The sequence below is a fragment of the Chrysemys picta genome, chromosome 3 (assembly GCF_011386835.1).
Source record: "Chrysemys picta bellii isolate R12L10 chromosome 3, ASM1138683v2, whole genome shotgun sequence".
In the NCBI taxonomy this organism is placed as follows: Eukaryota; Metazoa; Chordata; order Testudines; family Emydidae; genus Chrysemys; species Chrysemys picta.
The window spans coordinates 15,349,799-15,421,887 of record NC_088793.1 but is presented as its reverse complement, the minus strand read 5'-3'; the positions used below and the strand labels follow the sequence as shown (position 1 = coordinate 15,421,887).

The window sequence follows — 72,089 nt, the reverse complement described above, 5'->3', positions numbered from 1 at the left end:
GAGTATAACAGGGCTCAAAAAAGTAGATACATTTATGGAAGATAGGTCCATCAATGGCTATTAGCCAGGATGGGCAGGGATGGTGTCCCTAGTCTCTGTTTGCCAGAAGCTGGGAATGTATGACAGGGGATGGATCACATGATGATTACCTGTTCTGTTAATTCCATCTGGGGCACCTGGCACTGACCACTGTCAGAAGACAGGATACTGGGCTAGATGGACCTTTGGTCTGACCCAGTATGGCCATTCTTATGTTCTTATGTACCTATGTAATAATTCAATCCCCCATTACTATTACCGGTCTCTTCCTAATCATAGAATCATAGAATATCAGGGTTGGAAGGGACCTCAGGAGGTCATTTAGTCCAACCCCCTGCTCAAAGCAGGACTCATCCCCAACTAAATCATCCCAACCAGGGCTTTGTCAAGCCTGACCTTAAAAATCTCTAAGGAAGGAGATTCCACCACCTCCCTAGGTAACCCAGTCCAGTGCTTCACCACCCTCCTAGTGAAAAAGTTTTTCCTAATATCCAACCTAAACCTCCCCCACTGCAACTTCAGACCATTATTCCTTGTTCTGTCATCTGGTACCACTGAGAACAGTCTAGCTCCATCTTCTTTGGAACCCCCTTTCAAGTAGTTGAAAGCAGCTATCAAATCCCCCCCATTCTTCTCTTCTGCAGACTAAACAATCCCAGTTCCCTCAGCCTCTCCTCATAAGTCATGTGCTCCAGTCCCCTAATCATTTTTGTTGCCCTCCGCTGGACTCTTTCCAATTTTTCCACATCCATCTCGTAGTGTGGGGCCCAAAACTGGACACAGTACTCCAGATGAGCCTCACCAATGTCGAATAGAGGGGAACGATCATGTCCCTCGATCTGCTGGCAATGCCCCTACTTATACAGCCCAAAATGCCATTAGCCTTCTTGGCAACAAGGGCACACTGTTGACTCATATCCAGCTTCTCGTCCACTGTAACCCCTAGGTCCTTTTCTGCAGAACTGCTTCCTAGCCATTCGGTCCCTAGTTTGTAACAGTGAATGGGATTCTTCCGTCCTCAGTGCAGGATTCTGCACTTGTCCTTGTTGAACCTCATCAGGTTTCTTTTGGCCCAATCCTCTAATTTGTCTGGTCCCTCTGTATCCTATCCTTACCCTCCAGCGTATCTACCACTCCTCCCAGTTTAGTGTCATCTACAAACTTGCTGAGAGTGCAATCCACGCCATCCTCCAGATCATTAATGAAGATATTGAACAAAACCAGCCCCAGGACCGACCCTTGGGGCACTCCGCTTGATACCGGCTGCCAACTAGACATGGAGCCATTGATCACTACCCGTTGAGCCCGACGATCTAGCCAGCTTTCTATCCACCTTATAGTCTATTCATCAATAACAGGAGTTCCCTCTCCTGTCAGGATATCTTTAGTGTGAGAAAATACCACAACATCATCTGGAAGGTCAGTCCCTACTATGGGATTATTTCCCTCCACTCCAGTTTGATATTCTCCTTCCCCGAGACATTCATCCTTCTCAACAGAACAGAGGCTGTTAGACCGGGAGTGGGACCACTCAACTGTGTCCCTGGAAATCTGTTTATGTACCTCTCTGTCTCCATTAGCTTCTCCAGTTCAGCCACTCTGGTTTCAAGAGTCCACACTCGGTCTCTGAGTGCCATGAGTTGCTTGCACCAAGTGCCCACATAGGCCACCTGCCCACAAGACAGGTCAATCAGACATGCTGCATTCAGTGCAATAAACTGGATAGTCCCCATCCTGCCACTGGGCTTCTGCCTGCATTCGTTTATCTGTTTCCAGGGTTTTATTTGTTTCTCTTTGGGGGGTCGGTGTGAGGGTTATTGGCCTAAGTTTAGAGTATGTTTGTTAGATGTAGCTGGCTCTTTCTAAACTCCCTCTCAAAACTCCCATTCACTAGTTCCTCTGGTCAGTTGGGAGCTGGCTTTTTATGCCCCTGTTCTCCTTGAGTTAGCCCTGCTGCCTCATGAAGGGATCCTAAAGGGATTAGGGATCAAAGGATAGCAGGCTAGAGCCTAGTTAGTAAGCATTCAGCCTAATTTATCAGGCTGCTTGGTTCAGCACACAGCGCCTGAAAGAGACCCCACTATGAACTTCACGCAAGCAGGTGTAACACTGACAGACCCCAGTCGTCAGCAGGCAGGATCAAACCTGGGATCTCTGGAGCTAAATGCATGAGTCTCTACTGCATGAGCTAAAAGCCATATGGCTATTAGCTAAGGCTGTAGCGCAGACTCATTAATCTCGCTCTCTCTAAATGGTCTTGGTGCCATTAGATGGCACAGAACGCCATACCCCGAATGTGTTTGGGTTACACAGGCCCACAAAAGAACAAAGCAACAGGCAACAAACTCACCCCAAGGGTTACATTAGCTCCTCCTTCACCTGGAGAACTCCCTTGCAAAACTCCTATTTGCTACTCTGGTTTTCTAGCTCCCAGAATACCTGTATATGGGATCAAGACTCCTCTATGGTGCCTTGCAATACTCCCTCATAGTGTTGTCTCTCCTTAGTAGAGCTAGTCAGAAACTGGAATTTCCATTCTGCAGGACATTCGAAAGTGTCAACATTTATTTTAATACCAAACCATCACAAAATGGCAAAATTTCTCATGGAATGAAAATTTTGAATTAGGAACTATCCATGTTTGATTTTGATAATATCCAGTCACTTGTTTTAATACTGAAACATTATCATCTATACAATGTAAACTACAATATGTAATATACATGATATTTAATCATTTATATTACAAGTAATACTTTTCTATCATGTGAGTAATCAAACCGATGAAGTCAAAACTAAATGTTGTCACCTTATTGAAATAAAACATTTTCAACATCATGAAAACAAAACATGACTTTTTTTTTACTTTTTTCCCAGCAAAAATGTCAAAATTGACATGCTCCTTTGAAATGTTTACCTTTCAATGAAACTGCATTTTCCAATGGAAAATTGTTTGGCTGAAAATTTTTCAACCAACTCTACTCATGAGAAATATACCTAATCAAAATACTCACTGATAAAATCTTTATACCAAGCCACATTACACACCTTTCACACAGTCTCTCTCTCTCTCTCTACCTACCATACAGTGGAAAAATATAGAAATTTGGCTATAAAATGTCTTACAAAAAGTGTATAACAAAGTTTTGATATATTTAAATTCTGCATTTCAAAAACAAGATCAGCTATACAATACACAAGACCAAACAGAAGCCGTATACGTGTATTATTGAAGAGTTCACATGATCCCGCTTTCCTATGCAGGGGCGGCTCTAGGCACCAGCAAAGCAAGCAGGGGCGCCAGGGATCCAGCATGGGAGCTAAGTACCAACAGGGGGCCCTGGGAGCTGTAGTTCCTCCCTGCCTATAGAGCCAGCCCTGGAGCAGGGAAAGAACTACATTTCCCAGCATTCCCTTGGCCACTACCAACAGGAAAGAGGGGGAAGGAGTGAAGAAGCTGAGACCTCATGCTGCAGCCTGCTGTGAATGGAGAGCTGCACTGTGAGTAGGGATACCATATGTTAACATTCAAAAAATAGGACACTTCACAGGGAGGGAGGGTAGCCCCACCCTGCCACCATCCACTCCCTCCGACTACTTCCCACAGAAACCCCAACCCATCCAAGCCCTGCTGCTCCCTGTCCACCCCCTCCCAGGACCCCTGCCCCAACTGCCCCCCAGGATCCCACCCTCTATCTAAGCCCCACTAGTCCTTGTCCCCTGCTTGCCCCCTCCCGGGACCCCACCTGCTATCTAAGCCTCCCTTCTCCTTGTCCCCAACTGCCCCCTCCTGAGACCCCCCCCCAACTTCCCCTCTAGGATCCCAGCCCCTACCTGTCCCCTGACAAACCCCTGGGACTCCCATGCCTATCCAACTGATGCCTGTCCCCTGACTGCCCCCCCCGAACCCCTGACCCATCTAACCTCCCCTTCTCCCTGCCCGCCCCCCCCGCCTCATCCAACCCCCCCTGCTCCCTGTCCCTTGACTGCCCCCCTGGGATCCCCTACCCCTTCTCTACCCCCCCAACCCCCTTACCGTGCTACTCAGACCAGCGTGTCTGGCTTCGCGCAGCGCCAGACATGCTGCCGCATACATGCTGCCATGCTCCCCTGCGGCGCCACCCCCCCCCCCCAGCACCTGCCTTCCAGATTTGAACACCTCAAAATTCAGGAGTGCTCAAGCTCAGTTTGGGCAGCTGTTACTTCATTTCTCCCAAATCAAATATACTGATCCACTGTAACTTGCTGTAGAAAAAGTAGGATAAAATTGAGCAAGAAATGCTTCCCAGGGGTTATTAGGACTGGAATTGCTATTTTCAACAGCCATTGCCTTGTTTGTTTGTTTGTTAATTTAAAAGGAAAACAGTGATATTGCATTGGCAAATTCCCCATAGAAAGAAAGAGTGGAACAAAAGAATAATAAAGGCACCTCAACTTTTCCTCATTTATGTAGGACATTCTTATAATATGCATCCAGATATCCTCCAATCACACAAGCTGAAAATTGTTCCACTTTACTGCAGTTCTGTAACCATATAGGAACCAATCCTGTCTGTGTTCTGTGCACATCTAAAATTCCTGCTGAATGACCTGCCCTGGGAGCGAGTTACCAGTGACCCAGGGCTGCGGTGGAAGGAGGGTGCAGGTGGTGGTGGGGGGAGCCCAGGGCTGGGGTGGCAGGAGGTGTGTGTGGGGGGCAATGGTGGGAGGGTAGGGGGGAGCCCAGAGCTGGGGCGGCCGTGTGTGTGTGTGGGGAGAGCCAGGGCTGGGGCGGCAGGGGGTGCGGGTCGGGGGGGGGGGGGAACCCAGAGCTGGGGCGGCAGGGGGGTGTGAGTGGTGGGGGAGAGCCCAGGGCTGGGGTGGCAGGGGGGTGCGGCGAGGAGCCCAGGGCTGGGACGGGGGGCAGCCAACATTTTTTTTGCTTGGGGCGGCAAAAAGCCTAGAGCCGGCCCTGTTCCTATGTATATTAATTGTATGTAATGCAATGATGAATTAACATGTAAGAGTTCAGATTGTGATTTTCAGTTCTTTGATGCATGTAATGAAGCTGAGATATACTGAGATGAAGCTGAATATGTTGGAGCAGGTATTAATGTGTTGGTATGGCTGAATGCCATCATGGCAATGCGCTAGTGCTTGGAGAGTGATATTGTGTTGGGAATGAATGTTACACATATGACTTCCTTGCTTTGTAGCATTTGCATTCCAGTGAAGAAATAACATTTGAACAACCTTTACACTAACGTCTGGTCGACACTACAGAATATGACTGGCTGAACATGGCCGTGAATAGTTGTGAGGACTGACACCATGCTAAACACAGTTTGGGGGTCGGTATAGACTTGTATGCAAATGTGAGGGATGAGAACCCAAGGGTTAGCTGGAAAGAGGGGGCTGCAGAACTGGCCAAATAATCAGATCTCCTGCATTTAAAGCTTTGCAGTTCCAGTAGAGACAGAGACTACAATGATGGGCACAGTATAAAAGTTAGAATAGAACAAATGCTAATCTCCATATCCTGCTTTAAATCATAGATCTTCTGTTCCCCACCACATTTTCTTCCTATAAGCTAAGGCATAGGTCCAAAACCAAAGGATAGGCTACTTTGTTATAGCAAGTGTTTGTTTCTTATACTAACACATTAATAAACTGGCAAACACTATTAGCTATAACCATTTCTATCATGTAATCATGGATCTGCTCTTCTTCTAGCCTTCTATTGCTTCACCCCAGTTCCCTTGCTTTTTACTGGGATGTCCATGGTATGCACCCAGGGCAGAACCTTTGCTCAAGCACTCCACATCCACTCTCATGCCCCCATCCTGCCTAATATAAACATATATTGCTGCTGCTGAGTTCATGGCATGCTACACCAGTGGGGTGGGGAGGGAATGGTCACGACTGCACCATGGAGTCTGGATATAGATAACATAATCTCTTCTAGTCAATCACTCTGCTACTGCAGGATTGCTCCCTACACTAAATTCTCCGGTGCTTAGTCTGGTCTAGTTTTAAATCTGAGTACTGGGTCTTCCTTATGTTAGGCATGTATGACTATAGAGACAGAATATTAGGGAAGGGCAAATAAGATCTCAGACCTTCACTCAGAACTCAAAGGGAACATGAATCTTGTTAGAGGTCTTAAAAAGTCTGGTTAACATTTTCCACATTTCTTGCTATCATTATTTGTTGTATCAGAGCCCATCTGGATTCAGACTGTGAAGGCAAGCAATTCTCTCGCCTAACTAATATGGGAAAGGCTCTTCTCATTATATTTATGAGCTTGTGAAAAGCAGGATGAGCCTGAAACCTTGTGGTAGAGCGTCTCATGAGCCTCCAAGTGCAAGTTTGCGGCCCCAAGAGCTCCACATAAGGTTCAGAGAGGCTTCTTTGAAAATCTCAGCCTTACACGCCTTTGACAATATCAGCCTAAAGGATTTGGTGCTTCTGGAAATGCTTCTGCAGAGAATCCCAGACCTTATGGAGAAGAGACTTTCTAGATGAGAGTTGTGTGATACAAACAAGTGCAAGAGGTCCTCTGTTCTTAGCTATCAGCTACATGTATCGTTAAGTATCAGAGGGGTAGCCGCGTTAGTCTGAATCTGTAAAAAGCAACAGAGGGTCCTGTGGCACCTTTGAGACTAACAGAAGTATTGGGAGCATAAGCTTTCGTGGGTAAGAACCTCACTTCTTCAGATGCAAGATGTATCGTTAAGTTCTTTTTGTTGCTGAACCCGCGAATGATGTGGCTGAAAAATGGCATTGGTTAGTAGCTGAAAATTAGTTACATGATAAGGATGACATGCTGTTTTATTCGTTTAGAAGCTGGTCAATAACATTACCACAGTACTGCATTAGGAAAATGAGTTTAGCTTGTTTGGACTAAACACAAGCTTATCTAAACAAGACCAATTAACTGATCTTAAGCCAAACTCAATGTTTATTTCATTACTTCGGCTCTATGAGGTTCATTATGTAAATTGTCTCTTTTACCACTTCTTTAATAAGAGAACAGGGCATGAAGGCTCAGTATTTTATGACTCCCATACCCATAATATGAATCACAAGCTGGAAAGTCATTTCTTGCTGTGCTAATTGCGGACATTTTAGTGAAGTGAAGGAGAACTTCTCAACCTATCTAGCATTTCATGTAACCTCTTCCATGAGCCAAGCTGAATAGTTCTCTAAGGCGTAACTTTTTCCTTTTCTGTAATTAAAATACAGCGATTATTTGTGGATGTAATTATCTTTTAGAGGAAAGCACAACATGCTATGCAGCTTTATTAGCTATCCAGCTCAGGTAAAGACCCATCATTCCCATGAATTATGAAACCCTACTAGTTGCATGCATGGGTCTGACATGGTACCTGTTGGTTACAAATGTCCATGAGATGCAAAAAGCACCTGACCCCATTGACCTATGATCTAGGCACAGCTCCCATTACAGGAGCAGCAAGGGGAAGCGGGAACGATCTGGGAATCTCAAACTAGAGATCACTTCCTTAACTGTACCACAATGGGCCTAGATCTCCCTTACAGGCCACTCCAACAGCACTCGTTTCATGGATGTCCACATGGAGGTACTACATGTCTTTATCTGACTACCCTGTTCTTAAGTAGTGTCCCTGGACTCACAGTAGAATTCTCAGATGGGGCAATCTATATTGATTTAGGTGCACCAACGTACATGGAGGTCAAAGCAGTCTCTCATTCATGATCCATGTCTATATCACTTCAACCTTATCATATTCCCTACCAACTAAGAAGCTTCCAGTTCATCTCTTAATAATAAATGTCCAAAGGGATATTAAACCCTGCACTCCAGGGCTTAAACTAAACTCTTAACTAGTAAAGACCAAGATCAGACTGATTGTGCAGAGTGGGGGTGGGCAGACTATTCCACATATTGCCACAGGAGGGTTCTTACTCCATCCTCTGAAGCATGTGGTTCTGGACACCGTCAACGACAGGATACTGCACTAGATGGATCACTGGTCTGATCCAGTCTGGCAATTCCTATGTCCATCTAAAATTAAAACTACCGACCTTGGAAACCAACCCCGGAAATAAGCTTGACTATAAGTCATTCTACTACCTGTGTGGAGACCCTTGTCTTTTGTTGAGTCAGACCAATCGTTAGTGTAATCCTTACTATAAACCATTAATGAGAAATACACAGGCTATCGGTTACTGTTAACAAGATTTAGAGTGAAACCTTGATCTCACTGAAGTGAATGGATACTCTGCCATCAACTTCCATGTGGCCACTACTGTGGAGTGGTGTACCAGGTGAGACCAGGAGACATACCTGGAATTTTGCATGGAAGATAGAGGGCAGATGCTCATCTAGTTCACCCCTTAGTCTTTGTGTCTCCTTTCACTAAAGGGATAACAATTCCATTTCCTTCCCCAATGTTTAAAAGGGGATTATCCCCCAACCACAAAACAAGAATACAGGGTAAAAGACAGGCACAACAATGCATTGCAAAGGAAGTGTACGCCATACACCTCGTCACCCCACTGATACATGTGCAAGCAGGTTAGCATGCAGCAAGGACTGGGAGGTGAGCAGAGACCTGCTACTGGAATGGTGAATGGCTGTGTACAGACAGCTGAGCTCTGCAACCATAAGTGCCAATGCTAAGCATCCAGGTTACCGAGCCAGGACTCCTGGGCACCATAACACCTAACCTGGAAAGGAGGAATTGAAAGGAATTAGCCTGATCTGTCAAGCACAATAGTAAGTGAGTGATGAGGAACCAGAAAGCCCTCAAAGAGAGGTGGCAAATGGGCAGGAGCTAAAACAAGAGGCCCCTTGGGGATCTCACATTGCTCTTGCAGCAGGATGTTGCTGACTGTAAATGCCATTAGATCCAATCCAAGTAGTGGAAGACATTTGTCCTGAGGAGCACAGCAGGAAGCCAGTGGATATGTAAAAAGTCATGATAATGTCAGGTGTGTTGTGTGTGTCAGCTCGGTAAATGGCAATGGAAACAAACCAAACCCAATCAAGAATTCCTCACGTTAAAGCATTCAGCTGTCAGTCATGTGAAATCAAGACTGGTAGCACTTTTCATTTGTGTCAGTGCCGACCTAGCTGGTCTGAAATACTGAACCCCGCATACAGGGCATAGAATTCTCTGGGCATGATCTAGGTCAGTGGTTTTCAACCTATGGTCTGCAGACCCCTGGGGGGGCCATAGACTATGTCTAAGATTTCCAACGGGGTCTGCACCTCCATTTGAAATGTTTAGGGGTCCACAAATGGGAAAAAAAGGTTGAAAGCCACTGATCTAGGTGAAAGATGCTTTAATACTGACACTCTGAAGGGTTCAGCCATAGCGGTATCCAGCGTAACCTCAGTGCAACCTCAGAGCTGTGTAGTAGTAATATCCAGATCTTATATAGCACTTTTCATCCATAGAGCTTTACTATCCATAAGGAGGTAGGCATCATTATCCCCATTTTACAGACTGGGAAACTGAGGCATGGAGCATTGAAGTGACTTCCCCAGGTCACCCATCAATCCAGAAACAGAGCTGGGAATAGAACACAGGTCTTATGTCCTGAGTCCTAAGTCCAATGCTGCATCCAGTAGGCAATGCATCAGCTAAAACTTTATACCAAGGCTGGGAAGGATTCGATTTTTATCGATCGATAAACTTCAGTAAATGTCAATTTCACCAAACGCACACAAACAGACAGAAAATAATAGCTCCATCAATAATAGAAATTTACTGATAGGCAAGTAAGAAAAATGCTGCTTGAGAATTTACGAGGGTTTGATTTAAGGATATTTATTTTGTATATCTTGGCGTATGTTGTGATGTTGATGATTCACGTTTTAACGGTTATAGAGCATTAACCTTTTGAATCTCGTCTGCTGTCATTCAATAATTACTGTCTGACCCTCTCCCCTCAATTTCTTGCAACTGAAAATTTAAATGGATAAAAATACAAAAATGCGTAAAATAATCATTGATTTTATCCATTGAAAATATAAAAAAAAATCTGCCAAACCTATTTGTATTTCATGCTCCTCCCTTGGAGGGCAGCTGAATCACCTGTTACAAGCCTCCTTTTTCACTGACCACACCCACATATTGCTTGAGCCACATCTAATTGGATAATAAACTTTACTTTCAGAGTAATGATGCCTAGTGGCTAAGTACCTGCACTAGAACTCAAGAGGGGAGTTGGTCCCAGCTCTGCTATTGATCTGCTGTGTGTCAACCTTTGTCTGCTTATATTTGTAAGCTCTTTAGGGGCAGGGACTGTCTTTAACTATGATTGTACAGTGCTAGCCTCCAGTTGCTACTGTAATGAAAATAATGTAAAGGGTTAATAAGGCCGTCCCAACCAATCAAGGCTCTGAACACTTATTCCCTTAAGATTCCCTGTCTTACAGAGCTGTTATGGACAGGCAACAGACTCCCATTCTCACTGTCACACCCAAGCCTTGACACAACATGGAAAGATCAAAGGTTGCTCTCTTGCTTCTCACTTGTGCTACTGTTGCAAAATTCTCCAGGTGGCAGGCAGGGCAAGAAGGATGTTTAACTCTTTCTTCAGCCGACCTAGGAAAGACAAAGCACGTCCCCAGCTTTTAAATCGCTGTAGTCCAGAGGCCCCTGTTTACTGCAGAAAATCTCTTAAAAACAAATCAGTTATAAAAGGAGAAAAAAGGAAAATGTGCAGAATGTTGGTGTAAGAAGTAGGGGAATAAGAGCACTGCGACAGCATCTGAAGTCATATCCCTAAGATTTAAAGTAGAGATGCACCTATGGTCAGAGCCAATCATGAAAGTGACCTGAGTTTCCAGTTCTGATTGGCAAGTGCCTGAAATATTGCTACAAATACCATTCTGGCAAGAGTTCAGCCCAAGCATATGGAAAGCTTCTGAGATCAGCTGATCTCATGAGACTTCAGCCCTAAAAAAGCAGAAATCTCATGTCAGTGTTGTCAAATCCAAACCAGAATACCCGAACCCCGATTTGCCTTCAAAACTGAACACTAAATCTATACAAGATCTGCATCCAAATACTGCCTCTTGGGTCAGTCCATCACTCCTTTAAGTCATTGGAAAGAGTCCCATAGACTTCAATAGTCTGTCGTTCTCAACAAATTGACCGCTAGGAGTCTGAAACTCCTTTTCTTGGCTCAGTTAGGATGCTTTAGGAAAGTCCTCTTCAACTTTGCACATCTTGAGGGCTACTTCATCATTGAATGGAGTCAAAGCCATCACTTTGATGTTCCCATCGTGATGTTGCACTGTCAAAACACTAGAAGACAAATGTCTCAAGCACAACTTGATGTCAAGACGTCAGATCAGAAATCCAGGCTCCAAAGCCTGGCTAGCAGAAAATACTAGAGGGTTGGGGGCATGGCAGTGTAAAATCAGGTCCACCCGAGAGGCATGGTGTTCACTGCTGCAATCCCAAATGTATGAGAGCGTAGATTGGTTTGGAGATGCTGATTCAGCAGGGATTTAGATAGTGTGGTCCAGGGAATAGGACAATGGAGAGGTATTTGGAGATCTGGGTTCTCATATCTCCGCATTGTCCTTGGGCAAGTCAGTTGCAATGATATGGAGATATACCTATCTCATAGAGCTAGAAGGGACCTTGGAAAGGTCACCAAGTCCAGTCCCCTGCCTTCACAGCAGGACCAAGTGCCCTCCCTGACAGATTTTGCCCCAGATCCCTAAATGGCCCCCTCAACTCACAGCCCTGGGTTTAGCAGGCCAATGCTCAAACCACTGACCTTTCCTTCCCAATCCTGTCTGTTCTGCTGTTCCCCTCCCACCATTTGTCTGCTCTATTTAGATTGTAAACTCTTTGAGGCAAAGGCTGTTTCTTAACATATATATTCAGTCCCTAATACAACAGGGTCCTGATCTCAGCTGGGGCCTCTGGGTCTACTGTTATACAAATATTAATAACAAAATGGAAAAAAATACGTTTTTTTTTATAATGAGAAGTATATGGAAAAGTAGTGAACGTCACATGTTAGGGCCCAAAGCAGCAAACGGTCGTTCATTTGCATACATTACATCATAAAGGGAGACAGGGCTTCTGTTGGAGTCAGCTCTGCTCCCATTAAAAACAGCAGGAGCTGTAGCATTGGTTTCAGTGTGCCCCTTATCAAGCTCTTAAATTTCACGGGGCAAATATGTTTTAAATTCCTCTTCATCTACATTGATCCTGCTCAGATGCAGATTGTTTCTAAATGCAGAAAAAAAAATGTTGCAGGAAACAAGGATATTCTGTAGACTTTAAGAAACCGTCACAGAGCTGGAGTACGGGGTCATTTGAAGGCAACCCATTGGGAAGCTAACATCATCCTTACCAGACTGTGAGATCTATTCAATACTCCATCCGTTAGGAATGTATGAACCTAATTAACCTCAGTGGAAATCACAGTCGCTCTTCTGCAAAGGATCCTTTTGAAAGACATAAGACACCAAGGCCCAGATCCTCAAAGGTATTTCAGCACCTAGCTCCCATTGATTTCAATGGGACTTAGATGCCTAAATATATTTGAGGTCCCATTGCTATGTCCTAGGACTAGATTGTGCCCTTCTATTGCGAGCATGCATAGGGTCAGCACTGTCCATGCAGCAGGAGCACGCAACCAGAGTCTCTGTCCTGTTTCCTTCATGCACCCTCTGGGCTGCAAGTCACTCCATGGGGGCGTGGGGAGGGAGAAAGTGAGGCCATGGCCTGTCTGCAAGAAACCCAGCTAACATATCTGGTTGGGGTGCTTTGGGTGGCAATGGCTTATACTGCACCTCTGACAGAATGTAGCAGCAGATGCACTACCACTGGATGCAGGGCACTTTCAGAGGCATTCTGCTTTGCCAGGGCAATAAGATTGCACACCACTCTCAGCACAGGCTCTTCCCCCAAGTAAATAAATGGGTACTCTATATTCAAGGGTATTTACAGCTTTTTCCATAAGGCTCTTACTTTCTCCCCTTCCCCAGCCCCACAGTTTCTCTCTTCTCCCAAATTTCTCCATTTCCCCCTCTGATCCCCCACCACTGGATTAGTTTCTCTCCATCCCGCCCCACCCCACTGCCTGCTCCTTTTCCTTTTTGTCATGTCTCACTAGAACTATCAACATTCTATTACAGTAGTGACAGAAGTCCTATTATGCCAGGCACTGTAGAAAGTATGAAACAGTCCCTGCCCCACAGCTCTTAAAGCTGAAATAGATAAAATAGAAGCATTTACCTCCATTTTACAGATGGGCAACTAAGACACCAAGAGAGAGAGATGCCCCAGGCATGCAGGAAGACTGAAGCACAGCCAGTTAAAGCAAGATCTCTTTAGTCCAAAGCTAGCACCATAGCCACAAAATCACCCTTCCTCTTCAATACGCAACCAACGATGTTTGAGTGCAGGTCAAGCTTTTGAGCTTGTAGCATGTGAGTGTGTCAAAATTAAGCAAAGCTTGTCAATAACTGCTCGATGCTTTGGATAAACACAGAGAGCTTTTGACTTGCCTGAGGTCAAAGAGTGAACCAGTGGCAGGGAATAGATCCCCAATAACCCAGAATTTCAGCCCCTTTGAAAAACACTGCATGGAAGTTGAAGGGAGGATGGGCCTCTGGATATTAAATATACCTGTGATCTTCCTTCTCTACTCCTGATTTTGTAAACTGGTTCTGTGCTCACAAAAACCTGCATGACTCAACTGGTGGGAATTTTCCATTCCTGCTAAACCAGCACTTTTCTTTCTGTTTAACACTCATAAATCAGGCCCTGTCTATCTCATTTCATAACCCAAAGGTATGGAAGCCCTACTTGCATTATGCTCTGTCAGCTGTGGCACAGAAACACTGCTTTACAGCTCTATTTTTTTCCCCTTCCTTTGCATGTTTCCAATGATGTCCAGAGGAGAACTGTCTACACCTTGCCCAGAAGGAAAATGCTTTGGGCCCCATTCTCCTTTACACAAGCTACTGTTGGAAAGGGAATAAGGTTTCAATTCACAGTTTCCTTTGGATTCTTCATGCAGGTGAGCAGATCTGTTCCCCACTCCTTCCTGCAGAAGAGATTAGTTGTTCCATTCCCCTGTATGTGTGGGTCTTAGGAAGGCTGCCAGAGGTAGGGCCGCCTCCAGGCACCAACTTCTCAAGCAGGTGCTTGGGGCGGCCGCTCCAGAGAGGGGCGGCACATCCATGTATTCGGCGGCAATTCGGCGGACTATCCCTCACTCCTCCTGGGAGTGAAAGACCTCCCGCCGAATTGCCGCCGCAGATCGCGATCGTGACTTTTTTGTTTTGTTTTGTTTTGGCTGCTTAGGGCGGCCAAAACCCTGGAGCCGGCCCTGGCCAGAGGTAACAGGCAATCCAGGCAGAAAATGTCTCCTATCTACACTGCTGTCCCCTTCCCAAACCCTTCCATGTGCTCCTTGGACAGTGCAGTTTCCAAGTACATTGCCAGAGCTGCCACTGAAAGCTACCCAGGGCGACCACATTTCACAGTGGGACGGGAGTGTGTGTGGGGGGGAAATCCGGGCAAGTCACTGTAGACCCTGGCCATAGAACCTTGTTCCAGTTTTCCCTAGTGGATACCTTCCAGCCCTCTCCAAACTTTCTGGGGCAGAAACCTACTGGAAGAGCGTCCATGGGACTGGGTGAAAAGAGAGGACCCTGCTACAGGCCTCCTTACTTCCATGCCACCCCACTGAGCCAGGCACTCCATCTCCCTTCCACTCGAAGCAGCAGAGGGGTAGTTTTGGTCCTACAGAATGGTAATTTTTGCCTGAAAATGATGGGCCAAATTCTAGTCTCCTTCAAATTCAGAGTAACTCTTTGGGAGTCAGTGACCAGCCCATAGAAAAGAGCTCTGTTAGGGACCAGGACTTAGGTGGACAGGCCTAGTGGCTAAAGCAGGGGTCCCCTTAGTCAGAGGCTAGGCACCAGAGCCAAGAATCAGGACCAAGTTACCCAGGGTGGGCAAGGCAGGAGTTATCACAACCACAGACAAATGCTTTGAGCAGCAGCTGAACTGCTGCTACCGCTGGGCTGAAAAGCAAACCTGCTCACTTCCTCAGCCATGATGGCAGGGCATTCCATCAGGTGGCCTAGATGATGCAGACCAGCTGTGCTCACTAGCCTGCCAGGAGGCTGAGCTGGTGCAGCTGCAGGACCTTATTACTGACAAGCTACTTCCACAGCATGCTTCCACCTAGCCCCTGGAAGTCTCCTCCCCTGGGGGTCTGTGGTTGGGAGGGGGCAGGGCAAAGCAGCTGGCAGGGATCTGTTGGAAACGGGGTTCTCTAACTTTGTTCATAGAGAGGACTCTTAATAGGGAGATTGTCTCTTGAATACCTCCATGTCCCATTCTCATTCATATAGACATCCTCTCTCTCATTGGTGACCATACAGGTAAACTCCCCTCCCTCATGCAATCACATGGTGCACCTACTGTCCCTTTCATGACCACATGGAACACCTTTCCTTCCTGACTGCACAACATTCCTATGGCAACAGTTGCAACTTTTTCTGTGGAAAAATAACATGAGGAAAATATTTAGGTGATCCTTAATACAGTTTAGTGGATGGATACAATGGGCTGGAGCCCGCACTGTGTTTGCAGACAGCTCTCTGCAGGCCACCAGCAAGTGCCAGTAGTTCATAGAATCATAGGACTGGAAAAGACCTCGAGAGGTCATCTAGTCCAGGCCCCAGTATTATCTAGACCAGTGTTTCCCAAACTTGGGACGCCGCTTGTGTAGGGAAAGCCCCCGTCAGGCCCGGCCTGCCAGGGGCTTTCCCTACATAAGCGGCGTCCCAAGTTTGGGAAACACTGATCTAGACCATCCCTAACAGGTTTTTGTCTAACCTGCTCTTAAACATCTCCAGTGATGGAGGTTCCACCATTTCCCAAGGCAATTTATTCCAGTGCTTAACCACATTGACAGTTAGGAAGTTTTTCCTAATGTCCAACCTAAATCACCCTTGCTGCAATTTAAGCCCATTGCTTCTTGTCCTATCCTCAGAGGTTAAAGAGAACAATTTTTTCTCAGTCGTCATTGTAACAATGTTTTATGTAATTGAAAACTGTTATCATGTCCCCTCTCAGTCTTCCCTTCTCCAGACTAAACAAACTACAATTTTTCAATCTTCCCTCATAGGGCATGTTTTCTAGACTTTTAATCATTTTTATTGCCTTCTCTGGATTTTCTCCAATTTGTGTACATCTTTCCTGAAATGTGGCACCCAGAACTGGACACAATACTCCAGTTGAGGCCTAATCAATGTGGAGCACAGCGGAAGAATTACTTCTTGTGTCTTGTTTACAACACTTCTTCTAATACAGCCCAGAACATTTGCTTTTTGTTGCAACAGTGTTACACTGTAGACTCATATTTAGCTTGTGATCCATTATGACCCCCAGATCTCTTACTGCAGTATTTCTTTCTAGACAGTCATTTCCCATTTTGGATGTGTGCAATTGATTTTTCCTTCCTAAGTGGAGTGCTTTACATTTGTCCTTATTGAATTTCATCCTATTTACTTCAGACCATTTATCCAGATCATTTTGAATTTTAATCCTATCCTCCAAAGCACTTGCAACAGCTTCCAGTTTGGTATGATCTTCAAACTTTATAAGTGTACTCTCTATGCCATTATCTAAATCATTGATGAAGATATTGAACAGAACCAGACCCAGGACTGATCCCTGTGGGACCCCACTTGATACGCCCTTCCAGCTTGACTTTGAAGGATCATGAGACTGATGCATAGATCAATGAAAACGGGAGTTACTCCTAGTGTATCTGAGAGTACATTGGGCCCCACAATATGAGTTTGTGAGTGGTGATGAAGTGTAGAGTGTATTTGCTGTAGTGATGGACCCCCTAAGCAAGGGACTGCAACTCCTCTTAGTAACACTGCACATCGCCTTCATCCTGGCAAAATAAGGAGAAAGGCCCTGAAGTAGGAAGTGTCTGGACTCTATTTTATGAAGTGGTGGCACGTGACAAGCCAGGAGCTGCAGCGAAGATGGATGTAGAAAAGATTCCCCAGAAACTGTAGGCAGAGCCATGTGTGGAATAGGCTGTGGTTGCCAGATGCTACAGCCGGGTGCAGGCCTGTGTGGGACTTCTGAGGGATCAGCAGCAGCTGGGCAGGGAGCCAATGTAGAGGAGCCCCAATGAAAGGCACTAAATGAGCCTGGCCTGGAAATGTGTTTGCTTGAATAGAGACTAGACTGGAGAGGGCACCCCACACACTAGTCTTAAAGAGCCCTGACTCTAGACTGGACTGCCCCAGGGACCCAAACAAGAACTGCTATTGAACTATAACTGTTTGAGCCTCTGCCCATAGTGTCTTAACAACCTATCCCTTTCCTGCCAGCTCTAGGAAAAGACCTTTTCCTCTTAGCCATTTGTCTGAATGGTTATTGGGAACCACCAGGGCTAACCAACGTCTACAAGGCCTACGTGCTGAAACACCTGCCTTGCTTGTCTCTGTGTCACAATACACGTAGCATGCTATTGGCACCTTAGGAGGTTGGTGTACTCCATTACTGAGTAGCCTCAATATTTACGCTATACAGCAGAAAACAACACCAGTGCTGTTACTGAAAACAGCTGTTAACATTTGGACAAGGAGCATGGCAGGAGAAGCTCCACCACTTGAATCCTGTAAACCTAGACTGGTCAAAAACTCTTGAATGTATGATGACCGGACAGAATCTTGCATTGACTGGAGTGGGTGAACAGGATGTCCTACCCCAAAAGGCTTTTTCCTTCTCTGTGTTCTAGGATTCCTGTGTTAGGGTGTCTATAGCCCTCGTTGGGTTTTGTTGTAGATATTTCTATTTCCTTACTGAGATGGTTAATTTTGTGAGTAACATTTCCCATGGATAACAGTCCTTTGTGTATTTCACTTGACCTTACCAGTCTTACCCATCCCAAAGTCAATATAATATGACACCTACTGAAATCATATAATTATAGGGGTCTTTGATTTGACACTTAAAAAAATGTAAATAAAAATAGTTCCTCTTACTACCATAGGCGCCTTTGAAACATAAATTAGAATTTCGTGTTCTAATTTGCCGTTGACAAGTCTTAAAGGCAGAGTTAAGACAAAATTCTTGAGCCAGCAAACTTGCTTCTACAAGTACAAAGGAATTTAAAGAGTGGCCTGGGGAAGAAATGGATGAAGCTGTCAGTCACATGAAAGAATTTAGAAAAAGAATGCTGATGCTTCGTCAAATGGTGGGATTCAAATGTAGAGGCATGTCGCTGACCCTGATGCTGAGCATCACATACTTTAAATCCCTGAAGATTAATAGGAAAGATGGTTATGGCTCTCACAACAGCTGCTAGAAGGTGTTCATAGCTCAGGTTTTAATTACGTGTATTTATACAGTAAAAAGTCCTAAATGCATGATAGCCCGTAGTATGCAACAATTTTGAACATTTATGAGATTCAGGCAATTAAGAGTCTAAACTTTCAAATGTTTCCAGATGGCACACTGATTAACAATTGTACGAATTTAATATTTGTTTAAATGCACTGCACTGTAAAATATTTCTTAATAGTATATGAATGCATCTCAATGAATCTAGGAACAGCTCTTCTCACAGCATAACTTGTCTCATTGCCTGGAGAGCTGGAAATCTCATTAGCTGATTATATAGACCAAAAGCAGTGGCAGAGTGGAACAGGAAGACTGAAAAGAGGCTTTTTCTCAGCTAAGGATTATTTCTCCTTTCTGTCTTAAGCCCTGATCCAGCAAAGCATTTAAGCACGCGTGTCATTTTAAGCATGTGAGTAGTCTCATCATCTTCAACAGAAATTCACATAGTAGAAGTTAGGTACATGTGTAAGGCCCCAATGCTGCAGTTCTTGCAGATGAGCAGACAGCTGTGCCTGCAGGCACCCCTGATGAAGACAATGGTGCTCCATGTAGCCACAGCAACTCATGTGCTATGAATGGTAGGATAGGGCCTAAGGCCCAGACAAAGGGAGTTAGGTGCCTAAATACATTTGAGAATCTGGTCCCAAATGCTTTGCTGTATCAGGGACCGGTTTATGTGATATAGTTTTTGGAGAATTGAATCAATACAAAAGCCCACTTGGTTTCATTGTGGACTTGAAACTCAGTGCAGTTTGATTGAAAACGTACCGTCATTCAAACCAGTTTACCAAGGGTTGTGGTGGATTCTCCATCAGCGGAAAGCTTTAAATGAAGATTGGCTGTCTTTCTAAAAGATGCACACTGGTTCAGCCTCAGCTATTGGACATAAAGCATGAATTAATTCAAATTAACCCATGGTCTATGTTGTTCAGGAAATAAGAGTAGATGACCCCAATGGTCCCTTCTGGCCTTAAAATCTATGAAAAAAAATCACTAAAATTTGCAAATATTTTGGGGAGACCTGGGCCAATCAGTAGTTCTGTGTAGAAACTAGAGATGGGCCTAAAAACTTCAGATCTGATTCCCTAGATTCTGAACATCACATATATCATGGCTGTCTGAATCCAGTGTTTTGATCTGCATATGTGTCAAGCTGCATGCACATAAAACTTGTGGTGACAAAATGGCAGATTAAATTTAATGTTGATAAATTCAGAGTAATGCACATTGGAAAGCATAATTCCAGTATGGAAGGATGGGGTCTAAATTAGCTGTTACCACTCAAGAAAGAGATCTTGGAATCATTGTGGACAATTCTCTGATAACTTCCACTCAATATGCAGTGGCAGTCAAAAAAGCTAATAGGATATTAGGAACCATTACTGAAAGGATAGATAAGACAGAAAATATCATAATGCCACAATATAAATCCATGGTACACCCACATCTTGTCTGCAGATCCAGATGCCCCATCTCAAAAAAGATATATTAGAATTGGAAAAGGTACAGAGAAGGCCAACTAAAATGATTAGGGGTATGGAACAGCTTCCATATGAGGACAGATTAAAAAGACCAGGACTTTTCATCTTGGAGAAGGGACAATTTAGGGGAGATATGATAGAGGTCTATGAAATCATGAATAGTGTGTAGAAAATAAATAAGAAAGCATTATTTACCCCTTAACATAACATAAGAATGAGGCTCACCCAATGAAATTAATAGGCAGCAGGTTTAAAATAAAAAAAGGAAGAACTTCTTCACACAAGGCACAGTCAACCTGTGGAACTCTTTGCCAGGGGATATTGTAAAGGCCAAGACTATAACAGGGTTCAAAGAAGAGCTAGATATGTTCATGGAGGATAGGTCTATCAATGGCTATTAGCCAGGATGGGCAGGGACACAACACCATGCTCTCAGTGCTCCTAGCCTCTGTTCGCCAGAAACTGGGAGTGGACGACAAGGGATGGATCACTTCATGATTGCATGTTCTATTCATTCCCTCTGAATCACCTGGCATTGGCCACTGTCAGAAGATAGGATGTTGAACTAGATGGACCATTGGTCTGACCCAATATGGCTGTTATGGTTTTGCATGGTTTCAACACAAAATGAGGTGGAAATCAATATTTTGGGCAGAATTTTGTTTGGAGTTGATGGGTTAGCTAGTTAGTTCCTTCAAACCTGAAACACAATGAAAACTAGCAGGAGCAACCCAGGAAAACAAATATTGTCTTCTGAACCCTACAACATGAGAGGAGGGTGGCCTTACAATCTAAGTAACTTAGGTGCAGACTAAACAAATCACACACTGAAGCCGAGAGTAGCTTGCATATGTCTTAAGACTATTTTTGCTCTTGTGTTTCAAAACTCAAAGGCAGCAGAAATCTAAGCAGGAAAAAACCAATGAAAACCTCAATGTGACTCTTCAATGTCAATTCAGAACCCTGCGTGAGGAATGACATTTAAAACCCTTCATCTATGCAAAGTAATTCTTAGGATAGTATTGCTGGACCAGAAGATACAGCTGCTATGCACTCTACACATAATGTCAAGAAAAAATGTCAGTCTTCTCACATCTAGCACCATCTTGGTGAAACCAAAAACACTGACATTGATTTGATTAGTAAAGGCTGCAATAACCAAGTTATAATTGAATTGAATATTATTGTCTTCATTATTTTCTCACCACTCCCTTTCCCAGGGACAGACTGGTCAGACTGTTAGTTGATTACTCTCCTTCATTTAGGGAATTATATAAATAGTATCAAGACCGTGATAAATTCAGGGCATCCTTTCCACAATGTCAATTATTTAGACAGAATAAAGTCTACCTGGTAAAATGAAATTGCTTAGCTCCTAAAGGGCAGAGATGAACTTTTTTTTGGCTGCTTGTGCAGAAATGTTATAAATATTTAAATGTAAATAATAAAATCTTTACACGCTTAAATAAACATGAGATTGATATTACGTACACAGATACACCATAAGACAATTGCCACTTCTTTAGGAAAATCAATATCTCCTGAGATTGCACTGAGAATCAGTCAACTGGTTGATATCAAACAGGATGCCACAGACCTCCCAAACCTCATATCTTTTTGCCCAGATCACAAACAACAGACCTATCTTTTGATTTAGAAAGGATTGTTTTGGTTTGTTTGTGTGTTTGTTTTTCCAAATTCACTTCCCTATCTGTGTGTATGAGACAGACAACTACCTTGTTGTGAGTTATGTAGGGACTCAACTCGCAACAGGTGAGTCTAAAGGCGTGGACTGCTATTGCTTGAGCTAATGGACCAAATTGCCCCTCCCTTGACTGGATAATACTTAACTGAACTTTTCCATACTGCCAAACAAGTTCAGTTCAGAATCAATTGAAGGGAAGGTTGCAGGTTTGGAGGGGTAATTATTTTTAAAACCAAGTTATTATTATTATTTGACATATGCAATCCAGTCAAGCCAAGCCACAGCATTCTTATCAACAATGTTCAAGGCACGATGACCTCCAGAAAGTTGAGTCATTTTGCATTCCTCAACAATGAGAAGGCTCCATTGCCTTCATGGTAAATCAAACCTGAGTTGATGTTGAATGGGGTCTGAGACAAGATAATTATTTGTCACTTTCTCTGCGGATCATGAAGCTCACCACGCATCTTCTACCATAAATCCCTCACCTGTTAAACTTATCCACAATAGGCGCCGTGAGGGCAGACAATCATGTGGTGGCATATCATGCAATTTCATCACATGTTTTGCTATGCTTTCCTCTCTGTGAACACTGGGTGGACCAATATTGCAGAGAACTGGTAACCATGGTAGAGGGGTAGATTTAAGTTTGCCTGAAATAATATGCATGGTTGTGGTGGTTAGATGCTGCTTGTATTATTAGAACTGGGAGCACTGGCTGTTGGGAGTCTGAAAGGACAGGAAACAGGAAGGATGGGGGAGGAGTTGAGGATGCTGGGAGAGTTACAGAGTGTGCAGCTACAGCTTGGAAAAGAGACTTCCGCTGTAAATAAAGTTCTGTTAAAAGTTTGTTAATACCTTGCCTGGTGGGTACAACAATGGTGGAATTAAGTTGGCTACTAAAGTCGCCAATATACACTGCCAGATGCTTAAACCTTGGCAGAACTTGAACACCAGGTGAAAGTTCACACCAGGGAAGACTAAAACCAGGCAATACTCACCTGGTTTCACATTTCATCACAAACTTTAAACTCAAACCATATTCGCCAAAAAGTTTGCTAAGTGTCACAAATCTTTTGGACCAACCTAGGTCCAGTTTTGAGTAATTGTGTAGATCAGTTTATAGACTGGGGTCAAATTCACTGTTTTGTGTGTGATTTTATTTTACTTATTTATAGGTTTTACTATTGGTGCTCATCATAGTGTCTGAGTGCCTCACAGACATGAAAGAGTTTATTCTCAAAATAACTCTCTGAGGTAGGGAAATATTATTGTCTGCATTGTATAGCTAGGGAACAAAGACAGAAGAAGATTGAAAGAAAACAGAAATTCCATCCTGCAGGACATTTGGATATTTTAGCACTTATTTTCATCCTGAATTAGGATAAAAAGTCAAAATGTCACATTTTCATGGAATAAAAATGCCAAAAAAATGTAGATTGAAACGATCAAAAGGAAACATTTTGACATTTCCCGGATAAAAACTTTATGGTTTAGTTGTCAACCAGCAACTAAATGTTTAATTTCTAATCAATAGTAATGTCTCCATCTGCCTGAGCTAGCATAGTGCCTTGTGGGATTTGTAGTTCTGGATCCCTTGTGTCCCCAATAACTCTTATGGGCCTTGCTCCATGGCCGAACTACATGTGCCATGATACACTGTGGTCTCTTCCTGTGGCTGCCCTGCCACGGTGCATTATGGGAATTATAGTTTCTTATTGCAAAATGCTTCGTTTGAAAGGTCCTGTCCTGCAACTGTGTACAAGCAGACCTCTCTGCCCACATGGACTTCTGAATCCATTCTGAATCCATTGACTTCAACAGGGTTCTATCTATACAGAGTCAAAGTGACTTGCCTAAGATCATATGGAAAAGCTGTAGCATACCAGGGAACAGAACAAAGACCTTGTTAATCAGAATCCATTGCCTTAACCACAGCACCATCCTCCCTTTCCTCACAAACCTGGAGGAGACCCAATAGTTTCTGCTGAGTTTCAAGCTTTGGGATTTGTTCATAGCTGAAACATAAAATGAATCTCAGAGACACAAACATCAGGGGTCAAAACCAAAGGAATATTTGCAGGAACCATATAATGCAAAACTGATACGCTTTGTGAAGCTCATTACTGCTGTTTTAACATGACAAACCACTCCCTGCATCACACCCATTTGATCTAGATGCTTATTGTGATTTTCAAAGCTGGCTAAGGAACTTTGGTGCCCATTTCCCATCTGGGTGCCCAAATCTTCCAGGTTGCTCTGAAGATCTCAGCTTCCATATTAAAATGTGAATTAGGCCCTCTAACTCTGCAGGATCTTATTCTGCCACAGGGGCCCGGTTAATGCATCCAGAGGGCAATATTCACCTCCTGCACCAGAAGGTAATTCATGACTCCCACGAAATACGGGATGCTTCTGTCATACTCCAGGCCACAAACGCTCAGCTCTGCTTGTTGATTAAAACTGTTCACGAGGCCGCCTCCAGTTCCAGGAGAGCTAACCTCAAAGCATTTTATAATCTCACATTACGCCCCTGCTCACGTGGCGCCTACCTGTGGCTTCTTGGCAATGAGCGTGGTTGCACCACGCAGAATAAGAAAAGCCGTGGAGCAGTTTTGGAACCTGACAAATTTCCTCCAGGATTCCTGTTGCAGCCTAGTTTGCTAACATTGGACTACTGCTCAGGTGAGAGCATGAGTCTGAGGACCATTGAACGCAATGAGTTTCCCTGATGGATCGTTGTTAAACACCTGTGCTAAATAACTTTTTGCTGATCCTCTGTGAAAATTTGCAGAGTGTTCAATAGTCCTTAACATTTTCCATCTCTTACGTGGGCAGGTAGTCTCATGATTGAACTCAGGTCTGCAGTTAAAAAGCACTGCAGACAGATGTACATTCAAGACTTCTGCAAAGCCTTTTTAAAAAAAACATATGCTTCTTAAAAGCTTCTTCTGGGCTTTATTTAGTCAGCATAGATTTTTGTTCCTGGCTTGCATTTATATGTAGCATATTTACGACTGGGGTCAAAGTGGACTTTCATTACACTGGTGAAATAAGAACCCGTAGCAGCCACATTTCAAACAGTGTCAGTTCATGTTAGCAAGGGAAAGGGATAAATAAGCTCATCTGTGGGATCAACGAATACTCATGGAATCTCTTATACTGAAAGATCCTAGCTCTGGAGTGTACTTGGGAACCATAGGGCACTATCACAGGATCTGCTGAGCACCCACAACTCCCATGGACTTACAGAAGCCAGCACCAAACCCCCTGTTAGTATCTTTCTAGTGAACTTGGGGCCTAATTCTCTACAGCCTTGCACCTTGCGTAGGCATTTACCCATGTGCAAATGAGCATGAACTGGCTGAATAGGTTGTGTTTTCCAATCAGCTTTGCACAGATGACTGCTCAAGGTGCCAGGCTATGGAGAATCAGGTCCCAGCCTACATTCCGGTTAGAACATTTGTCCCAAAATGGAACATTTTGTTTCATTTTGGGGTATTTTTAACCTTTTAAAAAAGAAAATGAAGGGCTAGATGCACAAAAACCAAGGAGGAGGATCCCTCCCCCCTTATAACCTTTAGCACAGTGGTTAAAATACTCACCCAGAGGACCCCATCGAAATCCCTACATAATTGCAGCATGGACTTAAATCCAGGTCTTCTGCTAATCATCAGACTATTGGGTTTTCTAGGACAGACCCTCTCTCAATCTCTCCTGGTGAAGCTGTTCCACTTCATATAATACTTGAATAGTCATTGGATCAGAAAAAGTGACTGGGAATGGCTCTCTAATCCAAAGGTTAGGTCACCCCATTGAGTGTGTGTGGGGGGGACACCAGGTTTCAAGTCCCTGTTCCAATAAATATGTATTTACACAAAGTGGAAAAGCTTCACGGGGAGAGATTGTGGGAGTCATAACTGAGAATCTCCTAAGCCTGGTGGTGAGGGAACGTGTCTGGTGAGGAAGTGCCTTAGCTCAAAACCCTGTTCGAGAGCAGCACTTCAGACATGCCTGTTCTACATGAATGTGCTAACCAGTGGTCTAAAGGTTTTAAGGGCCTCGCCTCCAGTTTTGTGAATGGTGCCTAACGACCCTTGTGACTTTAGCCCCCAAAATCAAATTGTTTCATTCTGATAATGAATCATTTTGACATTTCCAATTTTTTTTTGTTTCAACTGAAACAATTTGCCAAACATCTATGCAAATTTGTGAAACATTTCTAGTGAACCAAATGTGCATTCTTCAGCCCCTCCCCCCAAAAAAGTTTTGGTGAAAACATGCCACCCAGGTCTGCTCAGCATCTTGCAGGAGTTTGCCTGATGGGAGTTTTGCCTGAGGAAAGGCTGCAGGAATGAGATCGGAGGACTGCCGGGATTGGCCTTGAGAGAACAACGAAACCCAATTATCAAAGATACTTCACCCAGTTTCTTGGGGCATTAAGAATGATTGTGGCCAGCTGGCACACATTTCCACAAATGCAACTGTGTAAGCTAATGCTCTTGTTAAACTAATCTGTGTTAGACGCACACACTGCACTGTGACATGACACTGTCTACCCAGCAGTTTTCTTTCGAGTAAATGCCCTTTGATGCATTTATTCCAAAATGTTTTGTAGGAGAGGATCGAATTGTCAGGTGTTTACCTGATCCCTTTGTCTAAAGAAATGGGGGAACTGGTTCCGATAAAATAAGAACAATCCTGCAGTTCTGCCTACCCTTTGAACTGTATTCAAAACATTTCTGGAGGGATAGGGAATGCTGATGTTCCATGAAAGGTGGTGGTGGTCGTGAGGTACATATGAAGAATCAGTCTTAAAGCTTATATAATTATCACAATTTTTAACGCCAAACCCTGAACCTTGACATGGCTGAACTTGGATTCTGAACCTGGATCCATGCTTGAAGTTTGCAGCTGTCTCTTATGTTTATAATACAATGCTGTTTCAGGCCAAACTATAGGGTTTTCAAAATCTTGATCCAGACAGAAATTTTCTGGCTCAGTCTCATCTGAACTACTAAATGGTGGAAATGCAAAGCTTGGTAGTTTGGGTTTTGTTTGAATAAGTGCCTCAAATCTAATATCTTGAAGTTAATGTGGGTGATGTTCTGCAGCATCAGCTAATTTTCAGTGAAATGCAAAAGTTCAGTGGGTGACAATTATTTATTTGTATTCCTGCTGTGAATGCCACACCTGAAGACTCTGACCAGAAGGCCTGATCCAGTCCCCATTGAAATCAATTAGAGGCTTTCTATTGACTTCCATATGTACAGAATGGTTCCCTATAATGCGAGGCACTAAACAACCATAATCCCTGTCCCAAAGGCTTTACAATCTAGTCAGTTGAGATGAGTTCCACAGATTCAGTATTTGAAATATTCTTAGGTCAGAAATCTTGCTTTGAATTCATTATTATGCTTTGTTATCTGAGGCGCCAACACTTCCACTAGTCATTTCTGTATCACTTTTGGTGGTAGCTCTTGGATTACAAGTGCTTTTGTCATCTGGTGCCATGCAGTCATTAGAGCAACTTTAGATAGTCTGTATCTTTTCTTTCTACCCAGGGGTGGATTAAGACAATTCCTGTCAAACCTTACCTGTCACCAGCACTACTTATGAAGAAACCGTGCTTCGTTTAGCACCAGGAAGGAATGCAATTTGATCTTCAAATGTGTTCATTCATATGTTGAATAATAATGACACTATTGTGTAATTATTTAGACAATAGCTTCTGAGTAAATTTGTAGTCTTTGGCAATTTAAAAAAAAGAAAAGAATGTTCTCTGTTATTGTCGAACCTTATGGTTAAATATCTCGCCGGCTAATGTTTAATAGCCACCTTGCTAGCTTGAGTTGATTTTGACAATAATTAACCTGAAGTAATTGCAGTTGCTCCTAATATAGGCACATGTTTATTTTGACATTTTTTAATTTGCTTGTTAAATAGTGGGTAAATAGTTACAAACATACATAGTTTTAGTAGTAGGAAACTCTATGATAACGTTCACCCTTTGTGCCATATCTGCAACTTCCCTGAATTTATGCTCAGCACAAGCGGGTTATAGAGGTGACTTTAAATCACTTTTCTGCCTCCCCCAATCCTGGGGTGGACCTGGGACAAAATTAGCCCCAATGGTAAATTAGAGCAGCCCCAGAGCTATTCTAGCATACAGCAGCTATGATAACCCCAAGAAAATGTTCTGTTGACTGGTCCAGGCCTACTAGGGCTTATTGCCTTCTGGTTCTATCTCCCTTCCCCTCCCCAGACTACTCCTATGCCACATCTGCCAAAGGGGAGGATGGAGTATCAGAATATAACATTGGTTTTATACCAACTGAGGACTCCCCCACAATGAGGAATGTTACTTTAAGACTTGTTGGAAGTCTCTTTGCACCACAGAAGTTGTCACCCATAATTAGACTTGTATGGGGTCCATGATGGGCAGTATTCACTACCTTGGATAGTCACATGTTCAAGGTCTGAGATTTCATGAATATAAGTGGGAGACTTCTACCACTGGAAATTATTATTAATATTACAGTAATGCTTAGAAATCACAACTGAGCCCCAGACCCTATTGTGCTAGGCCCAAGCCAGGAAATTGAAAAGACAGCCAAGGTAAGTAACACAGTGTCTACACAGACACTGGGCTACACCTCTCGTGGAGGTGGAGTTATTATGTTGGTGTAGTAGGGCACTTACATCAGCTGGACATGGCTGTAGTGTGTACACTGACATAAATAGGTTAAGCTGCCTTATCTAACTATTTAGTGTAGAACAGTGGTTTTCAAAGTTTGGGTCATGACACAGTACTGGGTCGCAGAATGCAAGGCACTGGGTCACCTTGCTCAGCACCCAGGGACCCTGGTGTCCGGCCAGTAAAAACCAATAGTCCCTACCTGTTTTGACACCGCGCTGCGCCCTGGAAGTGGCCAGCAGCAAGTCCGGCTCGTGGGGGGGGGGGGGAGGTATGGGGCTCCGTGTGCTGGCCCCACCCTGAGCACTGGCTCCGCACTCCCATTGGCTGGGGCAGTGCTGCGGGATAAGAGTCGTGTGGAGCCGCTTGCACGCCTCCGCCTAGCAGGGCTGGCTCCAGCATTTCTGCCGCCCCAAGCAAAAAAAGAAGCCGCGATCGCAATTGCGACTGGCGGCGGCAATTGGGGGGAAAAAAAAAAAAGCTGCGATCGGCAGCGGCAGTTCGGCGGCAGGTCCTTCGCTCCTAGAGGGAGTGAGGGACCTGCTGCCCCCGAATTGCCGCACATGCCGCCCCTCTCCCTTGGCCGCCCCAAGCACCTGCTTGTTAAGCTGGTGCCTGGAGCTGGCCCTGCCACCTAGGAGCCGGACCTGCTGTCCACTTCTAGGGCACAGCGCGGTCCATGGTGCCAGGACAGGAGGGAAGCCTGCCTCTGCACCCCAGCTGCGCTGCTGACCGTGAGCCACCGGAGGCAAGCCCATGCCCCAATCCTCTGCCCCAGACCTGAGCCCAACCCCAACCCCCTCATCCCAGGTCCCACCCCAGAGCCTGCACCCCCAGCCCAGAGCCTTGACCCCCTCCTGCACCCCAACCCCCTGCCCCAGCCCAGAGCCCCCTCCCACACCCTCAACCCCTCATTCGCAGCCCCACCCCACAGCCCTCACCCCTGCACCCCAACCTTTTGCCCTAGCCCTGAGCCCCCTCCCATGCCCCAAACCCCTCATCCCCAGCTCCGCTGGGTCATGGACATCAACAATTTTCTTCAACTGGGTCACCAGAAAAAAAGTTTGAAAACCAGTGGTGTATACCGGGCCTCAGTCAGGGGCTAATAGTCATTGATGAACCTATCCTCCATGAACGCATCTAGTTTGTTTTTGAACCCTATTATAGTTTGGGCCTTCACAATATCCCTTGGCAATAAATTCCACAGGCTGACTGTGCATTGTGTGAAGAAGTATTTTCTTATGTTTCTTTTAAACCTGCTGCCTATTAATTTCATTGGGTGACCCTTGTTCTTGTGTTATGTGAAGGGGTAACTAATGCTTCCTTATTCGCTTTCTCCACACCAGTCATGATTTTATGGACCTCTAGCATATCCCCCTTAGTTGTCTGTTTTCTAAAATGTACAATCCCAGTCTTTTTAATCTCTCCTCATACAGAAGCTGTTCTAGACCCCTAATAATTTTTGTTGCCCTACTCTGTATTTTTTTTTCAATTCTACTATATCTTTTTTGAGACAGGGTGACCAGAACTGCATGAAGTATTCAAGGTGTGGGCATACAATGGATTGATATAGTGGCATTATCATATTTTCTGTTTTATTATCTCTGTCTTTTAATGGCTTCTAACATTCTGTTAACTCTTTTGACTACGACTGCACATCGAGCAGATATTTTCAGAGAACTCTTCCAATGACTTAAAGGTCTCTTTCATGAGTGGTAACAGCTTATTTAGATTCCGTCATTTGTATGCATAGTTGTGATTATGTTTTCCAGTGGGCATTATTTTGCTTTGATCAGCATTGAATTTCATCTGCATTTTGCTGCCCAGTTTAGTGAGATCCCTTTATAACTCTTCTTTGTCACCTTGGGGGAGGGATAGTTCAGTGGCTTGAGTATTGGCCTCCTAAACCCTATGGTTGTGAGTTCAGTCCTTGAGAGGAACACTTAGGGATCTGGGGCAAAATCAGTACTTGGTCCTCCTAGTGAAGGCAGGGAGTGGGACTCAATGACCTTTCAAGGTCCCTTCAAGTTCTAGGAGATAGGATATCTCCATTTATTATAAGTATCTTGAGTTGTTGTGTATTGTCTGCAAACTTTGCAGCCTCACTGTTTATCCCTTTTATTTCCCTCTCCTACACGATTCCCATCATCATTTTTTTTTGTTTTAAACATGGAGGTACCACTGTGTAGATGCCAGTCCTATTTCCGATCTAGAGCATGTTACAGCTAGATTTAGAGCAGTTTTACTTAATGAAGATGTGAATTAGAAGCTGGAAAATAAGATATTGTTCTGTATGTAAAATGAGGAAAATCATGCATAATGCTTCCCCTCATTTGTACGTATCACATTCGCTATTGTCAAGAACAGGATTAACTATCCCTCGGGTTGTGCATTCCAAAATGCTTAATCTATTCTCCCCTTGACACGACAGAGTGACTCCCATTCATACACACTCATACTTAAAGGAGAATATACCCTCATTTCTTGGCTTTTATTAATTACCTCCCTCTTTCTACTAGCACCCAAAATGACAGAGCTTCTCTTTTGTGTGTGTGTGTGGGGGGAATCACCCATATAAAGTTCAGTATAATGAAAGCCAAGTTAAAAAAAATAAAGTCTTAAATTACAGAACGCAGATTATTACCCATTATTTTCACAGTGGGCCTGATTCTCCTCTTGATAGCACCCTGAGAATTCCCTTTCATAGGATGGTGTTCTTATCTGGTGGAACGCTGATATAGCCAGATCCTGTATTACCTCTTTAACCCCAGTGTAAGGAGTGGATCAGTGGCAGAAGTGTAACAAAGCAGAGCTCTTGCGATTCTCAGTTAGTAGATAGTCCCTTAGAGACCATTGCCAGCTGGCGTAAATTGATCAGCCCCAATGGCTTCTCTAATCTATGCTGAGGATGGAGCTGTTCAGGACAGAGAATCACAGAGCCAAACTACCTCCGTAATAACCTAGCCCTCCTTCTGCGATGAGCAGATTTCACCATTGTAGGCAATTTAGCCCAATGTGTACAACCAGTCCTAGCGAGAGAAGACTCAAATTCAGCGGGTCAGATTGTGATCTCAGTTACACTGGTATAAATCCACAGAAAATCCATGAAGTGAGATCACCATGTGGCCAAAGTATCTGGAAAAACCCCCACCAGCTATGCTACAATATGCGTTGGTATACTTCATGTGTTTGAGATTAGAAAGCAACTCCCTAAAGTCTTAAAGAGTCTATTCTCGCAAAGGTCCACACCTGCCATTCAAGTCCATGAGAGTTTAGCTGGATGACTTGACTCCCCCCTTTGCAATGTACAGTTTCCGAGATGCAATGACATAAAGTGGACACTTCTGAAATGCATAGCATCTTCTACTGAAAAATATACTTTTTGCTATTGAAGTCCCTTTACCAAATATACACCGTGCCTGTGTATTAGTGCTCGGTATAACAGCACCATCAAACGGTTACATCTTGGCTCGAATGAGTTGTTTTACTAAGTGTAGGTTTATTTTTTATTTTTTTTTAATAAATGGAGAAATTAAGATTTGGTTTTTGTTTTCTGACAATTCATCAGGCGGCTTTTGTTTTTGCAGAACTCAAACTACGGGTAGTTCCAATCTCAGTCTCTTTGTATCTCAACCCTCAAAGTCCAGATACGTGGTTCTGTTTTATACCGTTTCTAGTTTTCATTGTGTTTTTATTTATTCATACTTATTACATTGTGATGAAACAAGTGCAGCAAATGTTTTGGGGGTTATGCCCCAGAAGGAGCAAGTTAGGCACATGCTTTAAGTACTTTGCTGGATTGAGATCAGAGTCTTTGGTACATTGCAAGACTGAGCGCTTGCTGGAAAACCAGCAGAATACCAGTGTGTGTGCGTGTGTGTGTGTGGGGAGAAATGGCTAGGCACTGATGCTACAAACATGAAGGGTGCTAGCCTAGTAGATAGCACACTCGACAGGGACTCAGGAGGCCTGGGATCTATTCCCGGCTCAGCTACTGGACTGTTAGGTAACCTGGAGAATGTCACTTCACCGCTCTGTGCCTCAGTGTTCCCGTCTATAAAATGGGGTAATACTGACCTAATTTGTAAAGCACTTAGATCTACTGATGAAAAGTGCTCTCTTAGAGCCAGGTATTATTAATAGGAACATGCTTAACTTTTAAGTATCAGTGTAGCCCCCATGAAGTCAAGCGTTGCTGTGTGCAGGATCAGAGCCTTAGTGTCAGTGCCTAAGAAGAGGCGTTCAGCACCATGTACGGCTAGACCCTGAGCCATTTATTCCTTTTTAAGCAATGTAATTGTTCTATTTAAATGGGGGCATATTCAGACAAAGATCCTGAAGGCCTTAGAAGTTAGTGCTTGAACTAGATAAATGGATAAACAGTTTCTATATGGCACTTCTCACATTCAGGGTGTTCTAAGCATTTAAAAAACCCCAGTTAATTTTGAAACTGAACATTTCTGTAATATATTAACACTTCCATTCTGGAATGCAATACACCAGTATTAGCAGCAGCGCTATGTGAAATGCAATATTCACACTTTTGATTTATCTGATGATAATTCAAATTATCTCACTTTAACGGATTCTGGATCTGTTAAACCTACAGAGAAATGTGGATCAGATACCGGTTATCTTGTTACAAAAGAATTTGATTTCATTTATGATAGGCTGTGATATACTGCTATCTTAATCTCAGAATCACATTAGAATTAACATTATGTCATGTCCAGAATAACCCAAAGCACATGAAGGGAGACATATCATACCAGAAACTTTGGAGTGGGGGAAATATATATAATTTCTCCAGATTGGATAACATGTGTTGATATTCAATACAGGTAGCAAGTGTCCATTTATTAAGGCAAACAGAATAATGTCAATGGTAGTGCAGGTTTTTACAGCTGTGTTTTTTCTACTGTGCAAATTATTGCATATCTATATATTGACTCCAAGTTAGCAGGAGCGTGGCCACAGAAACCATGAGTGGACAAAAGACTCCTTAAGAAGCTCCAAACCAACAACCAGAAAGCCTTTTAGCTGTAAGTCAGCAGACTTTTATGTCAAGCTTGGCTGACTAATTATTGCTTATAATTTGCATTAGGATTAATTAACTAATTAGAGAGGAATGTCTGAAGGCAAAGTTATGGCTCTGCTTGTCAAGCTGAGGACTTTAATTATTCTGATATTTTTAATTATAATCAGCTGCTGAATGAGAATTACATTGTCAGCTACTATAGCTGATGCTACAGTGGGTAGCTGGGCTGGAGGAATTGTGGGTATTGTACTACCACTTTACCTAGAACCAGTGGAAAGGTATAGCCAGCAACTCAAACATAATAGGAAAGCCTTCTGGCTGCAATAATCATTAAAAGTATGTACACAGCACGAGGCAAACTGTGACAGTTCAGGGTTACGTGTCATGTTAAGAGTGAAGCGGGAACTGCTCTCGAGCGGTAAAGAAGCCAGTATTCTGCTTTGTTTTCATTCTGAGTCTATTCTCGGGTCCGCAGAGCCACGTTGCTCTATGGAGCACGGTGCAGCAGAGAATGCCCAGCCCAGGAAGGGAGCAGGACAAAAGTGGCTTTATGCATAAGTTAGAGCAGCTCATGGGGTGCTCTAATTTACACCTGCCTATTCAGTGCTTCAGAGTCTAGCACCCCGCAATCTCTATAGAGGCATGAGTCATGGAGGCTCTCACCCTCACTCCTGACATGCCCCCTCTGGTCTGTGGCTTTCAAGGAAGCAGCCCTGTGCGGTGCCTTTACTAAGGAAATTCTCCTCTGATTCCTTATGGCACAATTCCAGCTCTGTTCTGGCTCCAGAGAGGCATATGGGGGTTGTATGGAGGAGAGAATCTGTCCCATTATTGTCTGCAAAATCAGCTAGCACAGATGCAAGATACATCATAGCAATAGAGTTTACAAGATATTCATCAAGATATGGCAGCGTATCTGGAATCAGCCTTTTTTGTATGATATTCTGGCTTAAGGGCATGATTCCGCAAAATCGCCATGAGTAACTTTATGCAGTGAGTCAATAAGACCGTTCCTGAGTAGTTACTCCAGTGCATAAGTGTTTGCAGGATTGGGTCTTAACCGTGGTAAGATGGACAAAGAGCAAATAGCTTCCGACCAGTTCAGCCAGAGATGGCATAAGAACAAACAACACTGAGCTTGTCTGTGCCTATCAGACCATTACACTCAATCCCCCCTTCCTTATGTTGTGAGAGAATTACAACACAGAATTACAAGCCCAAGATACTTCAAAATGGCCCATTCTAAACCATGCCTTTTTTGTTAACCTTGTAGAGGGTATGTCTACACTACAGCAACACCACTATGGTGGTGCAGCTCTTCGGCTGTAGCACCTTTGTGTTGTAGATGCTTCTTGCATGGACAGAAGGGATTTTTTTCATTGATGTAGTTAATACACTTCCCTGAGAGTCAGTTACTAGGTCGAAGGAAGAATTCTTCCATCGACTTAGTTGTGTCTACACTGGGGATTTGGTCAACATAACCAAAGCATTCAGGGCACATCATATTTTCAAAGCCCTGAGCAATGTAGCTAGGTCCATCTAATTTTTAAGTGTAGACCAGGTCTTATTTTAAGACATTACAGTGCGAGTTAAGGACAAAACGCCACCCTTAAAGGGACACTATCAGATAGTTTTAGGGCCAACATTTTAGGTGTAGTATAGAAATAATAAAGAGTTTGACAAAACTCTAGATGACTACAAAAGGCTGTCAGGATATTTCAAAACAAAAGAAGTGTGCGGTGGAGGTGGGAGTCTTTGTGTTCCAATCAGTGCTGCCAACTCTTCTGTTTTATTGCAAGTCTCAGGATATTTGGTGTTTTTTCTTAGATTCCCCAGCTCCTGGAGTCATGTTATTATGTAAGACCCTCATCTTGCATTAAAATAAGTAAGACTCTGGTTTATGTGGTGGTAGACAAAAGCTTGAAAATGACTTGAGTGCACTCCACAGGCTCATAAACCAAGTAGGTAAATAAAAATAATAACGCCTAGCTCTTCTATAGCACTTTTCATGAGTAGATCTCTAGGTGATTTACAGAGGAGGTCACTATTACTCCCATTTCACAGATAGGGAAACTGAGGTAGAGAGTTGAAGTGACTTGCTCAAGGGAACGCAGGTCTTCCAAGTCCCTCTCCAATGCACTCTTCAACTCCATAGATAGATAGATAGATAGATCATGATTTTTTAAGCCAGGTTCATGATTTTTGGGGGAGTGGGCTGACTCGTGCTTTCTGAACAGTTGGAGTGGCAGTACTGCAGCTTTTAATAATTTAAAATAAAAAAAACCAGTCCATATTGTGTCATTGACATATAACTGGAACACACTTGATTTCTATGGGAATCTTCGCTTAAAACCTGATAATCTGATACGGCTATTCATTTCCTTCTCATTGACACAAAGTCCTCTTTGCATGAATGTAAATGAGGGTGTGAAGAAATCTTAGTGTAGATGAGAATCAGGCCCTTAAATGCTTTCCTGAGTCAGGGTTTAAGACCATCCTACTCAGGAAAGAATTTAATGACTAACTTTAAGCATGTGCTTACCTCTTACTGATTTAAAAGGGACTCAGGGCAGGTCTACACTGCAGGGCTAAATCGACCTAAGTTACGCAAATCCAGCTACAGGAATAACGTAGCTGGAGTCGACGTACGTTAGGTTGACTTATTGCGGTGTCTACACAATGCTGGGTCGACGGGAGAAATTTCCCCGTCGACTTACCTCATGCTTCTCGTTCTGATGAAGTACCGGAGTCAACGGGAGAGCAGTCGGCGGTTGATTTAGTGGCTAGATAGATTGCCTCAGCATCGATCCATGGTAAGTGGACACAAGCCCTCCGTCACATAGTTAAGTGCTCTCCTGTGTAGGGATGCTTTCTTGAACGAGAGCCTTCCTGTTGAGAATAATAGTGCTACTTTCTGTGAGATTTCCCGTTGACTACAATGTGTTTTCAGGAGCCAGGCCCTGTGATGGTCAACTTTTAAGCCTTTTTGTTTGTTAAATATTTTTATAAATATCATAAACAACAAAATACAGCTATAATAATTTACATAATAGGGAAATACATAATGGGATTAAAAATACACTTTAGATTGTAGTTTGGAAATCTATTCAAACCCTGATCGTGTAAACATAACATACATGGAAAAATTTTACTTGTGTGATCACTCCCGTGGGTTTAATGGGACTACTTACGTGTAGAGTATGGAAAGTATCAGAGGGGTAGCCGTGTTAGTCTGGATCTGTAAAAAGCAACAGAGTGTCCTGTGGCACCTTTAAGACTAACAGATGTATTGGAGCATAAGCATAAGATTCACCCACGGAAGTTTATGCTCCAATACATCTGTTAGTCTTAAAGGTGCCACAGGACTCTCTGTTGCTTTTTACTTGTATGGAAGTGTTTGCAGGATTGGGACCTTGAAGTGTAAGCTCCTTGGGGCCCTATTTTTGTTCTGTGTTTGGGCCAGGGACTTATTTTCATTCTGTGTATACAGTATCTCGCATAATGGGGCCCTGGTTTATATTTGAGGTCCCTAGGCACTAGTGCAATAAAATAAAAAAATACAATCACTAAAAAGCATCTATGTGTATGTATTTGCTACTACTATTATCTACTAATATTAAAAATAGTCACTGACTAGGTATGTAACAGGAGGTTTGGAAAGATTGTTGTAGTCCAGGGATCAGCAACTTTTGGCACGCGGCCCATCAGGGAAATCCGCTGGTGGGCCAGGCTGGTTACTTTACCTGCAGCATCTGCAGGTTTGGTTGATCGTGGCTCCCACTGGCCGCAGTTCGCTGCTCCAGGCCAATGGGGGCTGCAGGAAGCAGCGCGGGCTGAGGGATGTGCTGGCCGCCGCTTCCCACAGATCCCATTGGCCTGAAGCAGTGAACCGCAGCCAGTGGGAGCTGCGATCGGCTGAACCTGCGGACGCTGCAGGTAAACAAACCATCCCGGCCCGCCAGCGGATTTCCCTGATGGGCCACGGGCCAAAGGTTGCGGATCCCTGTTGTAGTGTCTGAAGATTTTTTTTTTTGTAACATAAATATTTCCCAACCACGTTTTCAAATTGCAAACCACACATTCCATCGTTTTAGACTACATACTGCCCTCATAATTGCATCTGACCCGTGAATTGAAATCAATGAGGGGGCCAGAAGAAAGTGTGAGAGGGTATAAATTAAAGTAAGTGCACGAAAAGGTTTCACATTTTTACACCCTCCTGTTAGTTGCCTTTTCCTCTAGAGCCCTTGCCATGCATGCTACAGCATCATAGACTCATTTGGCCCAATTCTGCTGTCAGTTACAACAGTGAAAATCTCTATTGCAGCTAAGAAGGGATTTTGACCTTAGTCAGTTTTCTGACTGTATGTCAAATTAGAGAACTGGAATGAGTGGATGAGATGAAAACACAGCAAGCTAGATTGACAGTTGGCCCTACAGGAGCATGCAGGGAAGCCAGGGGGTGAAAGACCCCCACCCATGCATCTACCCCTGCCCTCTGTGGGTATCTCCCCTAACTGAGAGTGAGCCTCTCCACTCAAGCTAGTGTGCTTAATGGGGAAGTAGAGCAAATAACAGATGACACAGAGAAGGCTGAAGTGTTTAATTTTTTTTCCAGCCTTCACTAAAAATGTTAATTATGACCTGATACTTAAGACAGGGCCCGTGAGATCTCACATTACAACACCCCTTATTACTCTAATATACACCCTACTTTTGTAAAACAAACCCTTGAGCTTAACAGTCGCCAAACATTTCCAAATGGACTGAGCAGTAGGACTGAGTGAAACCCACTGGTTTGAGTGAATCAAAATCAAAGGGTTTAGCTCACCTGAGTTGTGATATTCAATTTCTTGGAATTTCAGATTCACACAGACATTGAAAACATCAAGCAACCCATTGTGAGATCGCTATAAAATTTCCCAGTCTTTTTCTAGGTACCCCAAAACGCAGTATACAGAGTGCACAGTCAGGATACAGAAGATAAGGTTTGCAAGAGTCCCTTTGAATAGAGTCTTTTGCCAGGTAAGGATCAAATTCTAATCTCAGTTATACCTGTGTAAATCTAGAGTAACTTCAATGAAGTCAAACATGTACAACAATGTAACTGAGATCAGAGGAGGAGAGGGATCACTCAGGGGAGGAAAGGGATAGCTCAGTGGTTTGAGTATTAGCCTGCTAAGCCCAAGCATGTGAGTTCAATCCTTGAGGGGGCCACTTAGGGATCTGGGGCAAAATCAGTACTTGGTCCTGCTAGTGAAAGCAAGGGGCTGGACTCAAGGTCCTTTCCAGTTCTAGGTGATAGGATATCTCCAATTTAATCAGAATTTGACCCCTAGTTAGTAGTACCTGTGAGATATCATATTTTAGAAATGTCTTATACCCAATCCAGACTGGGGTTTCTACTCATTTATTTACTGGATATAACATGACGAAAAAGGAAAGTGTAAATACATTTCTTAATGGGAAAGTAGAGTAAATAACAGATGACACAGAGAAGGCTGAAGTGTTTAATTTTTTTTTCCAGCCTTCACTAAAAATGTTAATTATGACCTGATACTTAACACTATTAAGATTAACAACAAGGGGGAAGGATCTCCGGCCAAAAAAGGGAAAGAACAGGTTTCGGAGTATTTAAATAGCATAGATACATTTAAGTCATCAGGCCCTGATGAAATTTACCCTAGAGTGTATTAGGAACTAGCCAAAGCAATCTCTGAACCATTAGGAATTATGTCTGAGAACTCATGGATGATGGACGAGTTCCCAGAAGGACTGGCGAAGGGCAAGCATAGTACCTATCTTCAAAAAAGGGAAATGGAGAACCTGGGGAATGATAGACCATTCAGCCTAATTTTGATACCTGGAAAGATACTAGAACAAATTATTAATCACTTCGTAAGCATCTGCAAGATAATAGGGTGATAAGAAATAGCCAGCATGGATTTTTCAATATCAAATCATGCCAAATCAACCTAATTTCCTTCTCTGACAGGGTTACTGGCCTAGTAGAAAGGGGGAAGCAGTACATGTGATATATGTTGATTTTAGTACAGCTTTGGACACCATTCTACATGACATTCTCATAAGCAAACTAGGGAAATGTGGTCTTGATGACATTACTATAAGGTGGATGTGCACAACTGGTTGAAAGACCTTACTCAAAAAGTAGTGCTATCAGACTTGGGAGGATGTATCAAATGGGGTCCCACAGGGATCTGTCTTGAGTCTGGCACTATTCAATATTTTCATTAGCAACTTGGGTAATGGAGTGGAGAGTATGCTTATAAAATTTGTGGATGACACCATGCTGGGAGTTGCAAGTATTTTGGAGGACAGGATTAGAATTCAAATTGATCTTGATAGATTGGAGAATTAGTCTGAAATAAATAAAATGAAATTCAACAAAGACAAGTGCAAAGTACTGCACCTAAGAAGGCAATATCAAATGCACAAATGCAAAAAGGGAATAATTAGGTAGGTAGCAGTATTGCAGAAAAAGACCTCAGGATTATAGTATATCACAAATTGAAGATGAATTAACAGTGTGATGTTGTTTGGAGAAAGGCAAATGTCATTCTGGGATGCCTTAACCGGAGTGTGATATGTAAGACACGAGAGGTAATAGTTCCTTTCAACTCAGCACTGGGGAGGCCTCTGCTGGAGTACTGTGTTTAGTTTTGGGCATCACACTTCAAGAAAGATTTGAGAGAGTCCAGAGGAGAGCATTAAACATGATACAAGGTTTAGAAAATATGACCTATCAGGATAGATTGAAAGAATTGGGCAGGTTTAATCTAGAGAAGATAAGGATGAGAGAGAACATGATAATAGTCTTTAAATTTGGAGAAGATTGTTGAGAGATAAAAGGTAGGTGAGGTAATAGTTTGTATTGTTCCAAAAAGGATGGTGATCAATTGTTCTGCATGTCTACTGAAGGTAGACTTAAAGCTTAGTTTGCAGCAAGATTTAAGTTAGATATTAGGAATAATTTTCCGACTATAAGACTAGTTAAGCACTGGAACAGACTACCAAGGGAGGTTGTGGATCATCATTGGAGGTTTTTTAAGAAGAAGTTTGACAAACATCTGTCAGGGACGGTCTAGGTATTCTTAATCCTGTTTCAGCACAGGGGGATAGACTAGGATGACATCTTGAGGTCCCTTAGAGCTCTACACTTCTGTGATCCTACAATTCTAAAAGTCATTGTTGAAGTTGTGGTGGAAATCTGCAAGGGGAGATTAGGTTGTCTGTCCATGGGATGAAAATTTTATTGATGTATCTCAGGTATATCATCAGTTTTTGTTGCATTTTTAAAGACATTCTTCCCCAAAGTGGCCCATGAAGAGGTTGGTATATTGGAGAGCCATCCTAGTATCATGGCTATTCTCATGGTTTGGTTAAAGTGTTTGCCAAACTCATCCATTTTATCCTCACTCACCTAACTTCACATTCAACAACAATGTGTTTGGAGTGGATATCTGAGGGTTGTTCATTGTAGATATTTGAGGTAGGTAGCGATGTAGTGATGGTGAGGGATGTTGGTGTATCGGGAGGTAACATCCATGATAGCAAGTATGGTGTTCTGATGGAGGTTGTTGAAGTCAGGGAGTTTCTGGAGCAAGTTTGGTGGAGAAAACTTGGCCTTCGTGTGATGAATTGTGTGAGGATGTTTTTTATGAGTCCCGATTTTCCTTCAGGAAAAGTGTAGGGCCAGAGATGATGGGTCTGCCTGGGTTCCTGGTGTTGTGTATCTTGGGAAGCATTTAGAACCATGGGTTGGTGGGGGATGAGTAATGGAGTTTCTCTTGAAGTTGTCCGGAGGGAAGGATTTGATGCTATCCTTAAATTGCTGGGTATGTTGTGGTGTGGGGTCTTCTTTATAGTTGGTGACATGGGAGACTTTTCAGCTGGTCTCACTGATATAGTCATCATGGTTGAGGACTACTGTGACACTCCCTTTGACTACTGGTTTGATCACTATTTGGTGGTTGGATTTCAGGGACTGTATAGCTATCCTTTTGGCAATCAGAGATTGTGATGGATGTGATGTTTAAGGATTTCTTCACAATTGATTTTTTTCTGAAGCAATCAATGTAATCATCAAGTGTGTGGTTTCATCTGCTGGTGTGTGTCTAAATCAGATTATTCTTTTTTTGTATTATTGTCAGTGGGGATGTGGTATTTTGAGTGGTGTTGTCTTTGTTGTGAAATAATTCTTTAAGGTGGAGTCAGCAAAAGAATTCTTCTAGTTCTACACATTAGTATGGTATGAGGTTCTGTGTGATGGGGCAGAAGTTCAATTCCTTAGAGAGCACAGATCCAACTGGGGGCTTCCTTCTCCAAGGTTGTCAAGCTGATGCCTTTCATAAGCAACGAGGTCAACATTTTCTAACTCAGGTGCTTTAAAATTAAGCAGTTCTATCCATGTATATGTATCTAATTCTGGCCTGATTTTCAGAGGTCCTGAGCACACACAGCGACCTCTAAGGTCATTGGGAGATGTGAGCTCTCAGTGCTTCAGGAAATCAGAGCGCAGATTTATGGTCCCAGATCAGGCCCAGGACTTAGGAGACTTAAGTTCTATGGCTAACTCCGCCACTGACCAGCCAGGTGACCTTAGAAAAGTCACTTCACCTCTCTGTGCCTCAATTTTCCTATCTGTAAATGATATTTTCCTCCTTTGTGAAGAGCTTCTGAGATTTATTGATGAAAAATGCTATCTAAGAGGTAACAGAGAACTACAGAAACAGTTTCTCCTCCCTTGGTGTTCACACCTCAACTGCTAGCAGAGCACCTCACCCTCCCTGATTGAACTAACCTCGTTATCTCCACACTGATATATACCTGCCTCTGGAGATTTCCATTACTTGCATCTGAAGAAGTGAGGTTCTTACCCACGAAAGCTTATGCTCCCAGTACTTCTGTTAGTCTCAAAGGTGCCACAGGACCCTTTGTTGCTTTTTACAGATTCAGACTAACACGGCTACCCCTCTGATACTATCTAAGAGGTGTTCTCATTCTTATTATTAACTTTAAGCATGTCAGCAATACCAATAAAGTCTTCCAAGGCAGTCAATGGTACTATCCACAAACTTAAAGTTAGGCATATGCTGAAGTCTCTTGTCTTTCTAGAGCCTAGGTACCTAAATCTGCCATGAAGATCATGCCAAGAATTAGGCATGGCAGATGGTCTTCTTTCACCCATTTTATTTTTTAAATGGACGTACAAAAAACAGTGCTTGGAAATTACAGGGATTCTAGGGAATATGCTGGATATTTTAGAGACATTCTAGCTAGGTATAGCTTTTTTCATGAACAAAAACAATAAGCCAATGAATTGGAGCCAAATCTACTTATAATAATTAGCGATGGGAGCTTTTCTGTTATTAAGACTGACATTATATAGAGGGAATATTTGTTTCCGTCTAAGTACAAAGAAGACAAATGCTTGGAAGACAAATGCAATTATACAATAGTGAAACCATTTCCAAAAAGCAAACAAAACTCCTGGCAATAAGTGTGTTCAAATGAAATCTTGAGAGCTATAAATAGAGACATTGGACTCTAGTCTTCCTCTCAGTCAAATCCATCACCTTCTCCTACTTGTCATAGCAGAAAAGTGAAATAGCAAAAGCTTTATCTGTGAAAAGTGACTTATTAGGGATGGGGAACAGGAGAATAGGCTGGAATCATTTATCAGAATATCTAGCTATCTGGTGGGCCAAATATCATACTAAATACATAATAAATATTTAAAATTGGAACATATTTGAGTTTGATAAGACCACCTATCACTAATCCCTCTCTATAATAATACTTGGCATTTACTGTATAAAGCAATATCATGACCTCTACTTATTATTCCTATCTTGGAGTTTTGCATGGCCACCAACTACCATAGTATCCGAGTGTCTTCCACATTAAATCAATAGCAATAACAAAGTGCCTACTAAACTTCATGGAGTGTCTGGCACATCTCCCTCTTGGGGGTCAAAATTGCTTCAGGGAGGTTTGGTGGGTTTTTTAAAGTTTTTATTACTTTCCTCTCTTATTTTGGTTGGTAAAGGTTTAAGGTTAGACAGTAGTGTCATCAGCTTCATTATTATAATCTGTTAATACACGTACTTCTCTGCTATGTCTTTGTTTCTTTCAGTTGTAAGGAAAAATAACAATGTGATAGCTTCAGTCCCACACATGAATAAGAGCCCAGAGACATTTAAGAATGTACCAACGTTTCAACTGGTGTTAACGGATACAGCTCCATTGAGGTCCAGGTAGCTATGCTGATTTATCCCAGATGAAGATCTGGTTCTTTGTAGTCTCCTGTTTCCTAAAATTCTTTTTTAATCTTTTGCCAGCTCCTCTTGCTTCCCAGCTCAAGTTCTTCTTCACTCCTCCATTTTTCTTCCCCCACCAACTTCTGAAACATGTAACTAGTATGGAGAGTGCAGGATGGGTTATGTGGATAAATCAGGGCCTTGTTCCTTAGTCTCTTTAATCCATGAGACTCCCCTGACTGTTGGGGAAGACCCTGCTCTGGCTATATGTGTACAGGACAAATAGGGAATGTTAATGACTGGACTAAAAGAGACAGCCAGTAGTTTACAGGTCACCCAGAAATCTTGTACCATTCTACGTGTGGAGGAAGGTGAGGAATGGAGGGAGAGGAGTTGATTTACTGGGGCCCAAAAGAGGGAAAGAATCCTGGGTGGATGGAAATTCAAATCTCTCTCCAGGCATCCCTCTAACATCAAACAACTCCTCTCCTGTGCCTCTAGCTCAGATATAGCAACTCTTGGGGAGTTCCCATCATGATGTTCATTATTAATTCCTAATAGAAAGGATGTTCACAACAATAAATATTCCACCAATTTAGGTATGGATGGACTGAAAAGAAGCAACAACTGGAAAAACCCATGAATGCCCCCTAGAAATATATGCATTTCCTTATATAGGCTCTTCCATCACCCAGTACCTTTGCACCCTCATAACTCTATAAAAATCAGCACCTACAAAATTAATCATTTCCCTTCTGATGATTAGATAAACCCCTGCCTTCAAGATTTAACAGTTATAGCTGTGTGCCATGGGTACTCCTTAATGCCATACAAATACTTAGCCAAAGGCCTGCCTCGGTAATTATGCCTTAATTTCTGCCTTGAAGGCAGCCAACTCTGGCTGTGATGAACCATCAGAGGAAGGGAAATGCGTGGGGATTTTTCCCTTAATGCTTGGAATTCGCTTTCCCTAGAGGTGGGATCCACTTTATTGAGATTAAAAGAAAAAAATATGGACCATTATCTAACACAGATGCTGGTCACACTAGATATATTTTTGGTATAAACTGTATTAGATTCTTAGTACAGGTGCCTCTTGTTCTCTTCAATAGGGATGAACTGCTCACTCTAAAGTCAGGAAAGGATTTCCCTTTGTGGTACATTGGCAGGGACCTTAGGATATTTTTTGCCTTCTCCTGACTCACTGATCAGGGATCAGGTGGGCAGATGCCACACAATAAGTTTCATAGATTTCCAGGGGGCGGGTGTTGAGCATTGATGGCCTTCCTTTTCATCTTGTCTTTCTATTAAAAGTTGCTTTCAAAGTATTTTGGTTGTCCTTTGGAGAAGTATAACTGTAGTCCAGATGAAGATAGGAGAGGATAAATCCTATATGACTGATGCACTATATTCTTCTGAAAAACCATTCACTCACATAGGAAACACACATAAGATACAGTATAGCCTTTAAATAACTAAAGGTACCTTTTGCTCCCCCCGCAAATTTGATACACAAGAAGCTCTTAAAATGTTTGTCTCTTATATTCTTTGCTCAGATGAAAATTCTCTGCACTTTTGTCCATGTAAACATAGAATTAGTCTCCTGCAAGTTTAGGTGGTTGCAGTTCCTGAACACAGTTATATTTTGCAGATAACAGGATTAGCTTGGATGTGGGTAATAAGTTGGTGAATCTCCCCCTGGCCATTTCTCAACACTGTGAGAGCACTAATCCTTTATGCTTTGATGTCTTCTAGTTTTCCATCAGGTGCAGCTCGGCACATTTGTCCTGGGGCAGTCAGCGCTCTTATAAGATCTCATAGTGTCCTCATTAGCTGCGCCTATTTACCCAGCCAGCCTGTTGAACCCAATTTATAGTTTATGTGATTAATTCCCAAAGTACAGTAAACTCTAGCTTTAAGGCTCTCTATTATACGACTGCATCTCATATAAGGGCAAACACTAGCTAGTGCTCTTTTGTTATATGGCTTCCCCGTATATAAAACTATAATAATTTTGCTCTCAACTACACATTAAGCATCATTGTATATACCTCCTTTCAGACATATAGCCCATAACATTTTTTACACGTTGGCTCATAAAGAAACAAGCATATGAGAAGGTCATTGCTTACTTTTTCTCTCTTTTTTTTTTAACTCTTTGTTTTTAACATTTTATATTACAATTGTCGGTATTGTTGAGTGAGTCTAACAAGGCACATAATTTACACTGTTTATCCATCAAATTGTCGGTCACAAAGGCTTTAGCAATCAAAGTCACAGCCCATATCCACTGGCACTTTTTTTTAAAACATGCAGGTTTTGTAGATAAAAGACTTGAGTTGTGAATTTTTATACAGCCTTTTAAGTCAGCTGATGACATCTGTCAGCTTCACCCTATTTGCTCCTATTGGGATATGAGCTGCAAGAGTTGGATCTTGCTGGCAATTTGCATCCAAAAGAACTTTATATCTTTTTTTTATTTTTTATTTTTTTTGCCAGTGGGTGATCATTTCCATCTGTCTCAGCTCAGGGGTTCATTGGGAGAGACACCTTGAAACACCTTTCCCACCTTCTCCTTGCCATCTTTCCCACCCTTCCAGTTTCAAAAAGCACAGCTCTTTGGGTGAACCAATTCCTTTAGATATATCCTATCAGTGAATAGACAAACAAGATCACAAAATCTCTGAGCCTTTGGGGCCAGATACTGATAACCTTACTCACAATGAGAGCTGGAGTATATAGGGCTACTTGTGTAGTAAGGGGCTAACACTATGTGAGTAATGGTATCAAAAAGCAAAATCCTTTACATGCAGAGACCTATACAGAGGGTAAGCATAGTTCACTTTCAGTAGTACCTTACCTCCCAAGCAACTCCATTAGACTAGTTGTGTAATAAGACAACACACATCATGAGTAAAGTGGCAGAATTGGACCTTAAATGGCTTGCGAATGGCGTAGATGTAAACTTTGGACACTGGAGACTGATTGTGACCTCACACCAGGCTTACACCAAAGCCTCTCCATCGATTTCAGTGGACACTCCTGATCTATATCAGTGTAAGAGCTGAACCAGCCCTGGAAGATGCTTTTTAGCTACAAATCTGGTACAATACAGGTCGCAGCAGAGCAAGCTTTCCCCTAGGCTGCCTCAGTAATATGCCTTGAATTTGACCTGCAGTGATCAACCACCTCTAGGGGCAACAGAATAATTCAGTCTCCATGCCCTTTCTCCTTCAGCAGTTCTAGTGAGACTGCGGACATCTGTCACAAAGAGCTGGATGGAGGCAACCAGTACATCCTGTCTGTCTATCTGTCTGTCTGATGGGGGACGGGACTCTGGGAAATCATCAGAGAAAAAAGTCTGTATTCCTTATTATCTTGTGACTCAGAGGTAAAGGTCTGTCTGTTGCCAATTCCTGTATCCATCCAATCCTCTATAGCACCCACACTGCTTGTGCTCAGCAGATAGAACTGTTCTGGATTCTGATATTTTTGCCATCTTCATCAGACCTCTCTGTAACTCGCTGGGGCTTAGCTAAGTACACAAGACAAGGCAACTTAGCTACTAGATGAACAACTTCATGCCAAATGCCCAATAGCACGGTGCTCAGCCACAAAATAGGCCGGAACTCCCATTGACTACAGAGTGAACACAAAGCACTTCTCGGATTGGGTCCAGGAAGTCTCCCTAGAAGAAAGTTGCTCACCAAGGAGTCAAGTCTGTGAGCCTGATTCTTTGGTCTGGCAGATGAGAGAAAGTGAACAAGTTCCACCCACTACACTTGGAAAGACCATTGTTAGAGCTGATCAACATTTTCCCAAAGAAAAAATTTCTTGTGGGAAACTTGGATATGTGGGTTTTCACACCTTTTTCCTTTTTTCCAATTGGAAAACTTTGTGAAACAGTAAGAAAGTGGGAAGAAACCACTTTCCCTCATTTTTGGAATTTCCTGTGGGAAAACCAGAATTTTCCAAATGAAACATTTCTAAGGGGAATTTTTCACATGAGAATATTTTCAGGAAAAATCTAGGTTTTATAATTGTTTATATTATAGTAGCACCTAGAGGTGCCAAACCATCATGAGGGCCCCGCCGTGCAAAGTGCAGTACACATAGTGACAGTCCTGCCCCGAAAAGCTTACAATCTAAATAGTCAAGACAAACAAAGGGTGGAAGAAAGGCTTAGAATGTACAACCAGAAGCTTGGGAGCTTAAGCACAGAGAGATTAAGGGGCCTTATACTGAGCCCCTCATTTTCACTAGTGAGCAGTGACTTGCAATAGGTCACACAGGAAGTCAATTACAGTCCAGTGCATAATAAATTATAATATAGCACAAGTTGCAGAAAAATAAATTCTAGTCTCCATTCAAATTGTGAGCAAGTGGACAATCTGAAGCAGCCCCAAGGCAGGTTTAAATTGCTCTGGTAACAAACTGATATGATGAGTTATTGCTGATATGGATGGCCTAATGATCTCATGCCGATAATATTCTGTTTCCTTAGCTGTGCTTCAATGTTTTGCTGACTATACTCAGACTCACACTATGGACAATAGAGAGAGAGCACCAGGAATACATGCTCAGGTACAGCGGCTTTTATATCTGGTAGGTCAGCCCTTGATTTTCACAATTGTTTAGCACTCGCAACTCCAGTTGACGTCACCCGGAGCGGCAGGTATTCAGCTGCTCGGAACATAAAGGCCCCAGGTACACAGTGGCAATTTATTGTGTAGATTCATACCCAAGACAGATTACCATAGCTTCTTGCCCACTTCTAATGGACAGTTGGAGTAGATTATTCCTTTTCCTGGGATTCAAAACTTCCTTCCAAAAAGCCAGTCAAATTGCCATATTCTGCCCATCCCTGATAAAATACTGCTATAGAATTAATAGGGCTGACACCAGTTGGGTTCTATAGAACGTACGGTGTTCTGCAGATATTGTCCTAAAAGGTATAGAACCGGTTAGAGAATTATACTCCTGCTATAGAATTCCATAGGCTGGTGTAAAAGTGGAAAGCTCAGTTTCCCTGTTAAATTCTCTAGGATTCTTCCCTAAGGGCTAAAACGGCATTGACTTCAACAGTAGCACAAGGGTAACTGGAGGCAGAATTGGGCATATAATGTCTGTAAGCACGATTCTGCTGCTAATAACTACAATCCAACATATACTGTAATTAAGACAATAGGGTTTGCTAATATCAGATCTGATGATTCTAGCCAGAAATACAGCTGGGGAATCTTTATCAGATAATCAGACTTTGATTTTTATGAATTTGTTTGTTATTCAGAAATGTTGGACAATGCTTGATGCAAACATATCTTGCTATTTGTTAGTCTTGAGAAGAGCTGGATGCAGAAGGTGTGGGGGAGAAACTGCAAACATTTTCGGGGGGAAAACTACCCCCACCCCCCTGTTTTTTCCCCAGAAATTGGAAATTTCAAAAAATTTCAATGAGTTCTATTCATAATGTGTGATTGGTCACATAGATCACAAAGGGTTGTTTCTCCTTCCTGAATAGATGACCAAAGGAGGGGACTCAATGTGATTTCAAGATGGTCTTATGTACACTTCCTGTGGGAATCCTCAAATGAGCACATGAGCATTTGCACTAGAACTTGTGAAACTCTCTTTCTGCAACCACTACAGTGAACAGAATCATTCCTGAGAAGAATCCTGGGAAATGAGTAATAGGGTAATAGAAGAGTAAAAAGAGTAATAGAAATAGTATGCTAACTGTTGTGGTGAATTTGGGGTTCATATTCAAAATGAATGTCAATAAATACTTTTCAGTATTAACCAGCTGTAGTTACAAGCAGCCTGCAGTATATGAATACTCTTTAAGTAAGGAGACTTTGTAGCATTTGGGTAAATAGCACAACCAAGATTTTAGAAAATAGGTGCCAACTTTATGCACGTAGGTCCATAGTTAGGAACCAAAATAAGTGGCCTGTTTTTCAGAGGGGCTCAGCACCCAGCAACTCCCATTGACTTAAACCAGCTGTCCTGCTGGGAATGGCTGCTCAGGGACGTCTGATATGATAATACAATTCTTTGAAACATTTGGCATCGGCATGCTACTAGCAGGATTGGCAATATGATTGATAACTGATTCTGGGAGTAATAATAATAATGTAAGAGTAATGCTCAGCATTTATATAGCGATTTTCATCCCAAAATCTCAAGAGGCTTTATAAAAGCAGGTGTTGGTGTCACTAATTGACGTATCTGAAAATAGAGGCACAAAGATGATAAGGGAGTTATCCAAGGATACACAAGTCAGTGGTAAAACCAAGAATAAATCCTAGGTCTCCTGTCTCCCAGTCCCATGCTTGAATCACCAGGCCACAGTGCTCAATTTGACAAATCATGTAAGAAATATTCTTTGTGCCCAAAGCAACATTACCTATTCCATGTGTTCAAAGATAAACTGCTTCTGGACAAACCTGTTTTGGTCAGTTTTTGAAGGATACTCTTCAGAGTTTTCACACATACGTAGGATCTCAGTGGGCCTTCTGAACTTTTCCATGGCACCTGTAAATCAGGTTCCTTTTAGAGAAGACTCTAAATTTACCCAGATGTGCTGTAGAAACTATGTGAGGTGCATTCATTGTTTGTATTTCAAAGGGCCTTATCTGTATTCAGAAGGAATGGGAGATCTTTCCCCCATAGCAGCAAATGGCTGTTCCTACAGCCATTTTTTGCCTGACTTTTGATGTTGGTTAGTACATTATGCACAGCCGCCTCTGTGTTTGCTCTGCTATTCAGTTGCATCACTCTCCCCAGTTTCAACAGAGGCTGCGGTTTTAATGGTATATTTCAGCATACGGATTGGCTCCAGTGTGAGCCAGGGACTCCTTGTGAATACCTTATGACAAATTCTGCATTCTAATCTGTGTCTGAAGGCATCATTCAAAACCATGCCCCTCAGTGCTCTGACAGTTTCTTTGTATTCGCACCATTGGAAGAAATGGAATCTGCCTCACTCTTATTCCTTTTATGGAATCTGAACATTTCCATTATAACTAGTACCCGGCGGAAGCACAGAGTGACCTGCCAGCACATTTCTCTCTCTTTCCTTAACCAAACATTGTATTTACTGGCTGGGCTAGGGTGTACCATTAATTACAGCACATGGTTTCTGCCGAAATTCCAGTCATTACCGACAAAAGTGCTGCTTTTGAAGCATATTTTGAAATGCTAGCTGCTATGATAGATGGGCTAAGTAATGTTCTGACACTGGCAGCCTATGTGCCTTTCCAGCCAATGAGGGGAATGATGAAATAATTTCCTTCCAACTAGCACCTCTTCCTTTCCTTCCCCATTTCTGTTTAATACACCAGAATTCTTAATATAAGAAAACGGAGGCGGTCAGTTATACAGTACTTTAGGGCCAGTTCCTATCACTGTTACACTGAGTAGAGAAGCCCCACTTACTTCAAGAGAAGCCCGACTGTTTTCAGTGGGATTACTCACAAAGTAGTCGGCAAGAATAGAATTTGTCCCTATGAAGAATACACCATAAAATGAATTTTTAAAGTAATTCATACAAATACGTGTCCTGTTTTACTATCTATGTAACTTTGATCCAGATTATGACTCCAATTAAAACCCTTTAAATAGAATTGTTCCCCTCCCCCTCAAAAACACACGAAGCATATATAGGATGTACGGTGATGTGTCAAGATATAAAGGTTTTGTTGCCAATTTGGGGGGGATGAGTTGCATAGCTCATATATGAGTAGTATGGCCGTCCCAAACCCATGCCAATAAAACTATATACTACACCGGGGTAGACAACCTATGGCACACATGCTGAAGGTGGCACACAAGCTGATTTTCAGTGGCACTCACACTGCCCAGGTCCTGACCACCGGTTCGGGGGGCTCTGCATTTTAATTTAATTTTAAATGAAGCTTCTTAAACATTTTAAAAACCTTATTTACTTTACATACAACAATAGTTTAGTTATATATTATAGACTTATAGAAAGAGACCTTCTAAAAACGTTAATATGTATTACTGGCACGCGAAACCTTAAATTAGAGTGAATAAATGAAGACTCGGCACACCACTTCTGAAAGGTTGCCGACCTCTGTACTACACCATCATGTGTCTTCTGTACATATATAGAGGGACTGATAGAATGAGGTACACGCATAGATAGAGCCAGGAAAATAGAGATATGTGGGGGAATGCAAAATATTTTATTACATAAATACAAGAAGACTCATAGAGGGCAGTGTATGTTATGTGACTGTTTCTAACCAAATGACCGTCACACTTTTGTTTCACCCAACATCATCACATATTTCCTAAAGACATTTTTCAGCCAACCTCCCTTCTCCCTTGTTTGAATTACGTTTGTTACCATGGGGCCTGCTCCCCTAAAAACCAGATGGAATTCGGTGGGAAGAGCAGGTGCAGAATCTGGCCCTATTGGCACAACGATGCTGCAGGGTGGCTTCCATTTTAATGCCATCCATTAGTGCAGTAGCGCCTGCTTCATGCACTGTGGATATTGTCTAACAATCAGTTCCAGGGACTCAGCATATGCAGAGCAGCATATAGTAGAAGATGGTGCTTTTTTCCAAAACAAGGGGATATTTTATAAAGTGAAACCAATGTTTGTGTGTATGTGTCCGTGACTTACTATGAAAACACTCAGATTCGCTTATGCATTTCTTTATTGCAGCTTTTGAGCACTTCAGAGCCGCCCCGGGAGAGAGTCCTTGCTCTCCCCATTTGGCTGAGGAGGACACTGACGTAGCAAGCAGAGCTGGGTGAATAACTGATTGTTCTGTTCACTGGCAGTTCTGGAAAAAAAAAACAATTTAAACAATCAATTTGGGTCGAACCAAATTTTTTTGGTGAATCGAAAAAGTCAGTTTGGGCACTCACCTGGGGAGGGACAGTCAGGTTCCAGTCCCTGCTCCAATGGCCAGTTATTTATTTATTTTCACAAAGTGGAAAAGCTTCAAAAGGAGGATTTGAGACACTCCCATTCCAAAATACCTGCTAGCCAAGGCACTCACTGGCTGGGGGAGATCTGGCTTCTAATTCCAGCTCAAGGATGGGGATTTGAACCTAAATCCCCCATAGGGTAAATGACTTTCATTATCCACGGGCCTATTGGATCAGGGGGAGGAAAGACACCATCTCCACTGCTTCCTCCTGTGAATGGTGCCTACATTTTCTTGTGACTCTAGCCTGGAAAAAATGAAATGCTTTATTCTGACTTTAAGTCATTTTGAAATTTCCAAACATAAAAAAACAAACGAAAACACTTTTGGTTTCCACTCAAACAATTATCCAAAATTGACACAAATTCATGAAATATGCTACTATAATGTAAGCAAATATAATTTTTTGGCAAAAAAAGTTTCAGTCAAAAAATGTCACCCAATTAAGTAATTTAGCCAAGAAATCCTAAAGTCGAGATAGGACTAGACCCCACATCTTTCAATCCAGATCTCCTTCCCAGATCAGCTCCTGTTTCTCATAAGCTGCTATATACATTTCAAACCATCCTGTGAATTAATGCTACAGTCAGAGCTGGGTGATTAACAGATTTTTTCAGTTCAGTGTCAATTCTAAAACACTGGGGAAAAAATTAGTTTTGGGTCAAACTAAAAACAAAAGTTTTCAAAATTTTCAGTGGATTAAAACGTTGGAAAAAAATCATTTTGTATTGAACAAAACATTGTTTCAATTAAATAAAAATGTTTCACTTTCATTGCAATCATTTTTAAAATGTTTGATTTATTTTCAAAATAAAATTCAAGGACATTTTGAAACAAAAAAGTTGTACTGAATTGCTCCTTTCCCTCCTCCCCAAATCAAAAAGTTTCATTTTAAAAATATCAAAAAAAATGTTTTCATTTTTTTTTTTAATTTTTAGGGTTTTTTTTTTCTTTTTTGACTAAAACTGACACAACTTTGCAAAATGTTTTGGTGTAACCAAATGTACGTTTCCCATGAGATGGATGAATAGACAGATATATCCATGTTGTACAGACTATTGGTCTGTGTGTATGCATGCATATGTTTTGCATATTGGAGTGAATGCTTTTTGCCAACTTCTAAAGCACTGTCCTCTAACCTAAGTCCTGAAGTATTGTAAAATATAATAGACAGGACCTATGCCTATAGGGGAAAGTTCTTCTCAGCCAATCTTTCCATGTTTTCCTAGGGCATGTCTTCTTCCACACCTCAGAAACTTTATTCGACTCTTCCAGTTTTCTGCTTATTTTTGGTTAATTTGTTTCTCATCTTAATACACCCCAATGGCACTTGTTATGTCTCCATCTCAGAGGTTCATAAGTCAGTCTTTAAGTAAGTGTTTTTCTAAGCCGTACCCATGCAACTGACATGCCTTGCTTGGGGGAGGATTTCTTGCTTGCATGTTTCCATATTTTTGCCTTTTTATGGGTTTTTGCCAAGAATTGTGTCTTTTCAGGCTGCACTGCCATTTATCAAAGCTGTTCAAAAATATAAAGGGTTTTGTTTTCCATCCTGGATTCTAATTACTCGGTGCCAAAAGAGACCATAGCCTTGGTCTTCTGCAAATGAGTTTAAACTTGTCAATCATGACTGTATCTGAATCAAAGGGTCAGATTCACTCACACTGAGTGGGACCTTACCCACTGAGCGGTCCCACTGATTTCAAGAGGCCTACTTTTTGTGTAAGGGCATCACAATCTAGCTCTTCTTCTCCTGCAGCATTTACTAGATGAAATAAATTATGATTCTGATGTAGGCCATATTCACCTCCATGGAACTATAGGGCCAACTCCTGAGATCTTTACACAGTTTTCATACTCAGACCTTATTCTGGCAGTTTTACAATGAAATTGGTGGGAGTATGACTGTGAAATCAGTAAAACTGAGGAGAAATTCATCTAGGTCATCTAATCCATTTCCTGCCACTCTAGGAAGTACTTCCTACTGTCTGTTTCCTAGCTCCTGGTTCAGGCCAGTTTGAAAAGACTCAAAACAATGGGATGGTCAGCATTTCTCTTGGGATGTTATTACACACTAATAGCATAGATCTTACCACTAGGAAATTGTACCCATTTCTTGTCATCTGCTTAATTCCAGCCCCTTATTCCTGCTTATCCTCCTCTGTCCTAAATAACATAGTTTCTGTCTTTGTGCTCATGCTCCTCATATACTTGCTGTAGTGCATTGTCAGGTATGCTTGAATTAGCCTAGGTAGAAAATACTGATTTTGCCATTCAAATACCTAAATGGAAGTCAAACTGGTTTAGTGAAATCTGGGTGACTCCCAACCTTAGATGTCTATGAGGGTGTCACTATCACTGACTTAATGGAAATGAATACCTGAGGAAATGGATATATGGGGAGTGGGCGTATTTATATATTTCCTTAGCAAAATTTCACTATACATATGTAAAGTGAAGCACATATAGCAACACTGATTAGGATTGTATCCATAGATCCTAAAATGCTTTACAAAGGTCCATGTTTCTTTCTTTAATGTGCCCATCATAAGTCCCATCTTACAGATAGCTTAACCAAGTCAGAAAGATTAAGGAACTTGCCCAAAATGACCCATCAAGTCACCGTGAGTGAGGTAATATCTTTTACTGGATCAACTTCTGTTGGAGAGAGAGACACGCTTTTGAGCCACACGGAGTTGTGTCCAGTAAAAGATATTACCTCACCCACTTTGAATCTCTAATGCTCTGGGACTGACACAGCTACAACTACGCTACATACATCAAGTCAGTGAAAGAAGGGAAAGAGAAGAAAGTTCTTCTGATGCCCAGACCCATGCCCTACCTCACTGCCTCTTACACTGCTCTTTGTTATAACCGTTCTTTCCACCTGAAGAAAAAACTATATGAGGCTGGTGCGTTATTAGTTTAATAGGCCAAGGCTTAAAACTTCTCTGACGGAAAACTATTGAGCCACTAACTATAAGTACCCAACGTGAACTGGGATTGTGGCTGAAAAATAGAGACCTTTTCAATCATAGAAGAATACTTTGACCTAGTCAAATTAGAGGATTGGGCCAAAAAAAATCTGATGAGGTTCAACAAGGACAAGTGCAGAGTCCTGCACTTAGGACGGAAGAATCCCATGCATTGCTACAGACTAGGGACCGAATGGCTAGGTAGCAGTTCTGCAGAAAAGGACCTAGGGGTCACAGTGGACGAGAAGCTGGATATGAGTCAACAGTGTGCTCTTGTTGCCAAGAAGGCTAACAGCATTTTGGGCTGTATAAGTAGGGGCATTGCCAGCAGATGGAGGAACGTGATCGTTCCCCTTTATTCGACATTGGTGAGGCCTCATCTGGAATACTGTGTCCAGTTTTGGGCCCCACACCACAAAAAGGATGTGGAAAAATTGGAAAGAGTCCAGCGGAGGGCAACAAAAATGATTAGGGGTCTGGAGCACATGACTTATGAGGAGAGGCTGAGGGAACTGGGATTGTTTAGTCTCCAGAAGCCTTCAACTACCTGAAGGGGGGTTCCAAAGAGGATGGAGCTCGGCTGTTCTCAGTGGTGGCAGATGACAGAACAAGGAGCAATGGTTCAAGTTGCAGTGGGGGAGGTCCAGGTTGGATATTAGGAAACACTATTTCACTAGGAGGGTGGTGAAGCACTGGAATGCATTACCTAGGGAGGTGGTGGAGTCTCCTTCCTTGGAGGTTTTTAAGGCCCGACTTGACAAAGCCCTGGCTGGGATGATTTAGTTGGGAATTGGTCCTGCTTTGAGCAGGGGGTTGGACTAGATGACCTCTTGAGGTCCCTTCCAACCCTGATATTCTATGATTCTGTGATTCAATATGGCAACACGTTGGGGGGGGGGGATTTTAGAACTTCAGCAGGAGCTAAAATGGGATGGACAAGCTCTCCTTATCTTATCCCACCAAATGCCAGTTTTGCATTGGTGCAGGAAACTCTCAGAGTGGGAGAAGTTGCTGTAGCACTGCTGGTAGAGGTTGCCTGCTGCCATTTCTTTTCTGGGGAGTGGCGAACTTACATTTTGGTCAAACAGATATTTTAATTTCATTGCATTTTTTTTGGAATGCAGCATGGGCTAGTGGTTAGAGCAGAGGACCAGTCAGGAAGCCCAACTTTTATGTGAAACTTAACATGTTCCCTTACCCTTGGGGGAGGGATAGCTCAGTGGTTTGAGCATTGGCCGGCTAAACCCAGTGTTATGAGTTCAATCCTTGAGGGGGCCATTTAGGGATCAGGGGGGCAGGGTGGGGGAGAGAAAAAAAAACTCAACAACAACCTCTTAGGGACAGTACTTGATCTTGCTAGTGAAGGCAGGGGGCTAGACTCACTGACCTTTCAAGGTCCCTCCCAGTTCTATGAGATAGGTATATCTCCATTTATTATATTACCCTTGTCGTGCCTCAGTTTCTCCATTTCTACAAATGACTAATAATACCTATGTCACAGGATCTGTGAGGCTTGGATGGAAGGTGCATAGGGCCCTGAATTATGTTCTAAATTAGTGTAAAGCATTATTATAATAGCCATTTATTTTGTATTTGAAGCATTGCTTTTCCCTTCATATTTACTGCAGGTCAGACCCAACCTGGATATGAGTACAAACATGCAGATGTGAAAAACTGAAGGCCCAATTTTAGAGCCTAGATTGAAGCCACTCTGACAATTTGGCCCAACGGTATCACAGCATATGTCACTTTAATCAGTGAGGGCTCTGAGGAACCAAATAACACGGGGAACTAGTTCAAAGAGGACTCCTCTTACTTACTCAGAGGTTCTGATTATTTGTAGCTGTTTTCAAAGCGGGGAACCCTGAGCACACAGGATTTATGATTTGGCACTGAACTCACCACACAGCCTTTTCCCTGGGATAAATGATTTGTGCTGAAAGAGCCTTGCATGGCTGAGAATATTTTTTGCTCTATATTACTGCAATGAATGCTTGATCAGCAAAGTGGTGGGGAATTTTAATATCTGATCTTTTATACGGTTGGCATAAAAATAAATGAAAAAAAGTCTTAAAGGCTTTTGCATGGGTCTCCTTTATTTTCTGAGCAAAGGACAGGGGCACTTAAGTGTAGCAAGCTTCCTAAAGGAAAAATCTACTCTACCCACCTACAGCCCACACTTTCAGCTCCAAAGGGTGGAGTCTAGAGTGGATTCTACCCTTTCTCAAAGCAGGGCCCAGGTGGACGGCTTCATTCAAGCCTATGCAATAGCAGCTGGATTCCTTCTAATTATTATTGATTATTTGTATGATTGTAGTGAGTGGAAGCCCTACTCATGGACTAGGGCTCTGTTGTGCTAGGCGCTGTACAAACAAAGAATTAAAAGACAGTCCCTGCCCCAAGGAGCCTACAATCTGAGGATAAGAGAAGAGACAACCGACGGGTACAGACAGACTGATGGGGATAACAAGGAAACAATGAGACAATCAGCAGTGGTCTCAGCACACCAACTATCTGACCATCATCACGTTTTTTGTAGGCATCATGGCAAAGGAGAGTTTTAAGGAGGGATTTGAAGGTGGACAATGTAGTGGCTTGACGGATGTTGACAGGGAGCGCCTCCCAACCATGCGGAGCAGCGTGCGATGGTGCTTCTTTGGAAATTTAACAATTGGGCAAGGATGTCTGGTGTCATGGGCTGATCAGCGGCAGGAGTCAACCTTTTGGTACTGAATGAGAAATGATAGGGTGAGGAGAGGCCGCGAAGGGCCTTGAAAGTGAGGATAAGTAGTTTGTTTCATGCAACAGAGAAGAGGGAACCAGTGGACGGATGCAAAGAGTGAGATGACATAGTCAAAGTGAAGGGCTAAGAAAATGATTTTTGCAGCAGCATTTTGAATAGATATGAGCAGGATGAGATGGCATTTCTAAAGGCCAGAGAACTGGGTGTTGCAGTATTAGAGAATAGAGCCTTCTACAGCCGTTGGATAGGACTTGGAGGATGCTGGATCGGTCTAAATGCTCACCGGCATCTCTGCCTTCTACAGCCACCCCTGCTTGGTTATCCCCGTAGGCCAGGGGTTCTCAAACTTCATTGCACTGCGACCCCCTTCTGACAACAAAAATTACGACACAATCCCAGGAGCGGGGACTGAAGCCTGAGCCCGCCCAAGCTCTTCTGCCCCGGGGGAGGAGGAGTCAAAGCCAAAGCCTGAGCTCCACTGGCCAGCGCAGGGGGTGGCAAAGCCAAAGCCCAAGGGCTTCAGCCCCAGGCAGGGGGCCTGTTTACTTGATCCCCGCCATCCAGAGCGGAAGCCCTTGGGTTTTGGCCAATGTTGGTGGGGCTCAGGCTGTGGCCCCAGGCCCCAGCAAGTCTAAGCCAGCCCTGACGACCCCATTAAAATGGGGTCGTGACCCACTTTGGGGTCCTGACCCAGAGTTTGAGAACCACTGCTATAGACCCATACAGCTCCTGTCCAGACATAGATGATCTAAAGGGCCTTGCACTAGCACTCTGTATCATGGGTAAATTTCACTTAGATCCCAATCCTGCTCCCACTGAAATCTATAGTGATCAGAGGGAGAGGAGTCAGCTATTCCTTTAAACTCCTGTGTCAGAAGAGAAATAAATATTAAACATCCAGCCTGTTTCAGGAGTGGGCTAAAGTCATTGCTTTAGATTTAACTATCTTGAGTCATTTTGTGTCATCTGCCAACTTTTCTACCTCACTGTTTACCCCTTTTTTTCAGATTATTTATGAATACGTTAAACAGAGCTGGTCCCAGTACAGATCCTTGGGGACTCTGTTACTTAACCTCTCTCCACTTAGCCTTTGCTTCTTATCTTTTAACCTGTTACTGATCCAGGGAGGACCTTCCCTCTTAAGCTATCAATGCATACTTTGCTTAAAAGCTTTCTGAAAGTTCAAGTACATTATGTCCACTGGATCATCTTGTCCAGATGTTTGTTGTCCTCCTTACAGAATTCTAATAGATTGGTGAGGCACAATTTTCCTTTACAAAAGCCATGTTGACTTTTCCCCAACATGTCCTGTTAATCTAACTCTGTTCTTTACTATAGTTTCAACCAATTTCCCTGATACTGAAGTTAGGCTTACCAGCCTGTAAATGCCAAGATTGCCTCTGGAGCCTTTTTATTTAAAATTGGCATTATATTAGCTATCCTCCAGTCATCTGGTACAGATGCTGATTTAAACGCTAGGTTACATATCACACTTAGTAGTTTTACAACTTCATATTTGAGTTCCTTCAAAATTCTTAGATGAATACCACCTGGTCCAGGTGATATTACTGTCTAATTTATCAATTTGTTCCCAAACCTCCTCTATTAATATCTCAGTCTTTGACAGTTTCTCAGATTTGTCACCTGAAAATAATGGCTCAGGTGTGGGAATTTCCCTCACATCCTCTGCAGTGAAGGCTGATGCAAATAATTAATTTAGCTTCTCCACAAAGGCCTTTTCTTCCTTGAGTGATCCTTTAACGCCTCCACTGATTGCTAGGCAGACTTTCTGCTTTTGAGGTATTTAATTTTTTTTTGTTAGTTTTGGTGTTTTTTGCTAGTTGCTCTTGAAATTCTTTTTTGGGCTCCCTAATTATACTTTTACATTTGACTTGCCAGAGTTTATGTTCCTTTCTATTTTCCTCAGTAGGATTTTACTTCTAATTTTTAAAGGAGACCTTTTCACCTCTAATAACATTTTAGCCATGGTGGCATGTTTTTTGTTCCACTTACTTTAAAAAAAAAATTGTGGTATACATACAGCGTGAGCCTCTACTATACTGTTTTTAAAAAGTTGCCATGCACTTTGCAGGCATTTCAGTCTTGTGACAGTTTGTTTTAAGTTCCATTTAACTAGCCTTCTCCTTTTTGTGTAGCTCCCCTTTTTGAAGTTCAATGCAAAAGTGGTGGGTTTCTTTGGTATTTCCCCCCCACAAGGAGGTTGCATTTAAGTACAGTATGCTGACTACTACTGAGCACTCAGCGATATTCACCTTTTGGATCAGAGTCCGTGTTCCACTTAGGACTAACTCAAACATTGCCTCTCTCCTTGTAATTTCTAGGACTAGCTGCTCCAAGAAGCAGTCATTAATGGTGTCTAGAAACTTTGTCTCTGCATCCCGCCCTGAGTTGACATGTACACAGTCAATATGGGGATAGTTGAAATCCCCCATTATTACTGGGGTTTCTGTTTATGTAGCCTCTCTAATCTCCCTGAACATTTCACAATCACCATCACCATCCTGGTCAGGTGGTTGGTAGTATATTCCTAGTGCTATACACTTATTATTCAAGCATGGAATCTATATCTATACATATTCTATGGTACAGTTACGATTTTTACTATATTTGACTCTATGCTTTCTTTCACATATAGTGCCACTCCCCCAGCAGAACAACCCACTTTGTCATTCCTTTATATTTTGTATCCTGGTACTGCTGTGTCCCATTGGTTATCATCATTCCACCAAGTTTGTGTGATGCCTATTATATCAATATCCTCATTTAATACCAATTCATCCATCTTAGTGTTTAGACTTCTAGTATGTGTGTATAAGCACTTAAAATTTGTCAATATTTAGTTGTCTGCTTTCATGTGATGTAATTGAATGGGATTTTTTTTTTCATTTGACTTGTTCTGTTCAGCTTCTACCTGTACTTTATCAATTTTATCCTCTCCTCTTTACTAGGATATAGAGAATCCCCTTTAATAAATCCTCCCTTAAGGGATATCGCTGTCCAAACTGCGTTTTCTTCCACACGTCAGCTTTCCCCAGACCTTAGTTTAAAAACTCCTCTATGACCTTTTTAATTTTACAGGCCAGCAATATGGTTCTGTTTTGGTTTAGGTGGAGCCCATCCTTCCTGTATAGGCTCCTCCTTTCCCAAAAGGTTCCCCAGTTTCTAATAAACCTAAACGCCTCCTCTGTACACCATTGTCTCATTTACGCATTGAGGCCCTGCTGTTCTGCCTGTCTAACTGGCCCTGTGCATGCCACTGGAAGTATTTAAGAGAATGCTCTCTGGAGGTTCTGGACATTAATCTAACAGCCTCAATTTGGCCTCTAGGTCCTTTCTCCTACCTTTCCCTATATCATTGGTACCTACATGTACCATGACCACCAGCTCCTCCACTGCACATAAGTCTGCCTCAATGTCTCACGAGGCCCGCCTCCTTCGCACCCAGCAGGCAATTCATCATACGAGACTCCCAGTTATCACAATCCCAACTATCTATATTTCTAATAATGGAATCCCCCATTACTATTATTAAATTATTCATGATAGCAGAACAGCTTTAAAGACAGACACCGCCTAAACAGCCCAACCGACTTCAAACAACAATATATCGGAGCCTTAAGAATGAAAAGAAACCCATGTACTGTACTGTCTTTGATGATTGCCACTTGTATCCTTCTAGGCTTTCACACATCAGCTGCAACTGCTGGAAAGAAAGTGCTGCTGTTGTTTTTATAATATAACCATGTGCATTTGCTCCACTTTTACCTCAACTGCTTCTCTGTAAATTAGTGTGGGTGCATGTAAGTTCCATGGTATTACATAAATTGTTCCACACGGCCCTAACCCATTACTTATGCCTTTGAACAGCTTCCATTCACACAGGGATATTTTTTCAGGGTTAAAAGGCAGCACAGATAAGTAAACAAACTGAGATCCAGCAAAGAAGCATATTATTTGCCATATACTGGATCCAAATAGATCATTGGTCAATGGCATGGTATCCTGCCTCCAGCAATTGCTCCAGCTACCCACATATGTCTGTTGCTTACATAAAAGGGGCATTGTCTTTGGCTGCATTCTTTTTGGAGAAGCGGGACAAAAGTTTGATATTGCCCACCCCAAGCATTCAAAAACCATCAGTCACCCCTGCCAAAAGTGATAGAACTGTCTTAAAACTCACTATATTTATATACATGTGTACATGTTTTGGCTTCTTTTTATTTCACATTTGGTTTTTGAGTCTTTAGTGTTCATGTTTCAAGCTTTTGTCTGTAACTGTGAGGGCTAGACATTTATTTTCCTGTTTTGAAAATGAATGTGGAGATTTTTCATGTACTCACATGATGGTTCCAAGACCTGGAACACCAAATAGCTCAAGTCTCATGTTAAAATGAAAAGAATATTTCCCTCCCCACCCCGCAAAGGGAGGGGAAAGATGGCCCGGTGGTTAGGGCACTAGATGGGTCCTTTAGAGATAGGGGTTCAGCTCCCACACAGGCTTCATATGTGACCTTTGGTGAGTTACTTAATCACTCTGGGTGCTGTTCACAAAAGTATTCAGGTGCCTAACTCCCTAATAAATAGGTGTGGGTGCCTAAATCCCTTTGTCTTCCACCCTCTGTGCCTCATTTATCTCTCTATAAAAGAGGAATAATAGAACTTTCTGACCTCATGAAGATAAATGCATTAAAGATTGTGAAGAGCTCTGAAGCGACTGGAGCTGGCGCCATATCAGTACCTAAAAAAAGCTAATCTCCTCACATAGGGTCTAATCTATTTTCAGTAGGAGTTTTTCCATGGAGGGCATAGATCAGCAGGCAGACATTTAGATTAGTGTCATGTATAAGTCCATGACATCCGGGTTAGAAATCTGCACTGTCCTGTTTATGAATTATTGTGACAACCTGAATAATGTTTGGCTCAAAACAGAAGCTCACATTCAGGCCCCCAGATTTTGGGAACATACTGATTCAACTTCAGCTCCTACCTTTGTCATTCCAATAACCTCAAATTTGACCAAAAAGTTCCTGACTGGCCACAGACAAGCCAAATTTGAAGTTGAAAAGACTTTTATTGAGAAATTAGGAAGGAGACAAAGTCTATCTATCTAAGGTGCTTATATGGCCCCCCATTACTGTAATATCTGAGCACCTCACACTCTTCAATTTATTTATTCTCACCCCTCCCCTGGGAGGTAAGTGCTATCATCCCTGTTTTACAGAAGGGGAACTGAGGCACAGAGAGACTTGTGACTTGCCAAAGGGTCACACAGAGAGTCTTTGGCAAAGCAGAGTTGAATTTGAGTCTCTCAGGCTCTCTGACTACTGCCCTAACCAGTGGATCATCCTTCTTCTAAGGCTGGGGCAGACTAGTAATGCAAAGCGATCGTTAATCTTAATTATGAAGTATCGGTTGCCATGGAGGTCTGGTCTACACTGGGGGGGGGGGGGAGGGATCGATCTAAGTTAAGCAACTTCAGCTACGTGAATAACTTACCTGAAGTCAACGCACTTAGACCGACTTATTGTGGTGTCTTCACCACGGTGAGTCAACTGCTGCCGTTCTCCCGTTGACTCTGCCTGCGCCTCTCGCCGAGCTGGAGTACAGAAGTCGACAGGAGAGCACTCGGGGATCGATTTATCATGTCTAGACTAGACGGGATAAATCGATACCTGCTGGATCTATCGCTGCCCACCGATCCGGTCGGTAGTGAAGACATACCCTAAGTAATAATATTGTATTTACATATATAGGGCCTAATTCACCATTTTCTTACCTTAGTTTTGCACGGGCATAACTCTATTAGTCCTGCTCCCATTCCTTTCTTTCAGGCTGTTAAAGCAGCATAAAACTGCAGATGCAGGTTGCAGAATCAGGCGCATAAAATTGTTTATATATGGGAGAAAGACATGCAGAGAATGTGAAATCCAAGAAGTTTGCAGAAAGTTGGTGCTCACTCTGTAGCTGTGAATACTGTGCATGCAACTTCACTAAGGTTCTCTTCTCTTGCAGGGTAACAGAAATAAACTAAACCGTTTATATTCCTTTTCCTCCCCCAGATGAGTTATTTTTAATGGTCAAAGCACTCGAGTGCATCCAATATGTAGAAGAAATGACAGGTGCCAGTTTTGTTATTAAATCCCGGCCTCCCAAGCTCCTGAATTTTCAATGAGATCCCTTATTGGCTGTATGCGTGTGTGTGTGTTAAAAGTCAGAGGATGTGAAAGCATGACTGCATCTGAATGTGTCTCAGTCGAGCGACCCACACCAAAGTCTTCATTAAACCTGGGCATAACATTTGCACTTGTTTTGCTGGTTTTAGAGAGCTGGGGCAATTACCCTTCTGACGTGTGTTTCCAGGTGTTACTGGGGAAGGGGAGGCCAGGGAAGGGGAAGAATAAGGAACCACTCATTTTAAATCAGTCTTTGTGACCCCCAAGATGGACAATAAAAGTTCCACAGTCTTTGGTTTCAATCTGTTTTCTCAGTGACTTTAATTTAAACAGGTCCTGTCCTTGGGTGTACTTCTTATTGTTTGCATCACTTATATGGCCATGGGGTTAAATAATGAGTGATCAGTGCCAAACATGTAACAGGCCCCTGACCCAAACAATTTGCAGTCTGAAGGCATATTGCAGTTGCCAGTGATGAAGCAGCTATAGCTCATTTTACACGTTGCTTGAAATCCTATGTCCCGCACACAGTTCAAGCAACTTGTAGGGACTTGGGTGTGGGCTGGCAAGCCTCGTGGTCAGAGCCAGGAATCAAAGCCAGAGGCAGGACCCTGTCAAGGCCCAGGGCCAGGAACCACACCAAAGTTCTGGGATGCAACTGTGTCAGCAGCCACACCAAGGGTCAGGAATGGAGTCAGAGTCAGATAGTCGTGCCCAGGGTCGAGCCGGACTCAGGATCAAAGTGGAGTCAGTGACCAATGCCAGGGCTAGACACAGTCAAGATTCAGTAAAGCACCAGGTCAGGATCATTCCGTTGTTCAGCCAGCCTCCTGTGCCTCCTTCTGCCTTAAGTAGTGTGTCCAGGTCAGTCAGTGGGGACAGATGTCTGCTTCAGTCAGGAACTTCATGAGCAGAGCTTCTCATGGGCCAGACATCCACTGCTCCCCTTTCCATGGGTTCCAGAGAGCTGTTGGGTGGTTGGGTGGCTGTGGTCTGGGCACTGCTTGGGGATCTATGGGCCTACATCTTAACCTATGACCCTTCACACAGCTAAACTGGGCACAGGAGAGCACAGAGCAAAATCAGATCTAGTAAAAGCAGCTGATATCCAAGTCTCCAGGCCAGACCAGCCTCAGCTACATGTTGCAAATGGCTGGTGGATCCATGTAGTATCACAGCCACTGATTTCTCCACTGACCCCTCCTCCGATATCACTCAACCTGCCCCGTATCCCCACAGTGCACAGGAAGTCCTCACAAAGATAGGCTGTGTGGAATGCAATGCCCACCAGACATGCCTGGACTTATGTTCTCCAAGCACATGGACTGAGGGTATAAAACAGAACACAATGGCATCATGCCTGGCCTTTTCTCCTTCCCCCACCTACGCTCCAAGTAACAAGAATGCTCAGAAGACTGAAAACTCCAACAAAGGAGACTGGCCCAGGTTTCCATGGTGAAACCTGTGTATTATAAATTGTAACATCCAATGGGGTGAGAAAACTGCTTGATCTAAATACTGCCTAGTGTCTTACAGGTTCAGGATTTAGATTGTGCACTTATTTTGTTTTCTTAGGCAAAAAGTCAGAGATAGTTACCAAACATTTATAATCCCTTAAAATCTCTTTTATAATCAATAAACTTCTTTTACTGTTGATCTTTACCAGTGAGTTTGCCTGAAGTGCTCAGGTTTACAAAGGTTGGTGTATATCCACTGCCCATTGATGAAGTGGTGAACCAATCGATAAACTTGCATTGCTCAAGAAAAGGTCTTGAACAGTGCAAGACAGTATATTCCTGAGGTAGAAGGCTGGGAGTTGGGGAGAATTTGGCTGGTGCCTTTCTCTGTGTGATTCATGAGTGGCTCTGGGAGCATTCATGCAATCTAGCTGGACGTGGGGCTTCACATGCAGTTGCGTTGAGGGATAGCAGCACCTGGAGGAGTTTGCTGCTTGCATTCTGAAAGACAGCCCAGGCTGGAGAGTTAAGGGGGCACAGTGGTCCCACAGTCCCAGGCTGCACCCGAGGGATCCTGTCCCAGTGCCCTGTCACAGTCTGGTACTTTTAAACATTTTTATCTATGATCCAGAGGTAAATGTAAATCATTGCTGATACAATGTATGGATGACACAAAGATTGATGGAATGGTAACAGAGAAGATCTGGAGTCCTTGGTAACCTGGGCCCATTCAAACAAAATGTGTTTTTAATACAGCTAGATTCAAAGTTGAACATCTAGGGACAAGGAATGCAGGCCGTACTTACACAGCGGGGCACTGTATCCTGGAAAGCAGGGACTCTGAAAGGATCATAATGGACAAACACCTTAACATGAGCTCCCAGTGCAGTGATGTGGCAAAAAGGGCTCATGCGACCCTTGGATGTATAAACACGGGAGTAGCAAGTTAGAGTAGGACAGCTTTTCAACTTTGAACATGCCACTGGTGAGACCAAAACTGAAATACTCTCCATAGGTCTGGTGTCCGCATTTTTAAAAGGATGTTGAAAAACTGGAGATGGTGCAAAGAAGAGCCACAAAAATAATTTGCGAGCTGGAGAAAATGTCTCACAGTGAGAAACTTTTCAAGGGCCTAAAGGGCTCTTTAATTTAACAGAGAAGGCAGAACAAAAACCAGTGGATGGAAACTGAAGCAGAAACATTCAAACTAGTTTGGAAAAGAGAAGACTGAGAGGGGACATGATAGCAGTTTTCAGGTATTTAAAAGGGTGTCATAAGGAGGAGGGAGAAAACTTGTTCACCTTAGCCTCTAAGGATAGAACAAGAAGCAATGGGTTTAAACTGCAGCAACGGAGGTCTAGGTTGGACATTAGGAAAAAGTTCCTAACTGTCAGGGTGGTTAAACACTGGAATAAATTGCCTAGGGAGGTTGTGGAATCTCCATCTCTGGAGATATTTAAGAATAGGTTAGATAAATGTCTATCAGGGATGGTCTAGACGGTATTTGGTCCTGCCATGCGGGCAGGGGACTGGACTCGATGACCTCTCGAGGTCCCTTCCAGTCCTAGAATCTATGAATCTATGAATCTATGAACTAGAAATTAGGTACACATTTATAACCGTGCGGGTGATTAACCATTGGAACAAACTGCCAAGGGATGTGGTGGATTTCCCCATCTCTTGATGCCCTCAGATCAAGACTGGATTCCTTTCTGGATGCTTTAACCAAACACAAGTTATTGTACTAGGCATAACTGGACTAATACAATGGCCTGCGTTGTACTGAAGGTCAGACTAGGCGATTCAATAGGCCCTCCTGGCCTTAAACACTATGAATCAATGGATGAAGATCTAGTGCCAATGAGGTGATGCTTGTGTACACCCAGTTTTTAAAACTCTTGGGGTTCTTTGGGAGAAAAGCTGTATATAAAGTAAGCTAGTCATTATCATTAGTTATAATAAGCATTCATAATAAATGCTACATAAATCAAATAGGTCATCTATTAAATGAGCTCAGTTTTGTACATGTCTGAGCAGATAGAGACATTACAAAGCACATGCACTCCTGTAGACCCACCTTAGCCCAGAAAGCAGAGCCTAAATAGGATTTAGGCTTTGTGCAGCCCCTCTGTACAGGAGTGTATTTCACCTAGTTTGAGTAGTGTAATCACACACCATAAACATCTTGTGCTGAGGTCACGTCGTGATCTCATTCATGTGAACGGGACTTTGCCATGAACTTCAGTGGGACCACGGTTTCTCCTAATGGGCTTGTTATGCCTATTGAATCATTGACTTAAGGCAAAAATCCCCCCTGTGCAGAGGACAAGGGTTATTCACCGATGAGGTCCCTCTGAGGGCTTGTCTACACAGTGCATTAGTCCATGTGCTAACTGGCACATCTGGTCCTGCTGGTGCACACTAAAAATTCCCTAGTGTGTGGTAATGCTACCCTTTGAACATTACCATGCACCAGGGAACTTTTAGTGTCCTCCAGCAGGGCCTACACAGACCAGTCAGTGTGCAACATGCTAGGGCGCATTAGATTGTATACCTCTCTAGTGTGGACTAATGCACCACGCAGACAAGCCCATAGCCTATATTCCGAGTATTTTAGTGAGACTTCAACGATGCATGGGCCTTGAGTAAAACAAAGGTGATTCAATGGATGATCTGTTTCTGGTGGCATTTAATATATGTGCTCTGGCACTACCAGGGCCAGCTCCAGGCACCAGCGCAGCAAGCAGGTGCTTGGGGCGGCCAAGGGGAATGGACGGCACGTCCAGCTCTTCAGCGGCAATTCGACGGCAGGTCCCTAGGTCCCTCTTGGAGGGAAGGACCTGCCGCCAAAGTGTCGCCGAAGAAGCAAGCGGTGTGGTAGAGCTGCCGCCGAAGTGCCGCTGATCGTGGTTCTTTTTTTCCCCGCCGCTTGGGGCGGCAAAAACCCTGGAGCCAGCCCTGGGCACTACATGGATCCACCAGCTCTCAGGAATCAGGGCCTGCAGCCAAGCTTGGGACCAGCTAATTGACCATCCCTGAACACTTTGATTGACTTGACCTCCTGACTGGCGGAAAGGAATCACCAGGCCTGCTCTTAGGCCCAGCAGCAGCACAAGGCCAGCGGCTGTTCAGTGCTTATGACCACAGCTGTAATCACTCCTGTGCTTGCCTTGTTCCGAGTCTTGCTTCAGCCCAGCTGAAGTCCTCTCCAGCCCTGCTCCCCTGCTTGGTTCCTGACTCTGGCTCTGACTCCTGGGTTCCTGACCCCGGCTCTGATCATTAGTGCTGTCCCTGGCTTCTGACGCAGCTGTTCTGACCACAACACTTGATTGCCATTGTTCCAACCACTGTCCTTGCTGCAGTCTGTGACATCAGCTATTTGCCCCCATGTAGCAGGTCCAAAACTTGCAGGGATGAGCTTCACCCTTATTGAACAGCCAATTTACATTCAAAATGAGAGAATTTTAATAAAAAAGGTCAGGAGGAAGTGGCTGGATTTGGAGACACTGTTACTGACAAATTCCATGGACTTGTCGCTTAAGGAAGCCTTCAAAAAATAGGACTAGCTCTTCGGCCGGTAGATATTGATGTTATTCCAGCAACATCGATGGAGCTGGGCTGATTTATACCAGCTGAGGATCTGGCCCAAAGTCTAAACCTAACATCTTTAAACGTTTTAAATATTTATCCAGTGCTGTTTTGACTTGTCCTCTGAAGTTGGCTCTGAGTCAGATGCAGCTTTAAATAGTATTTTAGCAATTATTATGCCAGCTTAAGCCTTCACTGTGTATTAGGAATCACACAGACTTTTTTATTCTTTTCATTTTTTAAAAAGAATGAACTAAAATGTATAAATTATCTCCATCAAAGCAAAGGCTAAAATACTGCTTGGGGTTAGAAATGTCCCATTGGCATGCATGCCAACACTGGAAAACGAGAAACAGGGAGATAACTCAGCACTCGTCATCTTCAAAACACTGCACAAACACTGGCAGATACCTACCTCTTGGGAACACGATGGGCATTTAGGTATTACAGCTTCTCATACTGGGGGACATGGGAGGGCCAAGGTCACAGAAGGAATGAGCACAGAGACAGGGTTCAATCACAGGAGGTCTGGCTCCCAGATCTCTAGTCAAAGCCGTACCCTGCTTTCTTTACTCTGAGTCTGATCCTGCTGAACAGGATGGGAAATGCTGCAGCATTATTGTCTTCTCTTATTATTCCTAGCAGCAGTGTTATGCACTTAACTAATGCCATCAGTATATATCTCTGAAATGCAGTGTCAGAGGTTCTATGGCCCTAATGCTGCAAAGTAGTTAAACAAAACTTAACTTAAGCAAAGTGATTAACGTTGAGGGCTCTTCTGATCCTGGAAACACATAAGCACATGTGTGCAGAACTGAGGGGGGGATTAAGATCTCTCTTTTCTAGGCCATCACTGAACATCACTTACATGACGTACTTTAGAATTTAAGACTCAGAGTAAAGAATGAACAGATTCCCTTCCAGATCTGGGAATGGAACAACAGAACTGCCATCCCAGATCAGACCAGTGGTCCAGCTAATCCAGATACCATGTAACTGTGGCTAGCAGCAGCCGCTTCTGAGGAAGGTATATGAAACCTTGTGGTTGGCAGTTACAGAATAACCTACTCCCCATTAAAGATTGGCTTTTGCCCTGAATCAAAAGCATTTATATCCCAAGAATCCTAGTTGTTGTTTTTTTTTAAGCCCTATGATAGCTCTGGATAGTTGTCATCCTTATAAAACTCCAGTCCTATTCTGAATCCTTTTAAACTCTTGGCCTCTATGAAACCCTGTGGCAACGAACTGCACTGGAAATAAAAGAGACAATATTGGTGATAGGCACTGGTCTCTGCAAACCAGCAGCCTAAATTTTGTCCATTTTCCACCTTTCCATTTCAATCAAGATCCCCTTAGTCTTGTATAATGAGAGAGGGAATAAAATATTCAATCTACCTTCTCTATCCCATTCATTATTACTGTGTCCTGTTTTATTCTCTTCCTCTCTAAGGTGAACAATCATAGATCTTCTTTAAATACCACAATAGCCCTGATAGAATCTGTCATTCACCTGCATCAAACAATGAACCTGTCCTACAAACACTTCGAATCATAGAAGTGTGGGGCTAAAAGGGACATGGAGAGGTCATCAAGTCCAGCCCCCTACACTATGGCAGGGCCAAGTAAACCTAGACCATCCCTGACAAGTGTTTGTCCAACCTATTTTTAAAAACCTCCAATGATGGGCATTCCACATCTTCCCTTGAAAGCCTGTTCCACAGCTTAATTACCCTTATCATTAGAAAGCTTTTCCTAATATCTATCTAAATCTCCCTTGATGCAGATTTAATCCATTACTTCTTGACCGGCCTTCAGCGACATGTTTATTTAACCTTTCCTTATAGGTCAACTGTTATCATTTTTGCTGCTCTCTTTTGGACACTCTCCAATTTGTGCACATCCTTCCGAAAGCATGGTACCCAACATTGGACACACTACTGCAGCTGAGGCCTCTCCAGTGCTGAGTAGAGCGAGACAATTACATGTCTTACATACAACACTGCTGTTAATACACCCCAGAATGATATTACCCTGTTTTGCAGCTGTGTCATATTGTAGACTCATATTCAATTTGTAATCCACTATAATTCTCAATTACTTTTCAGCAGTACTACCACCTCGTCAGTTTTTTCCCCCATTTTGTTATTGTGCATTTGATATAGCCTTTCTAAGTGAAGTACTTTGCACTTGTCTTTATTGAATTTCATCTTGCTGAATTCAGACCAATTCTCCAATTTGCCAAGAATTCTAATCCTGTCCTCCAAAGTGCTTGAAACCCCTCCCTGCTTTGTGTCATCAGAAAATGTTATAAGCATACTCTCTCCACTCCGTTATCCAAATGACTAATGAAAATATTGAATAGTACCGGACCCAAGAATGACTTCTCCAGGGACACAGCAGGTATGCCTTCCCAGTTTGAGGGTGAACCATTGATAACTCGAATACTTGACCATATTTGAATATGGTCTTTCAACCAGCTGTGCGCTCACTTTATAGTAATTTAATCTAGACTATATTTCCCTAGTTTGCTTATGAGAATGTCA

The 72,089-nt window shown here is 42.8% G+C and overlaps 1 long non-coding RNA gene across 1 annotated transcript; it reads left to right on the top strand.

Annotated features, from left to right (window-relative positions):
* Positions 1 to 38,217: 38,217 nt before the first annotated feature.
* On the top strand, positions 38,218 to 49,947 carry LOC135982018 (uncharacterized). Its single transcript, XR_010599217.1, has 4 exons — positions 38,218 to 38,371; positions 43,503 to 43,623; positions 48,131 to 48,210; positions 49,148 to 49,947. It is a non-coding gene; the product is annotated as an uncharacterized LOC135982018 (long non-coding RNA).
* The last annotated feature ends 22,142 nt before the right edge of the window (positions 49,948 to 72,089 follow it).